The sequence below is a fragment of the Lactuca sativa genome, chromosome 4 (assembly GCF_002870075.4).
Source record: "Lactuca sativa cultivar Salinas chromosome 4, Lsat_Salinas_v11, whole genome shotgun sequence".
In the NCBI taxonomy this organism is placed as follows: Eukaryota; Viridiplantae; Streptophyta; class Magnoliopsida; order Asterales; family Asteraceae; genus Lactuca; species Lactuca sativa.
This window is the reverse complement of record NC_056626.2, coordinates 299,464,501-299,536,589: the sequence shown is the minus strand read 5'-3', so window position 1 is coordinate 299,536,589 and position 72,089 is coordinate 299,464,501. Positions and strand designations below refer to the sequence as shown.

Below are 72,089 nucleotides of genomic sequence, written 5' to 3'. Positions count from 1 at the left end.
TTTTGTTTTATTAGTTGAACGACCTTCATCGCCACAAAGTACGTTCAAGTCTTTTTTACTTGTGACACCGGAAACAGCTACATATAGTTAACCATGCGCAAAAACGGGTCTACGCAAGTATAATCCAACGTTTGACAATGTACTTTCAAAATACATTCTTATTTTATGGTTATATTACGAAATAGAATTGTTTATTTTAAAAAATAGCATTTGAAATGAACCACATAACCCCCCCCCCCCCCCCCCACACACACACACATACAATATTACATATATAAAAAAAAAACTATAACAAAGAAATATAAAAACATTTATGCTTGCTCGATTTAGATATTGCTCATAACTCATTGAAAATGTCAAAATACATAATTGGCACACAACTTACTTCTTATTATGAGACGAATAAAACAATTTAAACAAATGATGATTTTTTATTTTTATTTTACGACAATGATAAAATAATGGAAAAATGAATGCTTACTTCAAACATTTACGGACGTTTGAGTAAGGTTTATGGTCTTAACTGCTGAGTATTCATATCTTTCACAAATAGCTATTAAATGGTTATTCAAGATGAATTAAAAGTTCATTGCTATTTCTTGCCAATTTAGAAGTATGTTTCGACCACTTTTGCATCAGATAAAAAACATATAGGTTCTTTTAGTATTACTGCAATCCTACTTTCATATAAAATTACTTTTTTTCGCATCAAACCAAACTCGGTGTTTTTAAGCATTATTATCATCCTATATTATACATTCTTGATAGTTTTTAACAGTTAGTTGTAATTTCTCATTTCTTTTTGAAAGTTCGTTGTTATTTCTTGTTGCTTTTATAAATAAGTTTTAGACTATTTTTTTGTATCAAACCAAATTTGAAGGTTATTTTTGCATTATTACCATCGTATATGTTACATTTCATTTTTATTATTTGAATATAGTTTTTATAGTTCAAAACCGATACGAATACAAAAATAATGACTACATATTAACCGACTCTCTATAATGTATAATTAAAAATCAAGACACTATAATTATAATTTATTGATGTTAGTTAATATGTAATTTATTTGGGTATGAGGTTAGTTTTTGGTTACTTATTTAGGAAGTATAATATGTATTCTGCATTATAAGTGTTTATCTTTTAAATTTAGCATTTGTTACTTTTGAATTTTATTTTGGCTTTAAATAACCATGATCATCCCATATTTAGTATTTTTCTCTTCTTGCACCTTTACTTCCTACTGACTTGCATTCACTAAAACAAGATTTAACATTTTTTTTTTAAAAAAAAACATATATGAACAATAAACTATTAAACTCAATGGATATGCTAAAAGAAACATGAGACTTGCCTTTTGTAAGATCAATAATACCAAATTGGACCACTTTCGGCAAAATAATTTAGGAACCGAAGAAAACCTGATTGCCCAAATATCTAATATCATTATTTAAGTCATAACTTGTTATATGCCGACAAAATTGAAAATTTCAGCCAAAACTCTGTTACATGCCATCAAAGTTGAAAAAATCATTTAAAGTTAAATGATGGTATTAATTTAAAAAATTATCTTTCCCTTTTTGTTGGATGTATTTTTTTTGATGACAAGAACAATTATCAGTCCAAACATAATCCGTAAAAAACATCATGGTCAAATCATAGACTGCTTCATCAACAAAATAGAATACCACGGTAGTAGATGATAATCCAGTTAGAACATCTTTTTCTAAAAGATCAAGAAATGGACAATTTATTAGAATCTTATCACGCTGATAGAAGTCATAACAAAGTGACATAGGTTGAATAGATAGTTTACAATAAATATAAAAAATGAAGCCCTGTCAGAGATAGAAAAACCTGAGGATGAGACAAAAAAAAAAAAAAAACATGTAACACTACAAAGTTGCAAACATATTAAACACATGATGCTAAAAATCTAGAAAAAAATTATACATGGTTGTGAGGTGAGCGTAGAGAACTTGTGTCAGATTCTTTGAGACATTTCGTCAAACACCTAAGGTGTCTGTTCTAATAACCCATATTTTGAATGTAACATGACAAAAAAATTCAATGTTACAAGAAAGTATAGAAATGAACTAAATTAACATGTATTTAGATTATACAAATTATTTTGAACACTTTTCCTTCAAAAATATACTTATTGTTGTTTCATACCTACATACAAAGTTTAATAAAAACAATGTTAATTGTAATTATGCAATTTGATTCTACAATCAAATAAAAAAATTCTATAATACCGTAAATATGATATTCAAGGAAATAAGATTATTCCTAGTTTAGATTCTAACTTCTTAGCCTACTTTTGATATGGTTCATGTATTAATATTTAGAGAAACCAGTAGGAAATGATGTTGATATTAAGTGTTGTATATTGTTGTTACCGATAAAAAACTAAGTTGTAGTTTAAATTAAAAGTTCTTTTTTCATGGTAAGTATGTTGCTATAAATTGTAAAAAAAATCACATAGCTATTGTAGTTTGTAGAGGTTGTTGAGTATGAGTCCAAGTTAATAGGTTAAGAATTTAATATGAAAAATTAAACATTTTTGTTTTGTTTGACTTAATCTAGACTGAATGATGTTAATCGATTTCATATAAGTTGTGACAAAGAATATCAATATATATATATATATATATATATATATATATATATATATATATATATATATATATATACACGTATATTTGATACGGGAACAAAAAATAATCGAAAAAATATAAAAAAGCGAAAGAAGGTACTGACCTTCTAGTGCACAACAATGAAGGTTTGAAACAGATAATGATGATGGTAGTGATAAACAATAAGAATGATGGTGTAGGAGAAGGTTTGAAGAAAAGCAACGATCGAAAATAAGTGTAGGCCGCAAATTCAAGGATAAATCGTATATGTATGTGATAATTTGAATCAGATTTTTTGGTATTAATGGTTTCCTAATAAAAATGGATTTTATATTAATGGTTTGCTAATATAAACGGATTTATATTAATGGTAGATATTTAATGCCTTAATTGAAATGGTTTTCAGTAATATGTTTTTAAAGTTGACTATTTTAACACCTTTATAACCGGAAATTCAAGATTTAAAATAGGAGGAAATTTATTAAAATTAAATACATTCTATTTCAATGGATTTAAGTTAATTTCGTTTGACAATTGGAAAGCTTTTATTGGAATTAAATACATTCCATTTGGGGAAGATGGTGTCACCAATTTAATCTAAGGGTGGAAAACATAAGATTGAAATGCAATCAATGAACCAGATTGTTTCAGATGATAATAAGATTTTTGTTTTAATATATATTAAAGATAACATAATTATTGATATGCTTATTTAAGGAGTTTTTTTAAAAAGAAAAAACTAATCAGGTTTAAATTTTGAAGCCAAAAACTATAAATAATGGAATTAAATTATGAACAATATTAATTAGGGTTCATGATGACATAGATCGTCAAAAGATGTCTTGAAGGAGATGCTTGATTCAGTTTCTAGAGATTTGTGTGAAGCCAAAACAGAGGTGTGATAATTGGAGATGCAAGAATAAGCAATACGCAAATTCTAAGAATACATGAGAAAAAGGAACCACCTTATGGTGCTACATTCTATTATGAACACACAAAGCATCAATTGAAGCACAACCATTGACATGAGGAAGAAGAGGATTAGGGAATTCTGGTTTAAGAGAAAAAACTGAGGAGAAAGATGAGGGCGTTTATTCATGTTTTTTGCCAGATTTATGGAGAAACCGATGTCTCATATATAAATAGAACTGTATGCTTTAATTGATAACATAATTGCTGATTTTAAAGATTCTATAATTAAATGTAATTATGCCCGAATTGTGAAATATATTTTTGAAAGTATGAATAGATTCTATAATTAAATATGAATAAATTCTATAATTAAAGATTCTATAATTTAATGTAATTGTGTTTGAAATGTAATTGGTAAATTTAAAGATTCTATAATTAAACCTTTGAATTTTATTTTGAGAAGATGATGTCATCAATTTGATCTAGTGGTGAAAATCATATGATTGAAATACAATCAATGGTCTTGATTGCTTCGTTGGTGAATTAAGGGTTCTCTTTTAATAATATTTAGAGATGCAATAAAAGGGGGCTTGTGCTTTGAATTGAAGTTGAGCCTTTGGAATGTGATTAGGGCTCCTAGGTGGTGCGTTCATGGAGGCAACCTGAAGAAAGAGCAAAAAGAAGGTTGCATTTTTTTGCATTAGTTTCTTACCATAAGAACTCCCATGTGTTTTATTCTATAATCTTTAGTTCTTAAGCTTTGATGGTATTTTATTCTCGTCTCTTGAGATTTGATTGCATTTTTTTGCCTTTGTTTCTTAGTTCTTAAGCTTTGTTTGTAGTCTTTGTTCTTGCCTTTTGATTATATGTTATTATTTTTTATTCTCATAGTTTGGCTTTGATTATATGTTGTTAGTTTTGAGTTTTGTTATTTCCTTGACACAAATAGCCATGATTTTCACATGTCAACGAAAACCTAGGTGGCATGCGGAACAAAAATTACCATATTTTGGTCACCATCTGCAAAAATCCAGGTGGCCTGTGAAATTTGAAGATCATCAGTAGTGGTATATAATGGGGGAGTTGCATATAATAGTTGAAGTTGTATTATTTCAAATAACATGGAGCAACATTATGAATGTTGAAAAGAAATGGTACATAAGACTATAAGTCAAACAAACTTATAAGAATTATAAAAAAGGCTTTTATCCATAACAAAAGTGTTAATGAAATACAAGTATGATGAGACAACTTTAGAAAGCGTTGAGCTATCTGTCAAGTGAGATAGTTGGTGTATAGAATGACTATGGACATATTATATGTATGAGTATATGCTAGTAAATTAATTAATAAAGTGAAAGAACAATTATATAGGAATTAAAGGTGAAAGAGTTATAGAGCAAAGCAAAGGATCAAGAGTAAAGGATCGATAGACTTGTGCAGTTAGACAACCTAACTACCCAGGAAAGTACATGAGGACTTTTCCCACTATGAGATAGATACATGGCTGATTTAAAAAGATTTAAATGTTAAAAATACTCTCTTATAAAGCAAATTGAAGGTTTTGAAGCATGTTATATGCTACCTTATTACTTGTTTTTATAATGATCAAAATGCTTCCAAAAGGTTATAAATGGGATGACATGCTAAATAATTCCTTATTTGATTTCCAAGCATGCGAAGTGTTTGTAACGCCCAGGATTTCATACCAATTACACACCAAAAAGTTCTTTTCTCGTTTAAAAATTTACAATATTTATTTTGGTGTACATTGGCGTTGTAACATCTATTTTTCAGGTACTCATTTTAACCCTTGAGTTGTGTTTTAATTGCAAGTTTAGTCCCCGGTGGCAATTCGTAATTTCAAAGTAAGTACGTGGGGTGTTAGGAATGGCAATGGGACGGGTTCAAGGCAGGGCGGGACAATGTATCCCATCCCAAAACCCGAAAATGAAAAATATACCCAAACCGCCCCGAAACCCGATGGGTTCTTATCGGGGCAAAACTTTCTCCCAAACCCAACCCTATACCCGAAACCCAATAAAGTACCTGAAAACCCGACCCAAAAACCGAAACATGAAACCAAGTGAAACCAACGTTCAATGTTTTAACTAAACCAAGTTGGCTTGAACCACGTTTGCATTGTTTTAAACTAGTTCTTAAGTGGGTTCATCGTTAAACTAAACCAACTTAAGGTAAAGTGTTGGTGATTTTAGTGTCACCGTGTCATTTTAAGTAACTGGAACTAACATGTGAGCTAAGGGGCTTCATGATTTGTACTCTAATACATGTACGAGGTTGTGCGGAGTGCACGCATGTATAAGATCGAGTCAAAAGCCGGTTCGACGACTAGTCGAGGGTCCGGGGGCAGCGCCCCCGGTTCCGGGGTTTCCAAAGGGTCAGCGCCCCTTTGGCGTGGTCTAGGGGCAGCGCCCCTAGCGGGGTCTAAGGGGTAGAGCCCCTGGCTGGGGTCCGGCTGGTTAATGGAAAAACTCAATTTCTTGAGGGTGATTATGGTAAAACTAACGAAACTCGTTAGTTTTGGTAACCCTAATCCGGATTAATATTACTGGCTTCCAATGCAACTAATGACGGCCCAACCCTAATGAAACCCTAATCGTGTTTAGTATATAAACGACTCTTCTTTTCCAGAAGGGGGTGACGTTCTTTTTAGCTCTCGTTTTTCATCACACATTCACAGAACCCTTTAGCATAATAGCTTACGTTTTCTGTGCCTAGAAACGTAAGTGTCCGCTTGGATTATCCTAGGTTGAATTTCTTGTAACCCAGACATGGGGTAGAAATATTTGTTCAAAAAGTAATATCACGATCCAAGCTGGTATCCAGATCTCTACCGCAAACCCTAATTTTACTAACATAAAGCGTGTGTGATCACCTTTTTGGCTGTTTATAAGAGGGTGCCCTCCCCTTTTTTTCTTGAAGCATGCGATGTGGGATAAGGTCTTATACCAATTACCAAACCAATTCTTTAATAACTTTAAAATATTATCTCGCATGTGTGCAATGGTTCTTACACCCCCAAATTAGACCATCCGTTATGCTTGTCACGAAGAACAGAACCACGAGGACCTTCACGAACCACGGAACTGTGTTGGTGTACCGGAGACGACAACGAACGGAGAGAGAGGGAGAAGACTGAGAGAGGAACGACCATGGTCTTCCGTCCACTCCACCACGAACCACCACGACCACGAACGTTCGGGATGGTGTGTACGGACAACGCTCATGGCCACGTAGACCACGAGCCCCTTCGTTGCCGGTATACCAGTCGGTCTTAATGCTCGAACTCTTAAAAACAACTCCATTTTAAAATATGTATTAATCCCCTAATCTAATAACTAAGTAGAAATTTGCCACGTGTCAATCTCCAAGCCCCCCAAAATCGAATTTTCCCGCTTCTTTTACTAAACTAAATTACCCAAAATGCCTTCATTTCCTTTCTACAATAAATATGCAAAAATATGCGAAACAAATATGCAAAATCGGTTATATCTGAAAAAAAATGAAAGTTTGTTTTTCAAATATGAAATTGATTTATTTCCTGCAATGCTTTTATAAATGGAATGCGAATAAGTAATCTTTATTACCCTATAAATCAATTGAAATCCTCATTCACTATCCGTAATTATCTCCTACAAAACATAATTGTCTGTAACGATTTTCCATACTAAAAGACGAATAAATTATATCCTTCATTAATTAATAATTAATTATTAAATATATTATTTTCATACTAAAAGACGAATAAATTATATCCTTCATTAATTAATAATTAATTATGAAATACATTATTCCATACCAAAATTACCTATAACGATTTTCAATCTTCATTCTTCAATTTATATATCATGTCCCTGAAAATAAGAACAAATTTTGAATTAATTACACGTCTATTTTTTTATGCAAAGGAATCTAAATATCAAAATATCTAAATATCTTCATGTAACACCCATAAATTTTCATAAAATTTAAACCTTTCAAAACAACCATTTTCCAAAAGAAATATTCACAAAAAGTATTGTATTCGAAACATCATTTAAAAATCAGAATTTGTTTTAAACATAGTTTCCAAAACTTTGACAATATTAAAGTTTCCCATAAATTATAAGTCCAAAAACGTGAAGATGTGTACGGTCACATATTCACCTTACCACGATCCATTGAAGTACCTGAAACCAAAATGACAATTTGTCTAAAAAAATCTGCTATATGGACCATTTATGTAACATTTCCACAAATCTACTATAGTGACCATTTCTGTGACACATATTTATGTCATATCATTCTTTTCTGCAATGTTAAATATTTAAACTTGATTACATTTCAAACAATGTTAATTGTTTTTTACCATTAATAGCAACGTACTTTCATTTAACATAAATTTTGCATTTTTAAATTAAAAAAGTACCATTACCTCTGCTACTTGCTTACTTATACTATTCATGTTACCATTGGATCCGTTTTTTTATGGATGCATCGTTGGTCAATCTGGATAAAAATAATGATGATAAGTAAAGGTATAAAATCATGGGCGGTCCTAGCTAGGTGCCCGGTGTGGCACCGGCAACACCTAGCTTCCGCGTACGAAGTAGAAAATTTTTTTTTTTTTTAATTTTTACCTAATGTGCCACTACGTAAAAAAAATCGTGCACCTACTAAAAAAATTGTGCAAGTACATAAAAAAATCTTGTCACTCTTTCGGGAATTACCAAACGAAAAAAAATAATAACGAGCCAAATGTTTTATTCAATTGTAGTTAGTCCAATTGTCTAAAGCCCTAAAACCCAAATGAAACTTAATTTGATAAATTAGCAATTGGGCTAATTGCTTGTAAAAAAGATAGCCCAATAATCCTAATTGTGAAATTATAATCCATCCATCGGTTGAAAGAAAAAAAAAAAAAAAAAAAAAAAAAAAAAAAAAAAAAAAACACGATCGAAGAAATAAGAATAGAGGGACGCATGAAGGGAAGGCCGAAGCAGTAGGCTGTAGGCACGCACGACAGTATCGACTTTCTTTTGGCCCCAAAATTCAATCGATCAATCAACCTTGAGGGCTGAGGCTTGATCGATTTCAATGGTTTCATGGATCAAATTTCACAATACTTGATATCTTGATCGATTTCACAATGAAGCAAGTAAGTTTTACCAATTACCAATTCATTAAGATATTTGAAATTGATGTGTTTTTGAAGTTAGTGATTGATTTGGGTGAAATTGATTTGTTTTGTTGAAGTTATATTGTTTGCTTAGGTTATATTGCTATGTTTTTTTATTGAATTGATTGTTTGATTATGTGAAATTGATATGTTTTTTTTGAATTTATTGTTTGATTAGGTGAAAGTAACTTGTTTTATTGAATTGATTGTTTGATTAGGTGAAATTGATATGTTTTATTTAATTTATTGTTTGATTAGGTGAAATCAACTTGTTTTATTGAAGTCATTGTTTGATTAGGTGTAATTGTTATGTTTTTATTGAATTTATTGTTTGATTAGGTGAAAGCAAGTTGTTTTATTGAAGTCATTGTTATGTTTTTATAGGTTAAACTAAGTGGTTTTTTTTACCAAAAGACAAAGACCTAATCCTAATGAAAGTGGTTTTTTTTAAAGGAATTTCCGACCTTTCTCGTTTGATGGTTAATACGGGGAAGCATCGATCTTATCCTTTGGTTTATAAGCTATTGAAGCTGGCTTTGATATTACCTGTAGCGACCGCAAGTGTAGAAAGATGTTTTTCAAAGATGAAGCTCTTGAAGACCGACTTGCGTAACAAAATTGGCGATGAATTTTTGAACGACGCATTGCTGTGTAATGTCGAGACCGAAGCACTTGCGAAAGTTGAGAATGAAAAAGTAATTGAGCGGTTTCAAAAGATGTCTGCACGAAGAGGACAAATTTAAATTCTAGTATATCGTTGTTATATTATGTTTAACCAGAAAAAAAAATTGTATTAGATGAATAGATGTTTTATATTATGTTTGACCGGAATTTTTTTATTTTTTTTAATGTTTTATATTATGTCTGATGGGAAAAAAATTGTGCAACCCCTATTACTAATTTTTGCGTCCGCCCCTGTATAAAATCACATATGAAAGTCAAAGATGGGTGTAATTTTAAGTAGGATCCTATTTTCCAAATTATTAAACTGAAACTCGACATTTTATTTTTTTTTTAAAATGGAATATATATTTAACTTTCAATTTCAATATGCTTTCAATTGTTTGCAGGAAATGAATATAGGTAGTAAAGTATAACCTAAAAAACATTGAACATGTTGATGATGATTCACATATAAAAGTGTTGGTGGTAAAGATGTGGAACTTTATAAAGAATAATTTAGTTTTATCGATTGAAATGATCCTAATGGATGAGGAGGTTTGTTGTAGTATCTTTTTAATATCTCATTCAATATTACATATGTTTCAACCAATAACATAATTGTTATTTATTTGATTTAACAGGATACAAAAAAGAATTCTCGTGTTTTCAATAAAAAAATTTCCAGATTTGGTGATCTTTTAAAGGAATGTCAAACTTATATCATTATAAAACCCAACATAGCGGTTGTGAATAATGTTTTAGTGTTACGGGTCATAAACAAACCATAACTTTGAATTGGAAACCTATTTAAAAAAAAGGGGGGGGGGGGGGGGGGGGGGGGGGAATTTTTCAGGTCCGGTGAATGGATCTGTGTTTGTTGATTTTAATTATATTATCGTACGAACATGCCCAAGAGACTCATTCTTTGGTTAGTTATTTAATTTTATTCCAATCACTTTTATAACTTGTGTAATTTATTATACATGTTAATATTTAACTTAATATTACTTATTATATTTTACTAAACTTGTGTAGATGTTATTGGACAACTTGTCTCATTTCAGGAACTTGAAACATCAAATTCTAACCCATCCAAGCATTACATAAAAATGAATATTAGCAACCTACAGTTAGATTATATTTCTTTTATTTATTTATTATTTTTAATCACATTTTTTCAGTAGTAACTAATTTCATTTTTTTATTTAGGTCTGTACACCTAACGGTTACTATATTTGGAACTCAAGCATACCAGATGTCACATTACCTCAAAACTAACCTCACGGTTACTTATGTTATTTAATTTTATTCCAATCGCTTTTATAAAATCCTATCTAGCAGAACACTACAGCATGACAACATCCTGTCTACCAGGATACTGATCTAACAGATCACTACATGTCACACCCCCAAACCAAGGATGGCGGAAACGTCCGGGGGTGGAGGACTTCATGTATAGTATCACAACAACGAGTATAATAGTGCTCAAAGTAAATACAACCATCATAAATATAATTGAAAAAGTTACATCATAGTAAGTTTACATGTTTCAAAATCAATTACATTATGATGACAAAATGAACTGTTTGACGATTTATTGTCTCATCCTTAAAATGTTGTTGGTTTTCCCGTTTCACTGATTTCCTGAAAATACAAGTAGTTTTGAAAATGTGTCAACAATTAAGTTGGTGAGTTCATAAGAGTTTTGTTTGAGAAAGAAATCGTCTTTTTGTAAAAGCGACAAAGTATGTTTCCAGAAAATCCAATATTTTCTTTATCAAGTGTGAAATGATTGTTTCTATGTTATGCGATAATGAACCCTAGGAAGGCCCGTAGATTCCTTCTATAATCACTCAACATATATAAGTTATATAAAAATTAAGTTAAATAAACCGTTGAATATAATGGGTCTGTCCTAGGTCCACAACCAAACAAGGAACATGAGATAAGGCGGGCCCACCAATTCTAAGTCGATTTGTGACTAGATTCTTATATAGCCCTATCATATACACTTAGCAATTATAGTTGAAACCTAACAATTCAAGATGAGTGTAGTTTTAACTTAAATGTGTTTCCAAAGAAAATCCAATAATTTCCTTATAAGAGTTAGGTAGTCCTAAATTCAGGACCGAAAATGAACAAGCATTTTTCCATACTTAAAATAATTCATGTAGTTTAAATCGACATAAACTCGTTTGATTTAAAAGTAAACCCCTTTTTAAGGTAAAAGTTTCCTTGAAAACTTGAAAGATTGTTAACTACCTATGTGGGTCACTATAACTATAGCTGCAGAGATAGACAAAGGTAGAGCGACTGTATTTGTTGGGTCACTATAACTATACTAAGATTAACCGGTACTTTGTAATGTACCCCTTTTTGTATAAACACGGTACTTTGTATTCGTACCACATTTATATGAAGACTCGGTACTTTGTGATGTACCTCTTTTTGTATAAACCCGGTACTTTGTATTCGTACCCGATTTATATGAAGACCCGGTACTTTGTGATGTACCCCTTTTTGTATAAATCCGGTACTTTGTATTCGTACCCCATTTATATGAAGACCCAGTACTTTGTGATGTACCCCTTTTTGTATAAACCCGGTACTTTGTATTCGTACCCCATTTATATGAAGACCCGGTACTTTGTGATGCACCCCTTTTTGTATAAAGTCGGGACTTTGTATTTGGACCCCATTTATATGAAAACCTTTTGTAATGTAAATGAACATAAACTATACCTATTATAGCTTATCAAAATGTTTGTAATGTATATGCGACCTAACTATACCTATTATAGTGTAGAATGTTTGTTTGTGGTGTATAAGAACCCTTTTCTATGTAAGTCGGATGTATGGCAAAATATAACTATGTTTATCATTCTTGTTTTGTACTAATGGTATTGGAGGAAGATTCTTACACTTCAGTGAGTATTTATCTGTTATGTAATTATACCACATCAAGAAGCACATGTAAAATATGAAATCTTCAATATTAACACTTTGCTCAATAAGTTACAAAGTGCGATGAAAGTTATAAACTGTTATCTAGATTTTTACTTTTCTACACTATTTTAGAAAAATCCTAGAAAAATCATATGAAGTCGAAAACTGATTCCGTAAATTCTGGGAGTTCACAAAATGTGTCTAGTTTATTCATAATTTTTATTATGATTTTTAGAAGTCTTTAACTAGTGTTAAAATGTTCATATTCACAGACTGGTCCGAATTTGTTTCTGAAATGATAGGCAGTTTTGTAAAAATCACCATAAATCGTAGAAAAATCGTGTGGAGATGTGCAAGTAGTCAATTTAAAGCTAAGAATTGGAACTACTTGCACCTAATACAGTTTTGAAAATTAAAATGTTTAAGTTGCCCAAAATAGTCCGTGAATGGAGTTGAACTTTTCTGATGAAGGCTGTTAAATGAGTTTAGTTGTGTTCTTGGTGTTTTAACTTGTATCCCCCCCCCCCCCCCCTCTTTTAAAACTTAACAAAAAAACATGAAAAGATAGGGGTATGAACTCACCTTGTGTGATTTCAGTGGATGAATGTCGAAGAAAAGAAGTGTTCCACTCAAGAACACTAAGAAGATGCCTTGATGATTCAAGAATCAAATGGAGAAGGAAAGCCTTGGAAAATGCCTTGGAAATCTCGAAATTGAGAGAGAAGAGTTGAGAGAAAAGTGTTTGATCTTTTTGTGGAATGAGAGAAAATGAGTGAGGTGAGGAGAGAGGATGAGTGTCCAGCTCTAAGAACGTGAGAATAACTTGTGAGAGAGGGAAAAAGTACAAGGAAGTGACAAGGTATGGTGGGGAGGTGTGTGGGTTAGTCATGGAGTGGGTGTGGTGGTTGTTTGTGTCATAAATCAAAGATAAGTCAACACTCCACCTTTTTGTACTTCACCCACTAATTTCTTGGATAATATTTATATTAAAAACGTGGGAATTAATGATTTATGGGTTTTAATTGTTAAAATAAAGTTTTGGGTGAAAATCTCGCGTTAAAACGATGAAAAACGAGCTTAAAACGTAAAACTAGTCAAAAACCGGGAAGAAAAGGCGAAGTCTGCGAAGCCTCTCGCATGGGACCGAAGGTGCAAGGGTTCGGCCCTGAGAAGGCTGGAACCGAAGGCGAACCTGATGCGAGCTTGTCAGAAGCGAACCTAGGCGAAAAGTGAAATAGACCGAGAGGAGGTTCGGTCCAAAGGGACCTTCGGGTTCGAGTCATGTTCTCGGTTCGGTCCTCAGCAGTGTTCGGTTCTCAGTAGGGGTTTCGCTTCTTAGGCGCTTTCGGTCCAAGAGGGTTCGGCCCTAAGAGGCTTCGGCCCTATAAAGGGGGTTTCGGGTCTTTTGGGGTATTTTACCAGTTCTAACCTCGTTTTAAGCGATTTTTGACCCGGTTAAGGGTCGGGATGACCCGAATGATTACGAAAAGTTACGGGAACTTTTGAGAGAGACTTGGGAGAGATTTGCCATACTTGGAGAGATTTCGCATACAGAGAGAGATTTGGGAGAGATTCCATATTCTTGGAGAGATTTAGGAGAGATTTGACATACTTGGAGAGATTTCGCATATGGAGAGAGATTTGGGAGAGATTCCATATTCTTGGAGAGATTTGGGAGAGATTTCGTTTGTGACATTTTTGAGTGTTCGGCTTCGCAACGCAAGGTCCGTAAACCCCGTTAAGCCATGTTTAAGGATCTTACACACTCCCGATGAGTATGCAACATTGTTTTATCGGTTTGGTTCGTTACTTACCACAGTTTTAGGTTAAGGAAATCTAGATGTACGAACTTTTCAATTTATGATTTCTCATTAGAATAGCGAGTTGTATAGTAATTACCTAACGTAAGCCCTAGTACACAAGGGTTAGTTGAGTTGACCGGTTTGACTTGTTGACTTTATTTGACTTTGACTTGACCAGAATTTGACAGTTGTCACACTACAACATGCAAGCATACGATAAACTAGGATAACAATCCAAAGGGCCGTCATTGGTGTCTTCGTCCCGCAAATACAGTGAGGAAAAACTCACCTCGTACTGCCGAAACACACAGACGATCCCTGGCTGCTGGGTGTCAGATCCCGAACGGCCAACATCAAGACAACACCCCATCAATAGCTGATTCCATGAATAATCTTTGATTGCAGATCCGTTATCACACACGCGCTAACAAATTCCAAAATGACAATTCATCAACATCTAGTCATTGACTCATACAATGAGTCCAAATCAGGGTAAAAGACCTTTTTACCCTTCCTCGAGTTATGACAAAAGGCCCAACATCAAGAAGATCCAGCAAGACAAAAGCCCAAACCATAAAATCCCAAACGGCCCAACACAACCAACACAAACCAAACCCAAATCTTGATCCAAAAGCCCAAGTTACTTCAAGGTCCATTATTGGCCCAATTTTCCAAATTGGGCCCAACTCCTTATCGGGCCTTATCCAAAGGTCCTATCCTCTAATTAGCCCAAAACATACTTTTCCAGATAGACCATTAGGGCCCAAGTATCAAGCCCAACTGATGGCCCAATACCCGAAGCCCAAAGTCTGAACCCAATCAAAAGGCGTACGCGGGGCGTACCCCTTCAGTACGTTAGGCGTACCTCGCCTCACATTGACCACCATCGGGGTGGTTGACTCGGAACGCAAGTGGTACGTAGCCCTACGCGGGGCGTACCATCGCAGTTCTTAAAACTCCTATAAGTGCTTAATGGATCAAGCACCTAAGCTCAAACTTCAGATCCACGACTTAAATGTGCTCTAGAACCATAAAGTCTCAAACTTTAAGACTTTGGTCGTCCAAAAAGGGCTTAATGCATGGTCTTAATCCATTAAGACTCCTACAAAGAACAAGGGAGTAACTAGCTCTAGGGACCTCATTTTTATGTCGTAAGACCCATCCTAAGGTCTGAAAGGACAATCCAACTCGACCAAAACAAAGTATGCACAAAATGACACTCTTGGGACAAGAAGGATACCAAAAAGCAACCCAAATGAGATCTAAACAATCTAAGCATAAAGGTAGAATCTTTATACCTTTTGAAGCTCCCCAAGAAGATGATAATCCCATATCTACAAGCTTGTTTCCTTCCTTGACTCCTTTGATGCTCTTTCTTCTCATTCAACCACACCAACAACACACTTTAGGCTCCAAAACTCTCTCTTATAGACTAGGGTTTGCTAAGAACGGATATAAGGCTTTGGAGGCTGAAAATGTGGGGATAAATGACAATAAAGATGCTTAAATACCCTCCAAACCCTAAAATCTAGGGTTTCTCCTGGACATTAGTACGCCCAACGTACATATGTGTACCCCCAGCGGACTAGGGCATGACCTAGTACGCTTAGCGTACTCACATGTACACCCAACGTACTACTAAAGCTTCCATAATTACCATTTTGCCACAAGGGCTTCCCATAGCCACTTCATTCAATTCCAAGGACCAAAAGGAACATACTTAAAACCTAATGGATGGATATGAAAAAACATAAAAACCGAGGTGTTACACTTCACAAAACGAAAATGCACCAAATTCAAAATTTAAATTTAAATCTCAAATAATCAGGTTCAAATAAATACATATGCATATATTAATCATCTATCTATATGATACAGAATCCACGATTCTGCTTCTCAGTTTTATTTACAAACGTTATTCTTCTTCAATCCATCTTTGACGTCTTCATAACAAAAAGGTGTGTTCTTCAATCCTTATCGGTTTTATCTGTTGACTATATTTGTTAATCTTCTTATACTAATTATGAAATAGTAATGTACTTTCATGTATACAATTTTCTTTACACATGCCTAATAGAAGTCTTTTCTTTTTTAATTTCTATCCTAACAAAAGAGCCTTTCCATGAATTCACACATATTTTTTAAGGATTGATGAATTAATTTTTACTTTTAAAGAAAAAACCCATCGTATGTTGTCAATCGTTACAAACGCAAAAAAATATCATGTTGGCTATCATCAATTTTTGTAAAAGTTGACAAATTATCTTTAAACAGTTTATCACCAAAATGACAATTTGTCTAAAAACATCTGTTATAGGGACCATTTCTGTAACATTTCCACAAATCTGCTATAGGGACCATTTTTGTAACATTTCCACAAATCTGCTATAGGGACCATTTCTGTAACGCATATTTATGTCATATCATTCTTTTCTGCAAAGTTAAATAATTAAACTTGATAGAAATGATCCTAATGGATGAGGAGGTTTGTTGTAGTATCTTTTTAATATCTCATTCAATATTACATATGTTTCAACCAATAACATAATTGTTATTTATTTGATTTAACAGGATACAAAAAAGAATTCTCGTGTTTTCAATAAAAAAATTTCCAGATTTGGTGATCTTTTAAAGGAATGTCAAACTTATATCATTATAAAACCCAACATGGCGGCTGTGAATAATGTTTTAGTGTTACGGGTCATAAACAAACCATAACTTTGAATTGGAAACCTATTTTAAAAAAATGTGAGGATTTTTCAGGTCCGGTGAATGGATCTGTGTTTGTTGATTTTAATTATATTATCGTACGAACATGCCCAAGAGACTCGTTCTTTGGTTAGTTATTTAATTTTATTCCAATCACTTTTATAACTTTTGTAATTTATTATACATGTTAATATTTAACTTAATATTACTTATTATATTTTATTAAACTTGTGTAGATGCTATTGGACAACTTGTCTCATTTCAGGCACTTGAAACATCAAATCCTAACCCATCCAAGCATTACATAAAAATGAATATTAGCAACCTACAGTTAGATTATATTTCTTTTATTTATTTATTATTTTTAATCACATTTTTTCAGTAGTAACTAATTTTATTTTTTTTATTTAGGTTTGTACACTTGAAGCTCACTATATTTGGAACTCAAGCATACCAGATGTCACAGTTGCTCAAAACCAACCGTACGATTACTTGTGGGGTTAGTTTTGAGGTATTGTAATATCTGGTATGCTTGAGTTCCAAATATAATGACCTCCAGCTGTACAGACGAAAATATAAAACGAAATTAGTTAGTTCGGAACAAATGTGATTACAAATAATAAATAAATAAATATATATATATATATATATATATATATATATATATATATATATATATATATATATATAAAATCTAACTGTAGGTTGCTAATATTCATCTTTATGTAATGTTTGGATAGGTTAGGATTTGATGTTTCAAGTGTCTGAAATGAGAAAATTTGCCCAATACTTGGTTTTAAATAGCGTAAAGCGCCCCAAAGCGTTTTAGGCTTTGGGAGCAAAAGCAATAAGCGCTAAGCGAAAGCGCCCGCTTAGAGCACAGAAGCGCCTGGTATTAAACAAATTGAAAAATATGGAAATTATATATTAAATAATAAATACTTAAAAAACCCTATTATGCATATTGCATAAGGCATCAATTTCAAAAGCGGGCATCAGGCATTGGTGAAAAAAAGGCAGAAGTATCATCTTAAATACTAAATTCCTAATCCTTAATTAATCATAAAAACTAAGAAATAGAAAAAATCATCATCTCCAACTTGGACAACATCATCTCCTCCACCATCACTTCTGATATCTTCTTCCACTTACACAAGTCAATAGCATTACATAATCAATCAAGAGGTCAGGAGGCACTATACACAACTGCAGATTAAGTGTAAAACATGTAACATGATTAACTGATTAAGTGTAAAACATTTATTATTAACAGATTACAGAAGAAGTGGAGTAGAATAGGAGATCATTAAAAGCTATAGAATTGGTGAAGAAGATATGGTGAAACATAAAAGATTTAAGAAGTTGTACCTTGTTTTGATCTTGATTGCTGATTCCAACTATTGTGTTCAGAGGAGGATGAAGATGAAAATGGAGAAGAAATCCCGCTACTGATGTTGTCTTTGTTGTGCGACATATGGAGTCTCATTTTAACATGTCCTACGTCCTATGTATCTAATTAAAAATAGACTAAAATTGGCCCATCTATTAAAATAAGCCCATTATCCTTAAAGCGTGCCTAAGCACCACTTTACCTAATTAGAAAAAGCGGCAAAAGCGGCGATTTTAAGAATCTGAGCAAGACTAATACAAAAGCGTTTTACTTTTTCACCTGAGCGCATAGCGCTTAAGCGGTCTGAAGCGGCGCTTTTTAAAACCAAGGTCCAATAACATCTACACAACTTTAATAAAATATAATAAGTAAGATTAAGTTAAAATACTAACATGTATAATAAATTTCACAACTTATAAAAGTGATTGGAATAAAATTAAATAACTAACCAAAGATTGAGTCTCTTGGGAATGTTCATTCGATAATAGAATTAAATTCAACAAACACAAATCTATTCACCGGACCTGAAAAATCCACATATTTTTTTAGAATAAGTTTCCAATTCAAAGTTATGGTTTGTTTATGACCCGTATCACTAAAACAATTATTCACAGTCGCCATGTTGGGTTTTATAATGATATAAGTTTGACATTCCTTTAAATGATCACCAAATCTGGAAAAATTTTGATTGAAAACACGAGAATGCTTTTTTGTATCATTTTAAATCAAATAAATAATAATTTTATTATTGGTTGAAACATATGTGGTATTGAATGAGATATTAAAAAGATACTACAACAAACCTCCTCATCCATTAGGTTCATTTCAATTGATAAAACTAAATTATTCTTTATAAAGTTCCACTTCCACATCTTTACCACCCGCACTTTGATATGTGAATCATAATCAATCAGTTCAATGTTTTTTATGGATGCATCGTTTCGTCAATGTGGATAAAAATAATGATGATAACTAAAGGTATAAAATCTCATATGAAAGTCAAAGATGGGTGTAATTTTAAGTATGATCCTATTTTCCAAATTATTAAACTGAAACTCAGACATTTTATTTCTTTTAACTATGTAACATAAACTTAACTTTCAATTTCTATATGATTTCAATTGTTTGCAGGAAATGAATATAGGTAGTAAAATATACCCTAAAAAACATTGAACAGAATGATTATGATTCACATATCAAAGTGGGGTGGTAAAAATGTGAAACTTTATAAAGAATAATTTAGTTTTATCGATTGAAATGATCCTGATAGATGAGGAGGTTTGTTGTAGTATCTTTTTAATATCTCATTCAATATTACATATGTTTCAACCAATAATATAAATGTTATTTATTTGATTTAACAGGATACAAAAAAACATTCTCGTGTTTTCAATCAAAAAATTTCCAGATTTCGTGATCTTTTAAAGGGATGTCAAACTTATATCATTATAAAACCCAACATGGCGGCTGTGAATAATGGTTTTAGTGATACGGGTAATAAACAAACCATAACTTTGAATTGGAAACCTATTCTAAAAAAATATGAGGATTTTTCAGGTCCGGCGAATAGATTTTGTGTTTGTTGATTTTAATTCTAGTATCGAACGAACATGCCGAAAGACTCATTCTTTGGTTAGTTATTTAATTGTATTCCAATCACTTTTATAAGTTGTGAAATTTATTATACATGTTAGTATTTAACTTAATCTTACTTATTATATTTTATTAAACTTGTATAGATGTTATTGGACAAATTTTCTCATTTCAGGCACTTAACATCAAATCCTAACCCATCCAAACATTACATAAAGATGAATATTAGCAACCTAGAATTAGATTATATTTCTTTTATTTATTTATTATTTTTAATCACATTGTTTCAGTACTAACTAATTTCATTTTTGATTTAGGTCTGTACACATAAAGGTCACTATATTTGGAATTCAAGCATACCGGATGTCACTGTACCTCAAAACCAACCCCACGGTTACTTGTGTTAAATAATTTTATTCCAATCACTTAATATAAAACAAGTAACTGTGGGGTTAGTTTTGAGGTATTGTGATATCTGGTATGCTTGAGTTCCATATATAGTGACCTTCAGGTGTACAGACAAAAATAGAAAACGAAATTAGTTAGTTCGGAAAAAATGTGCTTACAAATAATAAATAAATAAATAAATAATATAATCTAACTGTAAGTTGCTAATATTCATCTTCTTGTAATGTTTGGATGGGTTAGGATTTGTTGTTTCAAGTGCCTGAAATGAGAAAATTTGTCTAATAACAGTTACACAAGTTTAATAAGATATAATAAGTAAGATTAAGTTAAATACTAACATGTATAATAAATTAAACAAGTTATAAAAGTGATTGGAATAAAATTAAATAACTAACCAAAGAATGAGTCTCTTGGGCATGTTTGTTCGATAATAGAAATAAAATAAACAAACACAAATCCATTCACCGGACCTGAAAAATCCACATATTTTTTGTAGAATAGCTTTCCAATTCAAAGTTATGGTTTGGTTATTACCCGTAGCACTAAAACCATTATTCACAGCCGCCACGTTGGGTTTTATAATATTATAAGTTTGACATTCCTTTAAAAGATCACCAAATCTGGAAATTTTTGATTGAAAGCACGAGAATGTTTTTTTGTACCCTCTTAAATCAAATATATAACAATTGTATTATTTGCTTGAAACATATGTGATATTGAATGAGATATTAAAAAGATACTACAACAAACCTCCTCATTCATTGATCGTTTCAATTGATAAAATTAAATTATTCTTTATAAAGTTTCACATGTTTACCACTCGCACTTTGATATGTGAATCATAATCAATGTGTTCAATGTTTTTTATGGATGCATCGTTTTGTCAATGTGGATAAAAATAACAATAATAAGTAAAGGTATAAAATCTCATATGAAAGTCAAAGATGGGTGTAATTTTAAGTAGGATCCTATTTTCCAAATTATTAAACCGAAACTCGAAATTTTATTTCTTTAACAATGGAATATATACTTAACTTTCAATTTCAATATGCTTTCATTGGTTTGCAGGTAGACGTGGCAATGGGGCAGGCTTGGAGCGAATCGACCTTGATCCAAACCCTTTTAACAAATTTCAAAATCCGATCCAAACCCGCTCCATAACCCGTAGGGTTTTGAATATTCAAACCCATACCCTTATCCACCGAATCAACAGATATCCAAACCCGGCCCGTAACCCGTAGATTTTTTGAATAATCAAACACATTTTACTTCAATCATAAAATTACATTTATTAAGTAAAACTAAGTATTGATTTAGAAAACACATTATGTACTCGAGGACTTTCTATTGGAATTAAAATCATTATTTTAGTAACTTCCGATTGGTTTTTGATCGTCGATTGCAATGATAGAGAATAGCAATTACAAACTTTCTTCCGGTTGATAAATGACCTTATTGATTTATAAATGAAATTTGTGATTACATGATGAAATATAAATGAAATGAAATCATGACTCTTGGGATAAGACTGGAAATCTAGAAGTTGAGTACTAGAGACCTATGTAAAAACAATTTAGGCTTTGGCCTTTTTTCTTTGGACTTCTGATTGGAATTTAATGTAAACTTTAGGCAATATAAAATATAAAATTTATATTTCTAAAATTTATATGGGGCAGGTTATAAACGGAGCGGATCGGTGATGATCCATACCCGACCCTTTTAATAAAAGGGTTAGCGGGTACGGGTCGTTAACGGGTAAACGGATCAAAAACTATGCTCCAAACCCAAATAATTGTTAAGGGTTTGGATCGGATCATGGTCAAAACCCGCTCCATTGTCAGGCCTATTTGCAGGAAATGAATATAAGTAGTAAAGTATACCTTAAAAAACATTGAACATATTGATGATAATTCACATATAAAACTGCTGGTGGTAAAGATGTGGAACTTTATAAAGAATAATTTAGTTTTATCGATTGAAATGATCCTAATAATGGATGAGGAGGTTTGTTGCAGTATTTTTTTAATATCTCATTCAATATTACATATGTTTCAACCAGTAATATAATTGTTATTTATTTGATTTAACAGGGTATAAAAACGCATTCTTGTGTTTTCAATCAAAAAATTTCCAGATTTGGTGATCTTTTAAAGAATATCAAACATATATCATTATAAAACCCAACATGGCGGCTGTGAATAATGGTTTTAGTGATACGGGTAATAAACAAACCATAACTTTGAATTAGAAACCTATTCTAAAAAAATATGAGGATTTTTCAGGTCCGGCGAATGGATTTTGTGTTTGTTAATTTTAATTCTATTATCGAACAAACATGCCGAAAGACTCATTCTTTGGTTAGTTATTTAATTTTATTCCAATCACTTTTATAAGTTGTGAAATTTATTATACATGTTAATATTTAACTAAATCTTACTTATTATATTATATTAAACTTGTGTAGATGTTATTGGACAAATTTTCTCATTTCAGGCACTTAACATCAAATCCTAACCCATCCAAACATTACATAAAGATGAATATTAGCAACCTACAGTTAGATTATATTTCTTTTATTTATTTATTATTTTTAATCACATTGTTTCAGTACTAACTAATTTCATTTTTGATTTAGGTCTGTATACATAAAGGTCACTATATTTGGAATTCAAGCATACCGGATGTCACTGTACCTCAAAACCAACCCCACGGTTACTTGTGTTAAATAATTTTATTCCAATTACTTTTATAAAACAAGTAACTATGGGGTTAGATTTGAGGTATTGTGATATCCGGTATGCTTGAGTTCCAAATATAGTGACCTTCAGGTCTACAAACCTAAATAAAAAATGAAATTAGTTAGTACAGATAAAATGTGATTACAAATAATAAATAAATATAATCTAACTGTAGATTGCTAATATTCATCTTTATGTAATGATTGGATGGGTTAGGATTTGTTGTTTCAAGTGTCTGAAATGAGAAAATTTGTCCAATAACATCTACACAAATTTAATAAAATATAATAAGTAAGATTAAGTTCAATACTAACATGTATAATAAATTTCACAAGTTATAAAAGTGATTGAAATAAAATTAAATAACTAACCAAAGAATGAGTCTCTTGGGCATGTTTGTTCGACAATAGAATTAAAATCAACAAACACAAATCCATTCACTGGACCTGAAAAATCCAAATATTTTTTTTAGAATAAGTTTCCAATTAAAAGTTATGGTTTGTTTATGACCCGTATCACTAAAACAATTATTCATAGTCGCCATGTTGGGTTTTATAATGATATAAGTTTGACATTCCTTTAAAAGATCACCAAATCTGGAAATTTTTTGATTGAAAGCACGAGAATGTTTTATTGTACCCTGTTAAATCAAATAAATAACAATTATATTATTGGTTGAAACATATGTAATATTGAATGAGATATTAAAAAGATAGTACATCAAACCTCTTCATCCATTATGATCATTTCAATTGATAAAACTAAATTATTCTTTATAAAGTTTTACATATTTACCACCCGCACTTTGATATGTGAATCATAATCAATCAGTTCAATGTTTTTTATGGATGCATCGTTTGGTTAATGTGGATAAAAATAATGATGATAACTAAAGGTATAAAATCTCATATGAAAGTCAAAGATGGGTGTAATTTTAATTTTTAAGTAGGATCCTATTTTCCAAATTATTAGACTGAAATTCGACATTTTATTTCTTTTAACAATGTAATATACAATTAACTTTCAATTTCAATATGATTTCAATTGTTTGCAGGACATGAATATAGGTAGTAAAGTATACCCTAAAAAACATTGAACAGAATGATTATGATTCACATATCAAAGTGCGGGTGCTAAAGATGTAAAACTTTATAAAGAATAATTTAGTTTTATCGATTGAAATGATCCTAATGGATGAGGAAGTTTGTTGTAGTATCTTTTTAATATCTTATTCAATATTGCATATGTTTCAACCAATAATATAATTTTTATTTATTTGATTTAACAGGATACATAAAAGCATTCTCGTGTTTTCAATCAAAAAATTTCCAGATTTCGTGATCTTTTAAAGGGATGTCAAACTTATATCATTATAAACCCAACATGGCGGCTGTGAATAATGGTTTTAGTGATACGGGTCATAAACAAACCATAACTTTGAATTGGAAACCTATTCTAAAAAAATGTGAGGATTTTTCAGGTCCGGCGAATGGATTTTGTGTTTGTTGATTTTAATTCTAGTATCGAACGAACATGCCCAAGAGACTCATTATTTGGTTAGTTATTTAATTTTATTCCAATCACTTTTATAACTTGTGAAATTTATTATACATGTTAGTATTTAACTTCGTCTTACTTATTATATTTTATTAAATTTGTGTAGATGTTATTGGACAAATTTTCTCATTTCAGACACTTAACATCAAATCCTAACCCATCCAAACATTACATAAAGATGAATATTAGCAAGCTACAATTAGATTATATTTCTTTTATTTATTTATTATTTTTAATCACATTGTTTCCGTACAAACGAAATTCATTTTTTATTTAGGTTTGTACAAATGAACATCACTGTATTTGGAACTCAAGCATACCAGATGTCACCGTACCTCAAAACCAACCCCACAGTTACTTGTGTTATTTAATTTTAATCCAATCATTTTTATAAAACAAGTAACTGTGGGGTTAGATTTGAGGCACTTAACTGTACCACCCGCACTTTGATATATGAATCATAATCAATCAGTTCAATGTTTTTTAATTTTATTCTTTATAAAGTTCCTCAAATCTAACTTGTGTAATTAATTATACATGTTACTATTTAACTTAATCTTACTTGTGTAGATGTTATTGGACAAATTTTCTCATTTCAGGCACTTAACATCAAATCGTAACTCATCCAAGCATTACATAAAGATGAATATTACCAACCTACAGTTAGATTATATTTCTTTTATTCATTTATTATTTTTAATCACATTGTTTCCGTACTAACTAATTTCATTTTTTATTTAGGTCTGTACACATGAAGGTCACTATATTTGGAACTCAAGCATACCAGATGTCACCGTACCTCAAAACCAACCCCACGGTTACTTGTGTTATTTAATTTTATTCCAATCTTTTTAATAAATAAAGTAACTGTGGGGTTAGTTTTGAGGTATTGTGATATCTGGTATGCTTGAGTTCCAAATATAGTGACCTTTAGGTGTACAGACGAAAATAAAAAACAAAATTAGTTAATTCGGAAAAAATGTGATTACAAATAATAAATAAATAAATAAAATATATAATCTAGCTGTAGGTTGCTAATATTCATCTTTATGTAATGCTCCGATGGGTTAGGATTTGATGTCTCGAGTGCCTGAAATGAGAAATTTTGTCCAATAACATCTACACAAGTTTAATGAAATACAATAAGTAAGATTAAGTTAAAATACTAACATGTATAATAAATTACACAAGTTATAAAAGTGATTGAAATGAAATTAAATAACTAACCAAAGATTGAGTCTCTTGGGAATGTTCATTCGATAATAGAATTAAATTCAACAAACACAAATCTATTCACCGGACATGAAAAATCCTCACATTTTTTTAGAATGGATTTCCAATTCAAAGTTATGGTTTGTTTATTACCCGTATCACTAAAACAATTATTCACAGTCGTCATGTTGTGTTTTATAATGATATAAGTTTGACATTTCTTTAAAAGTTCACCAAATCTGGAAATTTTTTGATTGAAAACACGAGAATGCTTTTTTGTATCCTGTTAAATCAAATAAATAACAATTATATTATTGGTTGAAACATATGAAATATTGAATGATATATTAAAAAGATACTACAACAAACCTCCTCATCCATTAGGATCATTTCAATTGATAAAACTAAATTATTCTTTATAAAGTTCCATATCTTTACCACCCACACTTTGATATGTGAATCATTATAATGTTTTTTATGGATGCATCGTTTGGTCAATGAGGATAAAAATAATGATGATAACTAAAGGTATAAAATCTCATATGAAAGTCAAAGATGGGTGTAATTTTAAATAGGATCCCATTTTCCAAATTATTAAACTGAAACTCTACATTTTATTTCTTTTAACAATGTAATATACACTTAACTTTCAATTTCAATATGCTTTCAAATGTTTGCAGGAAATGAATATAGGTAGTAAAGTATACCCTAAAAAACATTGAATAGAATGATTATGATTCACACATCAAAGTATCGGGTGGTAAAGAATGTGAAACTTTATAAAGAATAATTTAGTTTTATCGATTGAAATGATCCTCATGGATGAGGAGGTTTGTTGTAGTATCTTTTTAATATTTCATTCAATATTACATATGTTTCAACCAATAATATAATTGTTATTTATTTTACTTAACAGGATACATAAAAGCATTCTCGTGTTTTCAATCAAAAAAATTTCAGATTTGGTGATCTTTTAAAGGAATGTCAACTTATATCATTATAAAACCCAACATGGCGGTTGTTAATAATGGTTTTAGTGATACGAGTCATAAACAAACCATAACTTTGAATTGGAAACCTATTCTAAAAAAATGTGAGGATTTTCCAGGTCCGGTGAATGGATTTGTGTTTGTTGATTTTAATTCTATTATCGAACAAACATGCTGAAAGACTCATTCTTTGGTTAGTTATTTAATTTTATTCCAATCACTTTTATAACTTGTGTAATTTATTATACATATTAGTATTCAAACAAGAATTAACATGCTCACGTCACATAATGTTCATACACTTCACTCAATCTAGCATGACCCTAGCTCACATCTCACACCAAACAAAGAGGAGTCTAGCATACAACATCCTAGATACAATTACACAAAATATTTCAACATCATGGCACAATACTCAATCATCAAAAGGGCACATACATCCTAGAATACTGGGTTCATCCCATTCCATCTAAGATATGGGATACTCCTAACAATGTACTTTTAAAAACCACAAAGTTGGCTCACCTTTGCCAAATATGTTACCAACTCACACTTCAAGTCTTGTGAAGATTGAAGTATCACCCTTTCCCCTATTACAATTCAAATAAAAATGTTATTGGAGTTCTACAATGCCAAAGACGACAAATTCATAACCCACATACATAAATCACCTAACAAGCAAAATTCTCTGTTTTGGACCCAAATCAGCCACCTGTTTAGAGCTATTTTAGCACACTTTGGACCTGTAGAAATTCTGTTTTTATTTCATATTCCAGAATTTCAGACTTTTAGCTTTTAAGAAAGTACTTTTAAAGGTCCAAACGATTTTTCTACAATTTTATATGATTTTTACAAAACTACCTATCAATGCAGCTAAATTCTGACCAGCTGGTGAAAAAGATAGTTTCATCCTCCAACCATGGTCCAAAGCTCATTGTCTTTAAAGGAAAGAAAACATATGATGTTAAAAAGAGAAAACCAACTTGGGTTTGAATTTCTCCCACTAATTCACACATTTGAATATACTTGAAAACTATTTTGAGGATCTTACGAAAGAGTTGAAAACATATTCTTTCACATAAAATCATTAGAATTGAAGATAAAAGAAGTGCGAGTAGCGACACCAAAAGAGAGCATTTGACTTCACCAATCCTACCAACTCCCAATCAACAACACCAACATGTAAAAGCGCATTTATAGGAGGATTTTGACAGTAAAACTAATCAATAAAATACCTCATAAAACCTGGAGTTTGTCCACTCAAGAAATCATAATGAGGAAGTAAAAGAAGTCATGATTATTGATACAAATTGGAATGCAATTGGAAAATAATTATATGAAGAACGAGGAATCAAGGAGTTACCAATATAAGAGGTCGATTCCAACACCCGATTGGAGATTCAATTTTGGTGCTTCCACCCCTTGCCTGCCGATTGAACTCACGTTCGATTCTTTTTTCTTTTTCTTTTTTCCTTCCTTGCTGATCGACAACACACACGAGGGAAACTAGGAGTCGATCGGAACCCTGTAATCTCTCTCGCGCTCTTCTTTGCCTCGTCCTTCTCTATTGCCGATAGTCGCACTTCATAGCCCAAGCAATTGGATTCGGGTTTTTTTTTTTTTTTTTTTTTTTGATCGATCACTGCAGCCCAAGAATAACACGAGGATGGGTGTTAACAACTTCCGTCGATGGCCACAAGTAAAAAACGCACGATTCCTACAATTCTCGTCTACTCATTGGGAGTTATAAATGATTTTTCACAACCACCCCCTACATTTCCTTGATTAAATCGCAAGCGCCTCTAACCCTAATAACTTGACAATCTAACTTTCTTTTATTGACACTTTAATCCCTCAACATCATTTACACCATCAAATATATCTGATCATTCTTTTAGGTATTAAATAACACCCTTTTTATTTAAATTATTTCGATTTATAATCCTTAAAACCGGAATAGTTTACTCAAAAATAATTATTCGAGTAATGAAAACCAACGTCATTGACGGTAGAATTTTTGGGTCGTTACACTAAGCTTCGTGCTTACAGTTTTGTTTATGGTTTCAAGTATCTCCGGTTCGAAAAGGAAGGGCTCGGCTTGATCACAACGCATACACCCGTGTTTTCTAAAATATGTGATCTTTGGGAATGAACTCTGATAAATGCTTTGTATTGAAATGTTTGACTATGTTTTGAAAGAATTGATCCAGTGTTCTGAATATATTAAAATGAAATTTTACCTTTGATTTTTAGGGTGTTACAAGAAGACTCTAGTGTGATGGTAACTCTCGTCGCGAAGTAGAGTTATATAAATAATGATGTGTTAATAGGTTGATTGGCTCCTTCTATTTTGGTAAGCAATGGTATGATTTCCAATTTATGGATAAACCCTTGTATAAAGATTTCGTATACAACCAAAAGCAATAGTAATATGATTCAGTAAATAAATGATTGCTCATAGAACATATGTGCCTAAGAATCGAGAAGGCCTGATAGCTCTCGCATTTGAATGTGACATGTATAGCATATAGAGTGGCTAGCATGAAATATGTTTAAAAATAAATGTTTTATCAATTGTTTGATAACGTACACGTATAAAATTCATGTAGTTCACGAGACATTACTGTCTCACTTATTTTATTTTAAATGTCATGTATTTTATGTTCAGAATTGAAGAAATGAAAGTGATTAGTCCTTAGAAGAGGACCTTATTGTGTGATATGCATGAAGATGACTTTCGGACATTTAGAAGAAGTGAAGCATTGTAGTTACATCACTTCTCTTTGGAGATAGTTTGTACTTATACTTGCTTCATTATGGTTATGTATGATCCAAGATGTAACACCCAAGTTATAAGAAACTTTTAAACTGTTTTTTCTTTTTGAGACTAAATTTAATGTCATAAGTTTTTTATTGAAATGGTTAAATAGCATAAGCTTTTGATAAAAATGACACTATTTCAAGTGTAAAAAAGATAGGGTGTTATATGGCTATTGAATATTCGGCGTAAAATTATAAACGGTAGGAAATTAATATCCCTATGTTTACTACGATTTCAGAGCGGGTTAGTTAGGCAGATGTGATAAAACATAATATGACTTAAAATGTCTTGATCTAGTTTTAGGTTTTTTGGATTACCGAAATTTGTTTTTTGTCTTTTTAAGATGAGCTTAAAGATTTACATTTGAACTAAGTTAATTGGTTGCTTATACTTTGAAGAAGTTTTGGAGCATTCGAAAGGTAAAAAACATCTATATCCTTTTTGGAAAAAAAAAAAAAAAAAAAAAAAAAAAACTTGGAATCATCTTTATTACCATACTCTTCAAGACCATCAATCGCCTGTCTTTTGTTCCACTTCTCCAATATTGTGTGTCTCTGGATTTCTTGCTTTCTGTCTTTTCTTTCTTTTTTCTTGATAGATGGTGCATTTGTGTTCCAAAATAAGCAAAACCCCAGCATATGCATATAAGCATGTATGTATGTATATACACATAAACACAACTAATAAAAGTTATCAAATGCATCTAATTCCAATAAGAAAAAGGTGAAGGTGAAGGTGAAGGACCAATCCTCTTAAGGTTGTGATTTAACAACCATGTTCAATAAATTTCAACAAGAACAAAATTCCTACAAGTATATAAATGATACACATAACAACCCCTTTTGCTCTATATATCACCCTACCACAAAGAAATCTCTTATGTGTCTTTTCCTTGGACAAAGAAGACCAGTTTCTTAGGCAGCTTCCTGAAGAGTAGGGGTAGGGGGGATAATAGGGTGGGCATCTGTCTTGGCCTCAAGGGTATTCTGGTCAAAGTACTTGATGTGCCTTTCCATAATACCTATTTATGAATGGAGACTGCAACAAAAACACACATGGTTAACAAATATCATTCAATCATTACAAACATAAGCATTACAGGGGCAAATAGGACATTTTGCATTTCAGGTCAAAATCAACATCATATTGTTTCTTTTCGACTTAATGGAACAGAACTAGATAAACACCATTTGATGACCTAAAGGGCAAACACGTCATTTTTGCATTTCAGATCCAACTTAATGGGGCATAAATTGATGACCTAAATCAAGGCTAAATTGGTCTTTTTGCATTGAGGTTCAATATACAGGTGTTTATTTTTCACTTCATCAAGTCCTAACTTTTTTACAAACTTACCCTTTTCTCAATTATTTTTTTAACATTACCTATCCAAACAACATTTTATCTAAACTTACTAAATGTGATTTAACCACATGGTATTTCACATTAAGAACTGCAACATATGACCTAAATGTCTACTATTACCCTTAAATACTAATTCACAGTATATTCAATGACCTTAGACAAGGACAAATGAGTCATTTTCAATTGGATTTCCACAAAGGTCGCATTTTTAAGAAAGAATCTTTGACAGTATGTAAAAAAATGCATCTTTTTTCAAAAAAAAAAAAGTAAGAAACCTTGACTTGTGAGACATCAGGGGTGTCAGGTGTGGCTACAGGATAAAATTTATAAAATTTCATCTTCTCATATGCCTCAACTTTCTCTTTACTCAGTGACTCTCGAGCATTCTTCCTCTTTTCCCTTGCCTAAAAGATGTCAAAATTATAAAATTAAACTTAAAAAATAAAACAAAGCTCAAGTATTTAGCATATATATAAAACTAATAAACAATTACTTTCACAAAGTTACCTCACGATTAGCTCTCTTTCCTTCTCGAACCTTTTCCTTCACAAATTCCTATATAAAAATAAATATTATTTTGTTAAATAGAGGGAAAAGAATGAGGACAATATTGTAAAAAGTTAAGAATTAATGAGGAATGCATAGATGTTTCTTTTTTTATTTAATGCAGAAAGAATGACCTTATAATGTAAGTTTGACTAGTCAACTAAATTTACCTTAAAGGCATCCTTCTGATCTTCAGACAGCTCCTCTGCTTTAATGAGGTCATCAGTGAATTCCTACAAAAAAGTTAAAAGTGTTTTAATGATTGTAAGACAACCGAAACTATTTTATTTTTGGCCACAATTATAGAGATTGTAGCTTATTATCAAACCTCAACCTTATGAATAGCAAAAAAATAAACATTTTTTAACTTGTAAAATCAGTTTTGTATACTTTGAAGACGTTAAAACCAACTTTCATTATTTACAGTTAGCATTCACATGATTCTACAAAACAACATTGTTTTACCAAAAATAGAAACAATTGTCAAAAACCATACGTATTTCTATCTGGTTTAGACTCTTTAGAAACATATATGAAAAAGTTAAGAAAGATATAAAAATAAGAAAAAGAAAGAAAGATATCTCACCTCAAGTTCATCCAGCTCCCAATCAAACTCACAGACAACCTATAGAAAGTCAAAATTAAAGCAAATTGGTGACAACCCAAGTCAAAGTTTGTATGAATGGATCATGATATATCATCTGACAAATGCTAAAAATATCAACTTACAGGCTTTGGTTCTATGGGATACATGATATCCACAATAGTGCTCTGTTCAGTCTCATCTTCCTTAAAAGGATGATAAAAGTCTGTAAAAACAAAAACAACTTATTATTATATGTAAATATGATGAATAGTTTTAAATCTAAGAAACTTCTTTTAATATATAATATTGTATGTAATCAAGATTATGATTCCTTTTGAAAAGATGTGTGTTGCGTAAATGAAAATGTGTTGTATTGCAATTTTTCATTCCATCAGAGAAAAGAAGACAGCAACTTTCACTCATTCCAATGGAATTAACCATTCCGACTTCCGATTCCAATTCCAATTCCATCATACATACTTACATGGTAAACAGTATTCAAATTTCTTGACACGTTCCTCTTTCAATTGTGTTAAGCCAGCCCTGTTTGGTTCAAAATCAGAAAGTGAGCAAATAAAACTATTAAAAAAAACAAAACATGCATGCAACTATCAAAATAGAATTTTTAAATAAGGGATAATACCGTCTTTGTACACAGCTTAGAATATAGATTTGAGATTTAAGCCTTTCAACTGAAGAACCTCTGTAAGAATGAGATTCATGGAAATGTAAACACCAGCAAAAATGAAATAGTAATTGGAAACTATCAAATACTCTTTCATAAAAAGTTAAAATTTACCGTTTTCCCAATGGAATATATGGAACCCAGTCCATTTTCATCTGTTTCATGTCAAGAATTTCTTCAGACTCTCTTTGTACAGAATTAATTCCAATCTTATCAGAAGGTGGAAATGGAGATACAATCTGCTCAATATTTGAAAAAGGTAAATATAATAAATAAAACTAATAACAAGATGTATGCAAAGCTTGAACTATCAACTATGTAAACAAAAAATGGAAAAAAAAATGTTCCACTTACAGCCACCACTACAGGTATGCAGGTTACTTTAGATTGACCACCAAAAAAGAGCAATTGTGCTGCAGATTACAAAAAAAAAAAATTACAATATGTCAATATTGAGTCAAAGTTCTAAGCTTTATGTATGAAACAATGAGGTTTAAGAACAAGTTTCATTCACTACTTACGCTCTGTACAGCTAAAAAGGTAGACTTTCTTCCCATGTAATACACCACCTTCATCAAATGCATCCTGTTGTATGATTTGAAAACCAATTTAAAGCTTGATTAGTTATATTTCTAACAAACTCTTACATTGGCAATAAAACTTTGAGAAACATGGATAACATGTTAACATGAACTACAATGTAACTCACTTCAAGATTTGAGAAATTCCATTTGTATTCAGAAAGCAAGTCAAGCTGGTCCCACTGTCAACAAAATGTAAAATCACAATCACAATGTTAAAGAAACTAATGGATTGATATAAATGGTGACGCATACCTCTGTCCCAACAGGGAAAACCTGCTTCCATAAATCCTCCTGCAAAAACAATAAGTAAACCCTTTTGAAAACTAAATTAACCATTGAAAAGGCAAATGTACATTAGAGACATACGTAAAAGAGCATAAAAGAAAAGTAGAAGGTAATCTCCGCCGACAGCCAACCAAATTTGCAAACAAATCGCAAAAGTTAACATTCTAACACGAAAATAAACACATATTCTCAATAATCGAATGAGATTAATAGGGTTTCGTTTGGAAAAAGAACCCATTAAGGCAATAGCGCATAGATCTTGCATGTGGATCGGTAAATTGATGAATTCGCACTTTGTTTATATATGCACGAAGAAGCAGTGCTTGGTGTGCAATACTTTCCATTAAAACACAATCAGCAAAACAGTTATTTTACCAATTCACGCTGTTCCTCGAAGAACTCTTGTTCTGATTCAGGCTTCGGAACTTTTGAACGTTTTGTTGGTCGAACAATTTTGGTGGGTTCCTTATTATTTTGCTGCTGCGGTTCTTCTATGGTTGTGGTGGCGGCGGCTGCTGCTTCGTCCTTACGGCTGGCCGCAGCAGCCTTTCGCTTAGCTCCCTTCTTCATATGGAATGTGGGGTTTGGAGAACTCGGCGTCAATCGCACGCTAAAAGCTGATACGGTGCAATTTGGACAAAGATGGAGAATTGGAGACACAGATTGGATTTGTGTCAAGATTTTATGGGGTTTTCTAGATATTGTGGATTTGATTTGGGGGAGAAAAGAGGGGGCGCGAGGAGTAAAATTTTGTGGGGGATTGAAATCTTTTGAAAACGTCTTTTGGCGTTTGTTTTTGAACCCTAAATACTTATAATTTCTTTATCCGCCGTTTATATACACAATTTCTAGGTATAATTTCAAGGAACCTACACCGTCTAAATACTTTCTAACAAAAACAAATTTCAAAAATCAAAATTACCCTTCAGTTTTTACCATTTTAACAAGATGAGTATCTTAGGTATATGATGATACCCATAAGGTAAAAAATTGAACATTAAGTGTACTTTAATTAAAATCATTGTTTGAACTTGTCATTATGCAGTAACGGGTACACTCGTTGCACTGTGTGGTGGACTAAGGTGGCAGGTAATAAGTCTGTGTACATAGAACACCAAATCTAATGGTGTGTGGGTGTGAGATGAATTTTGACCTTATAAGTGTCATATTATTGACCTTATACGGTACGACCGTCCGCCTGAAGTTGCTAGCTACAATTACGTCTGACGAGATGAATTTTGGTGTTGACGTTAGCACTATTGAACATTACCACGTGTTACAACGGGGTGAATGACTTTAGCACGCGCACCCTATTATGGTGTCGGTGTAATAATAAAGTACAGTGTCTCGAGTTCGGTTATGATTTCATTATGAAATCTCAGCTTTGTTTCGTTACCGTATAGAATCAATATTTGATTTGTACGGGGTTTATGCTCACTTATTCGAGCTGAAAGAAATTGTATTTAGTGGGATAGCTTGTGACTCAAAGCGATAAGTGTCAATAGCAAAAATTAAGTTATATAACACTTAATTAATATCATGACACAACTCGACAAGATTTATTAACTTACATAAAATAAGTTAATTATATAAATCATGTTTAAAAACTCACAAAACAAACTTCCCAACATCACCATTTCTCATATCAATTTAAGATCAAGAAACAGATGGTTTTCAACATACTTACAACTCAAAACTCACTACAAAAACACTCAGATTGTCACTCAACCTAAGGTACTTCTAATGATCAAAAAATGAGAGAAAACAGAACTGATTACACAACCTTCTCTCTCACTCAAATACAACGAATCAGATATGTATCAAGCTAACAACGAAGAACTCTCAAGAGATAAAACTGAGAGAAAAACTGAGAGAAAAATATCTAGATCTAACAACTTCTTCTGTACTTCTTATCTCCAGAACCTTCTCTCCCTCTATTTATATCTCGGATTATATCCACAAATATAACCCGATCTAGATCCGACCCAGATTCAACCCGCGTGTCTTAACTTTATAACCTGCATACATCTTTCCTCCTTCCAGAACACAACATTTACATAATATACCCTTCACAATTTTCTTAAAATAAATATGAGATTGTAACAAAATAAATGAACATTTTCAACATCCCCCCTCAATCAAAATATTTATTTTCTGAAAATATCAATAAGACCCATTTTATTAGACAAAAATTCATGTTGTTTCACACTTAAAGACTTTGTTAATATATCAGCATTTTGTTCATCTGAACCAATTTTTACAAGTTTTAAAACACCACTAGAAATTTTTTCTCTAACAAAATGCAGATCTATTTCAAAATGTTTTGTCCTTTCATGAAACACAGGATTAAGAGCTAATTTAATTGTGGAACTATTATCACAAAAAACAGAAGCAGGAATAAGATTTTTAACCTCTAGTTCAAACAGAATTTTTAAAATCCAAATTATCTCACATGTGATAGAGCCAAGAGCCCTATATTCCGACTCAGTAGAGGATCTTGAAACAGTAGATTGTTTTTTACTTTTCCAAGAAATAAGACAATTATTAAGATATACCATATATCCAGATACAGACCTTCTTGTGGCTAAACATTTAGCCCAATCTGCATCCACAAAACCTTTCAATTCCAACACACTTGATTTGGTTAAAGCAATTCCCTTTCCAGGACTACTTTTCAAATACCTTAACAATCTAAAAGCAATATTTAAATGTAACTTTCTAGGACTATGCATATACTGACTAAGGACCTGGACTGCATAAGAAATATTAGGTCTAGTAACTGTAAGATAGATAAGTTTACCTATTAGTTTCTGAAATTCAGTTTTATTTTCCAACAATTCATTTTTCCCATCATGATTATCAGAATTTATAACGAAATTTGTTTCCAAAGGTGTGGTCACAGGCTTACACCCAAGCATACCATATTCATGCAACAACTCAAGACAATATTTTCTTTGGTTTAAACATAAACCACTGTCAAATTTAACTACTTCAATCCCTAAAAAATATTTAAGTGTTCCAAGATCTTTAATTAAAAACTGACTACTCATAAAATTTTTTACCTTCTTTAACTCTACTTCACTATTTCCAGTTAAAATAATATCATCAACATATACTAACAATACAGTTATTGAACCTTCAATTTTCTTAATAAACAACGAATAATCACTTATACTTTGTTTAAAACCAAACATAAACAATGATGCACAAAGCTTTTCATTCCATTTCCTAGGAGCCTGCTTCAGTCCATATAAAGACTTAGTAAGCTTACATACTCTAGTATCATTACTAGAGTAATAACCAGGTGGAAGTGACATATAAACATCTTCAGTAAGATCTCCATATAAAAAAGCATTATTAATATCCAACTGATATAAAGGCCAAGAATAATGAACAGAAAGAGAAATAACAATACGAACTGTTACAATTTTTGCAACAGGAGAAAAGTCTCTTCAAAATCAATACCCTCTCTTTGATTATAACCTTTAGCAACTAAACGTGCTTTATGTCTATCTATTTCACCATTTGACTTGTATTTAATCTTATAAACCCATTTACATCCAATTGGTTTCCTATTTTTAGGTAAATCGGTTATTTCCCATGTATTATTTCGATGAAGTGCTTCCATTTCATCATTCATAGCTTTAATCCAATTAGGATCAGAAAAAGCTTCATTATAACTTTTTGGTTCAACAGTTTTATCAAGATTAGAAATAAAACACTTAGTTTCAGAATCAAGAAAAGAATAGTTAATAGTTCTTTCAACACCATATTTATACTTACCTTCTACAATATAATCAGAAAACTTAACAGGCATATGAGACTCACGCCTAGATCTAGAGACACCTATAGACTGATCCAAAGAAGGGGTTAAGACTGATTGACTACTTTCCTCAGATACACTCGAAGAAGAAGGAACAGATGAATCAGTAGGAGGCACAACTGCCTCGCCACCAGGGTTGACAAAATTACTAGCATCAACATCATCCATACCAATGGCTGCATCAGCACCATCCAACTGAGACTCTACTCTCAGCTCATAAAGATTAATATAATCATTTATATATTTATTATTATCAAATTCATCACAGGAAAAGAGATCACTAGGGCCAAAAATATTCGAAACTTTATCAACAAAAGTTGATTTCAACTTGTATGGAAAAACAGACTCATAAAACTTCACATCCCTGGATACAAAAGAAGAATTAGTATCCAAACTAAGGAGTTTATAAGCCTTTTTATCAGAACAATAACCTAAAAGAATACATTTTTCAGCACGTTCAGACAATTTATCAGAAACATTTGGTTTAACAGCAAAACATAGACAACCAAAAACCCTTAAATAATCAAAATTAAGAGTTCTTTGAAAAACCAACTCATAAGGTGATTGACCATTTAAAACAGAAGTAGGCATTCTATTTATTAAAAAAACAGAAGTCAAAACAGCATCTCCCCAATACTTAACAGGAACTCCTGATTGAAATAAAAGAGATCGAGCAACATTAAGGATATGCCTATGCTTTCTCTCCACAACTCCATTTTGTTGTGGAGTATAGGCACATGACGTTTGATGAATTATGCCCTTTTCAAAACAAAAGAACTTCATTTGATTATTAACAAACTCAGTACCATTGTCTGAACGTACTATTTTAACATTAACATTAAATTGATTTAAAAGAATATTAACAAAGGATTTAAAACAATCAAAAACCTCAATTTTAGATTTTAAAAGAAATACCCAAGTGGCCCTAGTAAAATCATCCACAATAGTCAGAAAATACTTAAACCCTTCGACAGAAGCAAGCCTATAAGGACCCCAGACATCTATGTGAACCAATTCACCTAACTTCGTTGATGTATGTTGACTTTGTGAAAAAGGTTCTCTAGTTTGTTTTGATTTATGACAAACATCACAAGGAGGAAGAGATTCATTTCCAAGTTTTAGAATACCCTTTAAAGATATTAAAGCTTGGTCTGCTGGATGACCAAGTCTACTATGCCAAGTTAGTTTAGAAACATAACATTTAGACACACTATTTGTTGAAATACATGAGGGAACACAATCAAGATAGTATAATCCCCCAGACTCTCTACCATTCTCCACCATCTTCTTTGATAGTGAATACTGGATTTTACAAGTATGTTCAGAAAAAACAACCTCACAGCCACTGTCTTTACAAAGTTTATGGACAGACAAAAGATTAACATTGAAATCAGGAACAGCAAAGACATCAAATAAGGTAAGATGTGAGAATAATTGAAGATTCCCTATTTTATTAATAGAAGCTGAAGAACCATTAGGATGTTTAACAGACAGATTCAATTTAGACACATCTATAGCATCTTTAAGTTGTGACTCAGAAGCTATCATATGTTGATTAGCTCCTGAATCAACAATCCAGCTTTGAAAATCATTTGAACTAGCAAAAGAATTACAACATTGAAACATAGACATACCTGCCATATTTGCAGTAGCAGGCACATCATCACAAGCAGGATTCTCACTAATGAGACGCAAAAACTTAGAATATTGCTCACTAGTAAGAAAATGAGCATCACTCCCAAAACCAGACTCAGAAGAAACAGACTTGCTATTGTTAGCACTAACAGAAGAAGAGTTGACAAAACCAGATTTGTTTTGATTATTACTTTCATTTTTAAATTTGAAATCCTTTGGATAACCAGTTAGTTTATAACATCTTTCTATAGTGTGAACTTTAAGATTGCAATGTTTGCATTGTAATCCTTGGTTCTTAAACCTAACTTGATTCTGCCTTCGTTTAAAATCATTAACTTTGCTATTAAACACAGAAACTTGAGGTTTTGAAGAAATAGTAGACCCAAGAGACCCATTCTTTTGAAGAGACTCTTCTCTAGAAAGAATAGAGAAGGCAGATTTAACATTAGGTAAAGGTTCCATCAAAAGAATGTGACTCTTGACTTGATTATAAACATCATCAAGTCCACTAAGAAATTGCATTAATTTCATCAATTTTGAATGATCATTAAGTTTTGTAGCTGCCTCACATACACATTCAGTTAAACTAGTTAAACCATCAAACTCCTTCCACAAAGAATCTAATTTACTAAAATAGTCAGAAAGAGAGGAACCATTTTGTTTTAATGTGTTGATCTGCTGATGAATATTAAAGATTACCGATCCATCAGATTTATTGTATGTTTCAAACAATTCATCCCAGATATCTTTAGCATTATCTGAATACACATGACTAGTATATATAGTTTCAGAAATTGACCCTATAATCCAATTACAGACAACAACATTTACACGTTCCCATTTAAAAGCTTTAGATTTATCAGTACTTTCAAGAGTAATAGTACCATCCACAAAGCCCAATTTATTTCTAGCTTTAAGACCTCTAGACATAGCACTACGCCACAATCGATAATTCTCATTACCAGTCAGCTTAACAGTTATAATAGACGTTACATTATTATCAGAAGGATGGACATATAAAGGATCATCAAAATCTACAGGAGTTTCCTTAGGAACACCACTCCCATCAGAAGTTTCACCAGCCATAGTAAATCACAAGTAACAATCAAGAAACCAAATAGCAAAACAGATCACGAAAAAAAAAAAAAACAACACTAGTGTTGACTTAAAGTCCAGATGGTCACCACAGTATGTCGGGGCCCAAGACAATCAACACAGTGTGAAAAAAACAAATCAGCTTCGAGAAGCAACCAACAAATAACAGATGTACTCAAAACATCAAAAAATTCCAGATCTACAGCTAGAAAATAGAGAGAAGGGAACGAGAAACCCTCACAGTGCACTAGGCAAAAAAGATGGACAACGTCGACTCCCTAAATCCGTTTCCTACAAGGGTTTATCAGTGATGAAATCTGACCCCAAGAGGATTATTTCAGATTAATAGGGATTGATCGACAACGTTGGAGAGTTTTAGTCTACTTCACAGCAACGCTTAGTCTGATCTCGAATCGCAGTATCCCTTTCACAGATCGTCCAAAGTAGAAACACGAAAAGACGAGCAAGAACAAGAAGCGACCGTCAGGATCAACGAAGACGAGCCTTAAGCTCTGATACCATGTTAAAAAAATCACAAAACAAACTTCCCAACATCACCATTTCTCATATCAATTTAAGATCAAGAAACAGGTGGTTTTCAACATACTTACAACTCAAAACTCACTACAAAAACACTCAGATTGTCACTCAACCTAAGGTACTTCTAATGATCAAAAAATGAGAGAAAACAGAACTGATTACACAACCTTCTCTCTCACTCAAATACAACGAATCAGATATGTATCAAGCTAACAACGAAGAACTCTCGAGAGATAAAACTGAGAGAAAAACTAAGAGAAAAATATCTAGATCTAACAACTTCTTCTGTACTTCTTATCTCCAGAACCTTCTCTCCCTCTATTTATATCTCGTATTATATCCACAAATATAACCCGATCTAGATCCGACCCAGATTCAACCCGCATGTCTTAACTTTATAACCTGCATACATCTTTCCTCCTTCCAGAACACAACATTTACATAATATACCCTTCACAATTTTCTTAAAATAAATATGAGATTGTAACAAAATAAATGAACATTTTCAACAAATCATTTGTTTTTATAAGAAAACACAATATTTACGTGGGAGGAGTTTGCCCCACCGGTTAAGTGTAGATTTTCAAATTAAGTCGGATAATACTTAATTATTGCCACGACACGATTTTACAAAGTTCATAGATTCAAGACTTATGGGTTTTTCATATAAATGATACAAATTATTGTATAATGTTTCAAGAGTAAAGTTGGTTATTTTATGTTCTCACAAAGGGTAACATTTCCTATTTTTATATAATTTGATATTCAAAATCTTTATATAAAAATGCATTTTGATATAAGTCTAAATTACTTATATGTATTTTCCAATTTTTGTACATTTGGATTTGAACAAATGGTATTTATGAATGAGTCATAACACATTTGTGTAACTCAATTATTTTATACTCTTAATAGAAAAGCAAATATTTATAAAAGCTGGTCAACCAGCTAAATTTTATCAAACACTTTTGGGTATAAAAATACTTTGTGTTAAAACCTGTAGAACTCACCAACAATTTTGTTGACGTATTTTAATGCATGTATTCTCAGGTTATTTAGCAGGTCGGAAGTGTTCAACTAGAAGACTCTCTGTTAGTTATATTATATCTTTGTAAACGTGGGATTGTTAGGCGCGTGTCACGATTTAGCAATAGTCATTGTCAATGTAATTTCTATTTCAGTTATAATAGAATATTATATTTGTACTTTTCAATGTATGTTTAATAACTGTGATTACTGATTTACGTCGCGCACATCGGCGTTTCTGCCGGCGGCCGGGGTGTGACACCATAATGGGCCTCTACAAATAAATATCAACCCCAAAACCTGATGTCCCAACAGTACCCAAAACACAAAGTCCAAAACCATAAGATCCATAAAGGCCCTTAAATGGCCCAATTTTCCAAATTGGGCCCACGCTCCTTATTGGGCCTTAACCTAAGATCCAACATTCATTTAGTCCATATCACAATCACTTTAATGGTCCATTACGACCCAAGAATCTAGGCCCCATACAGATGGCCCAAACCCAAAGCCCAAAGTCCGAAACCCAACCTGGAGTCCTGGCTGAGTACGCAAGGCGTACTCAGCAGTACATTACGCATACTCGCTTAATGGCTTTTACGTTGCGCGTATTGGCTTATACGCCCAACGTACTACCCTCTGGTCTCATATCTGCCATTAAGCACTTAATGCTTTAAGTCATAAGTCCAAACCACATATCTGGGTCCCACATAATGTCTAAACCCATAAAGTTACTGACTTGGTGACTTTGCATGCCCCCCAATAAGACCAAATAGCATTCTACTTTCATGGAAATGACTCAAACTCCAACATATATGGTCTTAAACTCTAAAGGTGTCAACTTTATGGACCTTGAACCTCATAAACACTAAGAGGGGCAACTCAAAGCTCCCGGAATGAAATCAAGACCACTAGATCTCAGACTTGGGACCAAAATGAACAAAACCTCACAAATGGTATATCTAAGAGATGAATGATCAAGTTCAAAGCTTTATACCTTCATCAAGTTAAGAATGAGTCCCAGAAGCAGATCCATAAGCTCCTCCTTGATTCCCATCTTTGCAACAAGCTCCATCTTCTTCAAAATGGGAAAACATCCAAAAAAATGGACTCCATAAGCTCAAAATGTCATCATGAATGATATATGACGATTTATAGGGTTTTAGAAGGTGGAGGTTGAAGATATTAAGGTTAGTTTATGAGATAAGGAGCTTAAATAGGGTCCAAGACCCTAAAATAGGGTTTTGATCTGACTGACGTACGCCCAACGTACTCCGAAGAACATTCGCAACCATCCTGGTCAATACGCCCATCGTACCCCAAGGTACGACCAGCGTACTGCCTTCTTCACTAGTACGCCCTACGTACTCTTTGTGTATGCCCTGCGTACTCGGCTAAGCCTGAAAACCACGAAACTTCCGAAGGCCATAACTTCTTCGTTCTAAGTCCGATTCTAGCGATCCTTATATCCACGGAAAATTAACGAGAAGCCATACAATTCTATTAACTCATACCTTTCTTAAAACTTTCCGAACAAAATTTCATTTTCCACAAAAGCCCGAACTACCACTTTACCGAAATACCCCTAGGCTCCAAAACACGAACCGAACACCCGGATCACTTCGAATACATCACCCGCACCCAAATAGGCCTAGATCGTACCTTCTCAAAATCCATAATCCTTATAATGACCGACCTTAGAGCCACAACCTCATACTAGGAATTGATTCAGAACAGGGCATTACAACTCTCCCCCACTTAAATTAGATTTCGTCCTCGAAATCATTCCTTACCACTCCTGAAAAGCCAAATAACTTAAGAAACACGACTACAAATACAAGCACACCCAACCTTTCCAAGGCATCTAAGACCAACCCCGCAGGGTTCTAAAACCCGAAGATGAAACGAATTCCTTGCAACATAACTCTGTTTACTCAATCTTAGACCTGAAGTATCGAGATGGTCTGTCTCCCTGACAGAGGCCCATACTGAACCCAAACTAAATCCATCCAATAAATGTCTCGACTGACTACTCGACTTCTGATATTAGAGATTTCCTATTAGGAACAGAATCACTGACCAACTATCCTTGAAGATCACTACACTTGTCAGTAGGCTCAGATGATCCTTCGAGTAGGAGACCCACCCCTGCAACAGTTAGACTTAGACGAGAGCTGCGCAACAGGGTCAAATCAACCACTATAAGATTATTTAATCCACCTGCAAACAACTTAGTGTATGCCCCGAATGACATGTAACTCCACACCCGAACCTCAAATCACTGAAATCACTCCAGCTCATCTTGTTGCCACATAGTTGCCTTCCTGAGGAACAACCGGGACCTACCTGGTCCCAACATGTCTGCCAATTGTCCGAAACACCGGACACCTACTCGATTGCTGAGCCAACATCACACGCACAACAGTCCCACATGACCTCCGAAAGATACCTCGTCTGACAATAACCGCCCTATCTATACCGCCACTCATGGCTCCTTCAATCCTTTGATTCATCCGATCATGATAGACTGACAACCTGTCGCTATTGAATCTGGCGCACAAAAAGGTGAATGCTACCAGAATAATTGTAGTCTTACATCATACCCGGTTTCCTTCGACCTACCGTTTCCTGATTCCCATTATGTTGTGACTTACTCACAACCTTGCGAATTGGCCCAGCCTGGCCTAAGTCATCCCAACGAATCCGTGAATGCCACAACTACCCTACATTCTTTCTGTACTTCCTGCACTATATGACCACTTGTGAATGCTAGGGCTACACCCTCAAACTTACAACACTTCCAACACTATCTGACTACTAGTGAATGCTACGGCTCCCCTGTAGTCTTACAGCACATCCACCATACTGACCATGAATGAATGTTACGGCCCCCCGTAGTCTTACAACACTTTCACTCCCACAGACCATGAGTGAATGCTACGACCCCCCGTTTTCTTACAACACTTTCATCCTAACTGACCATTAGTGAATGCTACGACTCCACCGTAGTCTTACAACACTTTCATCCCAACTGACCATTAGTGAATGCTACGGCTACCCCGTAGTCTTACAACACTTTCATCCAAACTGACAATTAGTGAATGCTATAGCTACCCCGTAGTCTTACAAAACTTTCATCCCACCTAACCATTAGTGAATGTTACAGCTCCCCCGTAGTCTTACAACACTTTTTCCCTAACACAACCGCAACCTAATGTCTCACCCTTAATATATCGATTCGAATCGCATACGGAGTCGGGCACGCATTCGACCGAACACCCGAACTGAACTCAAGTCATGACTGGAGCCCCAACCCGCTTCTCCAAATTTTGCTATCAAACCCCAAAGAAGACACGATTCACACGCTAGGGGGTTTTCTGAACTCCAAACTCACACAACCCTCAAACCAAAAAGCCAATTGGGCCGCCATTTTTCCTCGATGAGGATGAGAAACCCATCCCGGTCTCATACCTGTCGATGTTCTGAACGCCTTCACGATTCTCCCCCACTTAGATTCGACTTAGTTCGCTTAGCACATGAAAATTAAAGGATTATCAATCCTTCTCGTTCCAATGATCAATCTGCTCACGGTCGGTGCTTACCAAACTAGTTGTGACAACCCGAAATTTCCATTATGAACAAACCATTTGAAGCCAATAGAAGTAGAACAGTTATAGTGAAAACTCAGATTTCGAGTATAAGTTTGGCAGTTTTTCAGGATTTTACACTTAAGGAGATATTAGGAGAGTGGATGCACTAGGGTTTTTGTGCAACACTGTTATTCCAATACTCTAGGACATTAGAATTTGTTTCAGGAATAAAAATATTTTCTGCCAAAAATATCTCATGACTATAAATAGAATTCTGAACCAAATTGGTTCATTAGTTGAATTCCATTTAGAGAAAAGTCAAAATTCTCTCTCACGGATCTTCGGGTTTTTATCCCAAATTGTGAGTAACTCTTTCTAGTAGTGTTAGAAAGCTTTAAATGTGTTCATAACATAGATTACATAGCTAAATCATTCGATTTAGGAGTTTACTCCCCAAGGTGTTCTTGGGCGGTAAACTCTCGAAACCAAGCCTAGATTGTCCCCGTGATATACTACTACCTTGGACTTGTATAGGAGTGTATTAGGAACATGAAATCAAGCAAGAATCACCTAAGTTTGGGAGTTCACGTCCCAAGAGTATCTTAGGCCGTAAACTCCAAAAAGCATGCTCAAAATGGTGCTTTTAAGGCACCTAAGGCTTAGACTTGATTTTAGACATGTACCCTAAAGTGTTTAAAGCCTAGAAAACATAAGGAATCACAAGTATTAAGGAGTTTACGTCCAAGACAAGTTCTTGGGCCGTAAACCCCTATAAAGGGGTCAAATGACACCCTAACTCTTTCCTTATGCCTAGAACCCAACATAGATCATAACCTTGAAATGTTAGAGACTTGAAAACACCATAAACACCCTCCCAAGGGAGTTTACGGCCGTAAACTCCAAAGGAATATGGTCCCAGGGCCGTAAACTCCTTAAAGGAGTTAATAGGAAGCCCAAACACTTGATTTAGCCTTGAAACAATTCACCACTTGAGTTGTATTAATTCTAAGCTTCAATTAGAGACTTAGTTGAGAGTTTACGGCCAGGAGTTTACTCCCCTGGGCCGTAAACTCCAAAACATATGGTCATTAGACCTTAAACTCCCATTAGAGGTCTTGCACTCCTTTGTTGCAACCCATTAGCCTCCTAGCACTTAACCAAAAGTGTTTTCCTCGCGTTTAAATGTTTATACTTGTATAATTAGTGTTTTAATCACTAATTATTTATATACATATGTCTTCATATGTAATTAGGATCATTGTGTGTGTCTAAAGTCTTCACTTGACACCAAGCACTTGTCTGATCCTTCCTTACGATAACAGTCCGTTCAATTCCAGTCACTTACTGCAGGTGAGTTCATACCCCTTAAATAATGTTTTAAACTATTTTTAAATGTTTTATGGGGGGGATACAAGTAGAATCATGCTAGTTATTATATCAATCACATGTGATTAATAAGTAGAATTATGCTAGTTATTATATCAATCACATGTTATTAATATGCAGCATTCAAATGATTTACTACACGTTAGCCGTTTTACCAAACAGTTTCCTTCAAATGATTTTTATAAACATTTTATATGTTTTAAACTCCTTATTACACTGTACATTTTACTCTATATATCACATTTCAAACTTATTTACAATTGTGTTTCAAACAAATGTTTCCTTATACTTAAACTGTTTTATCAAACCTATGCCTTCAAAACCGTTTTATAGATCGACATCAAGTCGATCTTTTCTTAGAAAATATTTATGTTCAAAGGTTTTACAAATCTTATTTTATGCTTTTAATTATAAATTGCATGCCTATATATGTATAATTATATAATAAATGTTTAAATGACTTAGGAAGGCTATCCACCCTATTTCCTTTTTCTCGATTTGGATGTGGTCTGGTGGGATATCGGGTACTCGTCCGAAGGTCGTCTAAATATTAGTTATATAACATATGTACATATATAGTCATAAAGGCCCTTCCAGTTCATCCCATGCCCTTGGGTAGCAAGGGTATACATCCATGTCCATACATACCAGTTAGATTACTAGTAAACTACCATTTGGGTAGTTTAGGAAGATACTAGAACTACTCCTAGAACGCGATATCATACAATGAGTCAGTTCATTCATGAGTCTATACTTGCTAGATAGAGAGCACATACATTACAACTAGAACATTTCATTACTAGAAGAACACATACAACTATACCAGAAAGAGAACATATACAACGATACTAGAACGATTACATTACTATACTTGCTAGGTAGAGAGCACGTACATTACGGCTAGAGCAGTTCATTACATTACATATACATGAATACGTTAATAATTGTGATCCACTGTATCGGAGCATGCCTTAAATGTCATGGCCCGAGTTGTTACCAGAGTCTCTTGAAGGGAGAGCGTGAGTTTGCGTATAGATCTATACTGGATTGACTATCCTACACCTTGCTGCTAGCTACAGCCGGAACTGCAGGTCTGCGGGTGCCAAACGTCATTCCGTTATTACGACCATTCTTATGTCGTTGTTACCAGTCAATAGTATGGTACAATTAATCACATGATGCCTTAGTATAAATCCGGTTTAAGGTAATTAGTACAGCAGTAGTTCTTATAGCGCTACGTTTTAGTACTACATTAATTTCCCCTGTACACATATTTAGTGATCTTTTCACTTAAATTATATATGTAAAAACTATATTTTGTTAATAATAGTTACACTTGGGAAAATTACACACTTTTACATGACACGAACATTTAGAACAGTTAAGTCTTGGTAGAAGACTACATTGAGAACAGTTAGGTCTTGGTAGAAGACACCCTTATATAATAGTAGGAATCATAGGGATTTCTAGAGTTTTTCAAACGTTTACAGTTCATTTACAAACATTTTCATACTTACAGTTCATTTACAAACAATTTCTTACATACAAATTAAGACACTAAAATACTTATGATCTCACCAGCTTCAAAGCTGATACTCGCTTTCAAAATTACTTGTATCCTCATGTCATCATAGACAGGTACCGATGCAAGGAGAAAGGAAGATGGAGCTTGTTCAAGACTTATCTTTCATTTTGATTTATGCTTTAGTGTTTATCAAAATTTGGCAGAACACTTGTATAATAATTATTTTATTAATGCAATGGATGATGTTGTTGCTTGTTTACTACTTTTCATTGTTGTGATACTGTACATGACGTCCTCCGCCCCAGAATGTTTCCGCCGTTCTTGGTTTTGGGGTGTGACACTAGTGCACTAAAAGCAACCCTTCCCAAAACAACACAACTTTTGAAAACCAGCTAGTATTTCTTGAATCCCATCCACATCAATGGATTCAGATGCTTAAAATGATATCACACTCAGATATCGCAGTCCAAAGGACGGATGGTCTAACCAAAACCTCAGCAACAGTTCTCTCTTCCCTCGGTAATCCCGATTGCTCTTCCAAACACAAATACTAAAGCTACTGAAAACTAGTCATAACTCCCTCGTACAAGCCCTCGAACCAACCCTGAGATAACTAGAGCATGTGCACTCACTGCTCCTCTCTGATCATCAAGCAGTTGACCTCCTTGTCACCCACCTGATCATAATGATAATATGACGTACTTGCCCCTATGGGCAGTCCCTGCTGACGTGGCCAAACCTGCTACACCTATAGCAACCCAGATCACTGAACAGACTCCGAAAACGACTCGGAGCAACCACGGTACATGCGGAACCCGCTCCGCAAGATATGTCCGTCTGAAGATTCCTCAAAGATTCTCGGCATGCCGACTAACATCTAATACTCTTACTAACTCAGACTATAGCAGAGAACCGACACGAGATCCAACTTATCACAGTAAGAAAAGGATGCAAATTCCTGATATCCACCTGAAGGAATTCCGACCACCTCCTCCCGTGTTACTTCGTCCGCCATGAGGACATGGTGTAACTCTTCTTTCCGATCCCAATGATAATCCAAACCCTTGGAACGAAGCTTCATTGTGCAGTTTCCGCAAGAGTTGCACCGAATCCGCCCCGCTGGCCTCTCAAAATCTGATCAAAACTCTTGGATCTCTTCCCGAGACCCTCCACTATATTCACATGACCTGAACCTATCCGCTCGAGGTACTCCAAATCGATCTTCCAATCTCGGGCTCTAGGACCCATATCATTCAGGGTCTCGCACCCTGACCCACTCACCAGGTCAATCGTTAACGGCTGAACTGTAATAGCTGGAGCAACCTCTGCTCTAAACCGAGCTACTAATTACCCCCAAGACATAGTCTCTAATCCTGAAAGTGAAATAGATCGCACAATCAATTCTTTCTGCCTGATACAAGAGATCTAAGGCGTTCTCGAAACCCTAGCAATCCTTCCACTAACTGGCTCACCACCGGAGCCGGGACCAAACCCTGGTCCTTCCTCGTGTGTACTCATCCTCATCCGACAAAGTAGCTATCCCCATGATCCAAACATAACCAAGAATTCTCCTTCCAATAGGCTTCTTAGATTCTCCAAGACTCTCACCGATTCAAGTATGGATCTTGTGCTTTCAGTAGTACGCGCCCATACTACCTTCAACACCTATCCATACTTTCCTCGACAGTCCTCCCGAATCCTTTAAGTCACCTAATTCACCGGTGCACCAAATATTCGCTAAACAGCAACACAACACCCACCAAAGTAACCCCTAGGCTCCCCCTAGGTGTGACATCCCCATTTTCACGGCCAAAAAAGACCGATTTTGTTTATGCTTTATAAAAACCATAGTACTTCTTTTAATAAAAATGTTGCGGAATTTGTTTTCAGTAAAACATGATAAATATGTTATCAAATCATTTCTGAAGAAATGTATTTTTATTCATTTTAAAACATTTGGGATGTCATCGTCAATATAGAAACATAAGCATAAACAGAACTTACATTCATTATCACTAGTGATCTATATTTCCTTAATCTCTCAGTGTAATGTAACTTCATATCAACACATGTGATATAAATAAACTGAGTGGGTCAGGTTGGGAAACCTAGTGAGTACATAGGGTTTTCAACCCACAATATTATAATTATTATGTTTAAACAATCAAACAATCAACCCAATTACCCATCCCCATTATCTTCTTTATTCTTAAGGATCTACCCTAAGAATCAGCTATTTCTCATTCATTCATTCCTAAGGATCATCCTAAGGAAACAACATGAAGTCCATTGTTGCCAATGACACATTGGTCAAGCGCAGCTGCTAATATTATAACTTATGTGCAGCTGCCAGAATTTGGACATTTTCTATGAGGCGCTTCTGCCGGTATTGACCTTTAAACGCTACTGTCATGGTCATAAGGCTCCCTATTAGGCGCAGCTGCCGATACTGTCCTTAGAGCGCAGCTGCTAGGACATTTATCGTAGATCTAAATCATCTACGGGTTGTGGCACAGCTGCCAGTGCTCATCTATAGGGTACTAGGTCCACTGCTGCCAACGTATACCTATAGGGCACTAGGTCCTTACTACTAATGTTCCTCTATTTCAGCTTTTATCCCTCATCATTCATCTACCCATGTTTTACCCAACATATTTTGTAGATATAAAATACTTTATACAACTTACATCATTTAAAACACGTATAAAGCATAGACTACAAGTATTCAGACAATATGCACACATAGCACGTAATTTATATTAAAATACTTCATATTTATGTGTAAGATGAAAGGGACTATGCACTCACACATAAACTCTTTAACATATATTTAACACTTTAATTAATACTTGTATTAAAATCATGTTCATGAAAGGGACTATGCACTTACTTGGTAAGGTGGTGACTCGGTACTCGGACAACACTTCGTTACTCTTAAAACAATTTCCTTCGACAAAACCTAGTATCATTACCACTAGGGTTTAGTTTAATATTCACCGAGACTACTTAATAGTCTAGCTATTATTACTATTATATAAGCATTAAAAAATACTTATATAGCCCATAATAATAGCCCAAATACTTATTATAAGGTCCTAATAACATTACTATATTGAAACATAAGTTTTACTAAGGATAGGGTAGGCATATCTCACTTATAGCGGGTTTTCTCGAAAACCAGGCTTCACCGGAGCAGCGTTCCCAAGCTGAAAGGCTCTTTTCTCGGGGCTTCGGGAGCCTCGGGGCTTCCTTCGGGTGCTAGGAGGTTTACCTAGACTTTAGGGGGCTTAAGATAGGCTAGAGAGAGAGTGTAAAGAGAGAAAGAAGTTGGGAAAGGTGTGAGAAATAAGAGAAACCTGACACTTCTATTTATAGGGTGAAATCCTGACAGACTCGCCGAGTCAGTGCCACGTGTCATCATCTGATGGCTTTCCTTGGAGAGAAAGCAATGGCTGTGATCGCGCCACGTCACCCAATATCGCGTATCAGCCTCCTGACTTAGAAAAATCATAACTTTCGCATACGAGCTCCATTTTCGACGTTCTTTTTTTCAACGCGTAGGTAAAATCAAGATCTACAACTTTCATTTAGACTCCGTCGGCTAATTCTCAACCGATCTCAAATTTAACAGTAGGAGGCGTTTAGACTGTTAAATGACCGCGAAGAATTCGTAACTCCTTTATACAGAATCCGTTTTCGTCTATCTTTTTACCGTTGAGTTCCTATTAATGAGATCATCAACTCTCATTTAGGTCGCATAAGCCAAAAACCACTTGAACTAAAATTCGAGTTTCGGGCCGTGCACTGCTAAGCCGAATCTTAGAAAAACCATAACTTCCTCATACGAAGTCAGATCTGTGCGTTCTTTTTTTTGTATCTTATCGGTTTAATGTATGCTACAACTTTGGTTTGGATCACTAAGGCTAAAAAGTCTTCTATCGTAAATTCACTATTTATGTCTCCAGGTGTCGTGCCGGTTTTGCCAAAAAACTTCGACGAGCCATAACTTCTTCGTTATAACTCGGATTTCGGCGCTCTTTATATGTACGGAAACCTTGAGACGTATTCTAAAACTTGGTTAAGATTATTCCTTCTAAATAATCTACCATTAAAAACTCATTTTTGATGCCTATTGTCTCTAAATTGACTATCCCGGATCTACGGGCGTTACACTAGGTTCCCAACCTCACCGAACCGTCCCACCAACTCACTGGAGCATATCCTAGGCTTTCCTAGGTTCCCAACCTCGCCCTGCCATCAGTTTCTGAAGAACTCCCCGTGATGCCAACCATCCACCTCCTGGATATCGTCATATCCACTTAGTAGTTGTCTCCCATCACTCAAGAGTTCCACAAAAGCACAAAGCAAGCATGATTCGTGCAGTAGCACTCCAATCCTGTGAGAACAAGATATATGCGCATGGACAAGATTTGAGAACTCAAACCTTGAGTGAATGCTTGAGATCAATGTCTGCTTAATAATGGATGTTCAAGTCGAGACTGGAAAGACCAGTCAAGTCTGAGATAATCAGTTCAACAAATGATCAAGATATTAATTAATAACAGGAAGATGATGATCAAGGTAACGTCAATTAATAAAGAACAAGAAGAGTGTTTTTAATGTGATAAGAGTAAATGCAAAAAGTAAGAGAAAGATCCATTATTGACTTGTATTGAATGCTCCTATATATAGGGGAGAATGTTACAGTGAATTGACCCAAGAGTTTACATAGGACCGGACAAATGATACAAGTCTGACATTTTGATGGTCCTAAATCAACTTTAAACTAAGTCCTATGAAACGTTACATCACAATACAAGACAAAAGTAATAAATGCACAAAAGACATTGTGAGAACAAGATCTATGCGCAGGGATAAGGTTTGAGAACTCAAACCTTGAGTGAATGCTTGAGATCAATGTCTGCTTAATAATGGATGTTCAAATCGAGACTGGAAAGACCAGTCAAGTCTTAGATAATCAATTCAACAAATGATCAAAACATTTCTTAAGAACAGGAATATAATGACCAAGGTAACGTCAATTAATGAAGAACAAGAAGTATGTTTTTAATGAGATAAGGGTAAATGCCAAAAGTAAGAGAAAGATTCGTTATTGACTTGTATTGAATGCTCCTATATATAGGAGAGAATGTTATAGTGAATTGACCCAAGAATTTACATAGGATCGAACCAAAGATACAAGTTTGACATTCTGATTGTCCTAAATAAACTTTAAACTAAGTCCTATGAAACGTTACATCACAATACAAGACACAAGTAATAAATGCACAAAAGACATAGAGACTTCATTTCGGACAAGTAATGTTCCAGAGATGAAGGTTTGGTCCGGATCAGCATACATTCCAGACTTTAGGATCAGCTCTGGAATGTGTTCCTCTTCGAAATACTTCACTCCTTTTCTCTAGCTCCAGACAGGTTCTAGATCACATCTTCCTTCGAAACCAACAACTTTCGGAATATGTACTTAGGATTGTTAGAGGTTCACTTCCAGGTTCCAACAAATCCAAAGAACTATCATAGAACATTCAGCTCACATACCACAACTCGTGCTATCCATATCCATCCATCCTCACTGTCGGCTGCCTTGTACATGCAAATTATACACAGAATAGGATCTAATAAACTGTTGAATAATAGACTCTACCCTAGGACGACAACCAGACGAGGAACAGGAAATAAGGCCAAATCAATTATTCCAAAGCTATAAGATCCTAACCATATACAATTTAAAAGCATTCACTTAACAGTTACCAATATCAATAATTATTCTCATTCTAGCATGGCATACAATATCTCTAAGGCTACAAGCATCACATATCAGGCCAATCTATCGTTGCCTACTCAACACTAGCATGATAGTCTACCATCTTATATAACATATAAAGGCATCTCCCCTAGCCCTAACTAGCATGCGATTCTCAGATGCATAAACAAAGTCATAACAGATAACATATATGGGTATTATGGGGAAACTTACTTGAGCTCGGCCGATTACATGCACCACACCCTTTCTTATCTTTAGAAAACTTTTTCCTTGAAAACATCTTTCTTTTTGAAAACTTTACAGATCCTCAGTTTGAGTTCAGACACGCCCGAAAGTATGTCTGAATCCTTCAAACCAAGGATCTGATACCAACTTATAACGACCCAAAAATCAAGGCTAAAAATTTCATTTATAATATAGCTAAAACATTGATACCATTTAGTTCAAACATCTCAAATCATCATTAAGTAAAACATTTATAAGAGTTCATCCCAAAACCATTCATTGCGGAAATCATAGGTGTGTGCACTGCGATCAATCTGAGCCCTTCTTTTCCAAATCAATAATACCTGAAACCAAAACTGTAAACCATAAGCACAAAGCTTAGTGAGTCCCCCAGAGCATACCCCACACACAATCCACATAACACATTCCACATTAGCTATAAAAGCTACATATATCACATAAGCCATGCATACTAACATATAAGGATGTTGTGGGCTCCCCCCAGGGTCTTATACCTTCATGCCATGGGCTCCCCATGGTCTTTACCTAGGAATGCCATGGGCTCCCCCACATGGTCTGATATCCAACTGACACGGGCTACTCCTAGGGTCTTCCTTGCAATAACATACATAATCACTAACATATCATATATCACAGAAGTATCTAGCAAACTACATAACACATACATAAACATATAAGGATGTCGTGGGCTCCCCCAGGGTCTTATACCATCATGTCATGGGCTCCCCCACATGGTCTTTACCTAGGAATGCCATGGGCTCCCCCACATGGTCTTACATCCAACTGCCACGGGCTCCCCCAGGGTCTTCCATGCAAATATCATATAATCACTAGCATACCTCTTAGCATAAAGCTAACTATCATACCACATATCTCTACTACAGCTAGTGTACCACATAACATAAAATGGGCCGGACTTGGTGCCTTAGACCCATTAGTATGGTGAGAAGACTCAACTCGAAAGCAGAAACTTCCTGAATGTCATCCTTAGTTGCTGCCCTGCCGACTTCCCGAGCTATCAATACCAATCTGTACACCCAATTAGCAAATTGGGTTTCATACTATAATCCATGATCCTTGCATAGGGTAAAATGACCATTCTACCACTTGCCCAGTATGATCCAAAAATAAGGCCCAATCCTAAAACAAAAGCCCGACATTATAATGTCCATAAGTCCTTTAATGGCCCAATTTCCAAATTGGGCCCAAACCCAATAGTGCCGAATTACCAAAAATTCCTTAGGACCCAATCTATGGCCCAATTCTCTAATTTGGGCTAAAAACCATAATGGGCATCCACAAATAAATATCAACCCTGTTGGGCTGAAGATTATTTTGATGATTGCGTCTTTTGGGCTCGATAGTTTAGTAATTTTGTATTGCGGTTTGGGCCTGTCCAACCGAGAGCCTAATATGTTTAATATATAAGTATATGCTTGCATGCATATTAGGTTAACGATTTTAGCGATTATTCTAGAGCTTAACGATAGCATTACAGGTTTCTTTAATCGTTCTTGTAACCTACCAATCCTCTACAGTTGATGTTCTTAATCGAGCTCTTCTGAGGATTTTGTTTTAATCATTCGACTCATTTGATTCATACTTGTCTCGTTCTTATTTTCGTGTTCTTACAGTTTATATTTATTTGCCTGTTTAAGATCTAATCGATCTTCATAGATTTAAAGGTTTCAAATCTCATCAATTGGTATCAGAGCAGGAGGCTGTGTAATCGATACACATCTTTTCTGTGAAAAGGTTACAGTTAGGGTTTTCCGCAATTAATAATATTTATTGAGCCGTCATCTCATTATTGACGTATCTTGATATTTATTGTTTTGCCCTAATCTGAGTTATTACAAGTCTGATCTTTTAACAGGTTTTTTCGATCATAATGGACGAGTCGCAATCAAATCCTATAAATATCTCCAACAGCATCGCCTCGACGACAAAGATTCCAATCCTATATACCCATGACTATGAAGTCTGGGCGCATCACTTCGAAGACTACGTAATAGGATATGAGGATAATGGATACCTCATATGGGAAGCTATAATTAATGGACCATTTTCTCATTCAGCAACGTCCAAAATTGTTAAAACTCAAAAGGAGTACAATGATCTGCTGAAGGATGTTAAGGACATCGCACAAGACGAAAAGGACAAATTCTAGTGCAATATCAAGGCGTTAAGGTTAATCAGATTCGCCCTTCAGTCCGACACCTTTAGGTTGGTCAGCTCATGCACGACAGCAAAGGAAGTTTGGGATAGACTTCGCGAACTGTATTCTACAGACGAGGATCTTGAACATTCTATCCAAACCTTGCTCTTATCTGAGTTTGGAGAATTCAGGCAAGGAGCCGAAGAAACAGTGACCTAGACGTTCGATCGTTTCAATCATCTTCTCAGCAAGATGATCAAACACGATATTGAAAGGAAGCTTATCGAGCAGAAGGTTACTTTCTTAAATGGACTGAGGTCTGAATGGAGAGCAGTGGTTTCTACAGTCAAAGCCCATGAGCAGTTTAAATCATACTCTTTGGCGAAACTGGTGGGTATTCTCAAGTCCCAAGAGAAGATTGTGCTGCAAGAGAAGAATGTCGTTTCAAGCCTTGGTTCGTTGGCCCTCCTATCAAAAAGTAAAGTTGTGATGGAGGATGAAGACCTCATTTTGGAGGAGTATGACCTCACATCTGATGATTATGCTATGATGGTGTCCAATCCCAAGAGGTTCATAAAGAAGAGATTCCCCAGCAATAAAAACCGAAACTGGCAGGGGAGTTACAGCTCAGAAAAGGTGAACAATGAACCGAAGGTTGAGGAGCCCAAGAAGGAACCGAAGGTGGATGGCGATTCCGGAGTAAGCTGTTACTACTGTGGTGGGAAAAACCACTATGCTAAAGACTGTGTGCTTAAGAAGATGGCTGAAAAGGATGATGAAAAGGATGAGGAAACTGTGTTGCAGAAAAGGCTGGATGAATTGAGAAAGAAGAAGTCTACCGCTAACCCTTCTATTAATGCTCTTATTGTGCAGGGTTCAGTTGCTGATGACGAGTTCGGTAGCACGGAGGTTTGGTCTACCGACTCAGAAGACGATGAAGTAAGGAAGCCTACTCATGGAAAGGCTTATGTGGCAAAGGAGGAGAGCAGTGGAGGAAGATGCTTCATGGTGTCTGACGTATCTCAAATGAGGGGATCAACACCGATGGTGGAAGCGATGGACCGAAGGTGCAGGAGGACATGTGCTTTACGGCCAAACCACTCAGCCAGCAGTTCAATGAACTTGATGAACTGATAAAGAAGGTACAATCGGTTTTCATTTCATCTAAAGTACCACAATCCTCATATGAGAAAGAACTAAAAAACGTTAATACAAGAATTTCTCATCTAGATAGTAGCTTAACTCAAACTCGAGTCACCAATTCTAACCTAACCGATCAATTAAGCAGGGTGGCGTCGAAGAGTGAGGAGCGGCGAATGTGGATCGAGTTGAAGGAGTCTGAATTAGTTAAAGTTAAAGACGAAAACATTTACTTGCAAAGAGATAATTTAAAATTGTTAAAACAGCGGAATGTTTTTTGTTTAATTGCAAAACGTCTATATTCTAATATTACTCAGCTTCACTTAGACTGTGAAATAGGCCAAAAGATCCATCGCATGATTTTGCCCTTCCTTGAGTTTAAGGAGGATGAAATCGATGCCGAAGCCTATAATTGTGAGAGTGTAATATCGTCTGATGATGTCAATCCGACCTACATGTATGGACTGGACAAAATTGAGTCCTTCATTAAATCCAAGGACCACAAGGACATGCTTAAAAATCTTTTGGATGAAAATGATAGACTTAAACTGAGAACCGAAACCATACAAAAATTTGACTCTTTAAACGCCAACGTAAGCACAGAAAACAAAATTGATGTTGAAAATGCATCTGAGCTTAACGAGGACGACAACATGAGTGAAATTTCTGTAGAGGACACGGTTAACTGCTCAGAATTTGTAAAAAGCGAACCTAAAAACCACAAGAATCTAATTTCTGAAAATTCAGTGGAGTTCGCTCTATTGTCCCAACAAAAGTCCCCGATCTTAGTAGAGAAAGCAGTTGTGTATCAAAAGGTCAGGACCACTCCAAATCAAGTATACAAGGTCACTGGAGTAACCGAACATCAGACAGCTGAACTCACGGCTATTGTGAACGAAGACAATGCTGATGGCTGTGATGAATTCTTCTGGACGGCTCCAATCGATAATGCTGATGAAACAGTAGACCTGTCAGAAAGAACTTCCTGGATGAGTAAAGGTAGATACATACCTGAACCCTTGAATAAGCCAGATAATTTCGATGAGCCAAGCACCAGTGGTACGAAAGATATTCCTAAGAAGGATGAAAGTTCGGCAAAAGAAGACGTTCCCTCTACTCCCTTAGCTCAAAGTGAAACTCCTTCAGACATTCCCTCTACTCCCTCAGCTCAAAGTGAAACTCCCTCAGTTCAAAAGGAACCAGCGAAGGAGAAACCGAAAACAAAAGCTAATGTTCATCATCAACCAAAACAGATGAGGAATAAGAAGAGAGAAAGGAACCAAAGATACAGGAAGAATCTCTCTGAAAGGAGACAATTCTGGCAATCCCAGAATGCATACTTCTCACATCAAGACAAGAATCTGAAGTATGAAAACAATCCTGTCGGAAAGCCTGAGAGCCACAACAACCGAAAGCCAAGGTTCGGTTCACAAGAAAATACCAACCGAAGGCAAAGGTTCGGTTCAGAAAAAGACTTCAACCGAAACCAAAGGTTCGATTCAAAGAACGATTCCAACCGAACGCAAAGGTTCGGTTCTGAAGTCAAAAGAGAACAAAACTCTAAGGTCCATCCCTCCCATGATCAAAAGCAAAAGGGTCACCTAGAGTCTCAAGCCAAGAAGTCCTCTCCATCTAAACCTACTTCTTCTACTTCTTCTAATTCTTCAACTTCCACCAATTCATCTCCATCTTGCTCTAAAGCTAATTCTGTTCATTCTCAAAAGTCTCATTCATCAGCTGAACAAAAGGGCAAACAGAAGGCCAATGAATCCAAACCAGAGTCCAAACCGAACGCACCCAATCCTAATAAGATAAAAGTTTTTACCATTAAAAGGAAAGATGAAACAACACTCATAAAACGAACATATCTTGTTGACATCTCTCTTACTGTTCCTGTTCCCATGAAAAGCTCACGTGGACCCAAGAAACTTTGGGTTCCTAAATCTGCTTAATTTTTGCAGGTTATAAGTGACGAGCAGTTCGACGAAGAATGGTACATAGATAGTGGCTGCTCACGTCACATGACAGGGAGGAAAGAGGAGCTCAGAATACAGATCTCTTGCAAATGGTGGCAACGTCAAGTTTGGAAATAACTCTTTCGGCACCATAAAGGGATACGGGATGATAACAAATGGGGACTTTACTATAAGGAAGGTGGCTTATGTGGAAGGACTCCAACACAACCTCATCAGTGTATCTCAGCTTGTTGGAGGTACAGGTCTCAAAGTCTCATTCGATGATGAAGGTTCTGAAATCATAGAGAAAAGGACAAAGAAAGTGATTCTCAAGTCGGAGCGAAAGGGTGAAATGTTTCCCTTAAACCTTAAACCTATCAAAAGAAACCCAGCTATATGTTTGTTATCAAAAGCTCAATCCGACGAAAGCTGGTTGTGGCACCGAAGACTCTCTCATCTCAACTTTAAAGATATCAACCGACTTGTCACTGGAAGTCATGTTAGGGGTCTTCCATTGTTCAAGTTTGATAGAGATCACCTGTGTGCTGCATGCGAAATGGGGAAGCAGAGTCGTCAAAGTCACCCATCCATAATCAACACAAAAGTTATTGAACCACTCGAATTACTTCATATTGATTTGTGTGGTCCTTCATCTATTGAAAGCATCGGTGGTAGCAAGTTTATTCTTGTTATTGTTGATGACTTTTCACGATTTACATGGGTGTTCTTTCTAAAGCTCAAATCTGAAGCGACTCATAAGCTGAAATTGTTCATTAAGCAGATTGAAGTACAGCTCAAGAAGGTCGTTCGCAACATTAGGAGCGACAATGGTCTGGAATTCAAGAACAAGGAGTTTGAAGAGTTTCTAGCAGAAAAGGGAATAAGTCACAACTTCTCAGCTCCCTACACACCTCAACAGAACGGAATAGTCGAAAGACGAAACCGATCTTTGTGTGAAGCTGCCCGAACTATGCTAAGTTTCGCTTCCTTACCTCTTTATTTTTGGGTTGACGCTATTTATGTTGCTTGTTTTACACAGAACATGTCTTATCTCAACAAGCGATTCACGCTCACACCTTATGACATACTAAACAACAGAAAGCCCAATGTGAAATTTTTCCATGTGTTCGGCTCACGGTGTTTCATCTTTAACTCTAAAGAACACCGCAACAAGTTTTATGTCAAAGCCGACGAGGGAATCTTTCTGGGTTATTCTCTCACATCCAAGGCATACAGGGTCCTAAACAAGCATTCAAGAAGAATTGAAGAGACATACTATGTGACCTTTGACGATAACTATGTCAAAAAGCTACAGGCCAAAGAAGACATTGCTGGGGAAATCTTTCCTCAAACTGGCCAAGTCACAGTCTCGATCGCTAACCTATATGATAAATTTCTGGAGCTCTTTGATGAACCAGAGAAAGCTTCTCTCTCAGAAGCAGGTGCAGCAGACAACAAGGTTGATCACATGAAGCAGATTGTCGATGAAGCTGCAAGGAGAATGCATGAAGGAGGATCGACTACTGATGACCCTCCATCTAACAATGCTTCAGTCGAGGGGGAGCCAAGCTCAAATATCGAGGGGGAGCCAAGTTCTACAACTCCAACCGAAGGTGCAACTCCAATCGAAGGTCCTTCTCCAACCGAAGGTGCTTCAACGCCTGAAAGTTCAGCACCACAAGAAACCTCTGAACCTCAAAGTTCTCAAAGCTCATCAATCGAGGGGGAGCATGATGATATGACGCTTGATTATGATAGCCAATCTGAGCCAGAAGAAATGATCAATGCTGAACTAGACCCAACCTTTGATCCGAATTACCCTCCTCTTACCAAATGGACCAGCGATCATCCTATCTCTCAAGTAGTTGGTGATGTATCTGAAAAGGTTTTGACCCGATCACAACTGAAGGCAAAACAGACATCCTTATTTTCAAAGGTTGAATTTTGTATGTTTAACTCATTCGTATCAAAAGTTGAACCGAAGACAGTTAACACTGCCCTCGATCACTCTGATTGGGTTCAAGCAATGCAAGACGAACTGAACGAATTTGAAAGGAACAAAGTCTGGCGCCTCATTCCAACTCCTCCAGATGCTTCGGTTGTTGGTCTTAAATGGGTTTTTATGAACAAATTGGACAAGGAAGGTAATGTTATAAGGAACAAGGCTCGTTTGGTAGTAAAGGGATACTGCCAGGAGGAAGGGATAGATTATGAAGAGACTTTCGCTCCAGTAGCTAGGCTAGAATATGTTAGAATATTTCTGGCTTATGCTGCTCACAAAAACTTTGAAGTTTTCCAAATGGACGTCAAGTGTGCATTTCTCAATGGAGAACTCGAAGAAACGGTGTATGTGGAGCAACCTCCTGGGTTCGTGAACGAAAAGTATCCAAACCATTGCTACATTCTGGATAAAGCTGTGTACGGCCTCAAACAAGCTCCGAGAGCCTGGTATGAAACGCTAACTAAATTTTTAAAGATGTCTAAATTCAAACAAGGTTCGGTTGACCCAACCTTCTTTCGCAAAAAGGAAGGTAACCACCTTATGATAGTTCAAATTTATGTCGATGACATCATCTTTGGCTCCACGAATCCCAGCTTAACAGCTGAATTCAGAAAGCTGATGGAGACTAAGTTTGAAATGAGCTCAATGGGTCCTATTAACTTTTTCCTTGGTTTAAATATTAGACAGGGACCCAAAGACATCTTTATCAATCAGGAAGCTTACACGAAGACTCTCCTAGCAAAGTTTGGTATGATGGGAGACTCCAAAGTCAAAGTCCCAATGGCATTCGGCACCAAGCTAACTCCATCTCTTGACAAACCGGCTGTCGATATCACGCTCTATCGTCAAATGATAGGCTCACTAATGTATCTTACTGCTAGCAGGCCTGATATCATGTTTTCTGTGTGTTATTGTGCTAGATTTCAGGCAAACCCACGCGAACCTCACATGCTTGCAGTAAAGAACATCTTACACTATCTCAAGTGAACCACCTCCTTAGGTCTATGGTATCCATCCAACTCAGGCTTCTTCGTTCAAGCCTATTCTGATGTTGATTTTGGAGGTTGTGGACTCGACAGAAAAAGCACAACTGGTGGTTCTCAATTCCTTGACGGGAAGTTGGTCAGCTGGCAATCCAAGAAACAAACGTGTGTGTCGTTGTCTACTGCCGAAGCAGAATACATTGCCGCTGCATCCTGCACATCACAAGTGATTTGGATCCAGAGTCAACTTCGAGACTATGGACTCAATATGAAGAAGATCCCACTATATTGTGACTCTGAAAGTGCAATTAGGATCTGTCATAACCCAGTGCAACACTCTAAAACTAAACACATAGCACTAAGGTATCACTTCATCAAAGATCATATAGAAGATGGAAACGCCGAAGTTCACTTCGTAAGAACCACTGATCAACTGGCTGACGTCTTTACCAAAGCTCTTCCTGAAGCATCATTCAACAGAATACTGCAAGGGCTAGGTATGATGGAATCAGAGTCAGTACCTCACACTACCTCTCAACCTCAAACGTAAGAAGCAAAACCAACCGAACGTTCGGGTTCGGTTAAATCATGTGTCTCGCTCATCTCTTCAAAGGTAGTTTTTCTCTGTTGTATATTGCTTGTACATTTTTTTTGTCCGTCTTTGTGTTAAAAGTATTTTCCAATTGCATGTCTAAATTCCTTGGTTTCTTAAAATTTTCCAAAACCGAAACCTACCGAAGGTTCGGGTTCGGTTTTTCAAAATTTTGTTGAACCGAAACCAACCGAACGCTCGGGTTCGGTCTTTCAAAATTTTACTGAACCGAAACCAACCGAACGCTCGGGTTCGGTTTTCCAAATTTGACCCAACCGAAACCAACCGAACGTTCGGGTTCGGTTTTTCAATTTTTTCCAAAGTTTCTTTTAAGTCTTAATTTTTTTTTCTCTTACTTATTTTTTTTCTCTTTTTATTTTTTTATTTTATTTTATTTTTTTTAATAAATCTCAAAAACTCCAAAAATATTTTTTTTGTGTGTTCGTTCGTTTATGGGGATATATTTGATGAATTACTTAAGTGTCCCTAGAAGCATGCTGCTGTATGTGTCCCAAGCCTCATAAGATTTTGAATAATAGCCTTCATGACCTGGTATACACAAACCTTGTCTTCCCAATAAGGCTACCACATTTATTCTAATCATGAGCTACCTCACTCTTTTCTCACATGAGTTAAGAGTTTCCTGCTTGGTCCTTATTTTCGCAGCAGAGGTACTATATCTTATTACACCATCTCCATAACTCTTCTCCACTACATTTGTTTCATCAACGTAACCCTTGAGACTCTCAGAAATTACCACTGAGGTTTATGGTTACACAACATCTGTGTTTATGATCTTAGTTTCGTGTCACTACGAGCTGAGTGAAACCCAAAATTCAACACCTAATGAATTGACGGTGAACAATTAATTTGCTCAAGTTTTCACCAAAGGATTGACGAATGTACCCTAATGAAATCTCAAATTTTCTTTTGTGTGATTCCTATGAAATTGTTAAACACCATAACATTTCTTCCCTTGGGATCCAGGTTTTAATTTTTTTTTCTGAGATTTTATATTTTTCCAAGCCAATTTAAAATAAATTCCTACCTACTTGTTCAACAGGCTACACCGGTCTCACAAGTACTTTGTTCCCTTTCTTTCTTATTTTAAGAATAGAATTGTTGAATCAAAGCGAAAGCCACCCTTATTTAGCCTAATTAAAAGAAGCCTTTCAACATTTATTAATAAATGTTTGATCGTAATTCAACGGGAATCCACGCTAACACTTTAAGGTCTCTCTTGACCTTGAAGGAAGAGATTCGTGCCCGGGATCATCAGTTTCGTGTCATTATTGACATCACAAAATATCGTTAAAAGAGTTGCTTTATTTCTTTTTCTTTTACACTCTTCGCACGAAAATCTTTGATTTTCCAAAATTCCGTTACTAACTTTTACAGGCTGTATTATTACTTGGTGGTTAATTATGGAGCTATGGTCAAAAACAATCAACGTGGGTATTTAATTCAAAAGCTGTCATTTAAAAGGATAAGACGAAAAGGTTGCTGACTCGGCGGGAGTTGAAAGGATTGAAATTCAAACGGCGGTAAAAAGGGGGCGCGTGTGAATGTGAAACGTCCTTACTTTTACTAACATTAAGGACGCGTGTGCGAAATCCAAGCGACATCCTTCTGGCATTTAAAGGCGCGTGCGGATTTGAACCGTTTTTCTTCTGAAACGGCGTTTGTTGGGTAGCGTGATCCTAGGAATCTGACACTATCTCTCCTACGTGATCATCGCATAGAAGATATGAAACGATTTTTCTCTTTCCAATCCCTCACTATAAAAGGCAGTCTACAACACCATTTACCTTTTTACTGCTTCCGGATTTTCTAGAGAGTAAAAACCTCCCAAAAGCTTCACTGTTCATCTTCTTCTTCGACTACCTTCAACAATGGCAGAATCTTCTTCCGTCCATGCTACTTCACAAATCCTCCCCATCCGTCCACAACAATGTCTGGTTATTGATCTTAACCCACTGGCGTACGACTCCTACATGTCGCCGATTATTGAGTGCTTGAAGTACTCCCAACTAGCTCCAGCTCTCTCAAGAATTGAATCTGTGCCAATGGTTGCCTTATCGCAGGTTTATGCGACTGCTTATTACGACAAGGCAGTCGAACGTGTGTTCTTCGAAATTGCAGACCACAAGACATCAGTTTCTCGCTAACGATTCTGCACCATGCTTGGGTTGAATGTTGATCCATCGAGAATAAATCCGGAGACAATTCCGGTTGGGCATCTGTTTAGCATGTTTTACAACATGGGGTACACAGAGGTCCTCACCTCTGTAGCCAAATTCAAAAAGTCCTGCCTGCCGCCACAGTGGAACGGCTTATTTACAGTCCTTTTCAAGGGCTTGTCGGAACGGAGCTCAGGATCCGACGGTGCCAGTCGCCTCTTCCTGTCGATCATGTACGCGGTCTACAACGGGATTAACCTGGACTATGGGTTGATCCTATGACAACAACTCATCCAGAGCCTTTCTTCATCATCACGACACTCTGAGGTGTCGTTGGGCCGGTTCTGGATTTTGATTACAAAATGGGCGATGGACAAGTTCGACATTCCCACTGCTGCCGGTGCATCGATGTCTTCTGTTGGTACATTTCATACCAAGAAGATCATCGTCTCAGATGCATCTAAATTTTCGTTCATTGGCTCCATCCCGGAGACAATGTATGGCGACGTGCCCTCTGACAGCAGGTTGATTCGGACGATCAAGGAGTTCAGGCCAACTGGTCCTAGGGAATTGACACTGGATATGCTCAGGTCTATCCACGATGCAGACAAACCGGTTAACAGGGGCAAAAAGGCTGACAAAGGGAAGCAAGCGACCAAAGCTCCAAAGGGTCCTTCTCCCAAAAAGAGGAAACAAACAAAGGCTGCACAGTCCCCACAGCCGAAGAGGAGGAAGACACAACCAAAGCGCAAGCTCGTTATTCCCTCTTCTTCAAGTGATTCTGAGGGCGAGAGTTTGGGTTCTGACGGCTCTCAAGGAGACGAATCCCCTCAACGAGGCAACACACCACCTCGGACCCCTACCCCAGAAATGGAACTTCATAATTCCCCAGTTCCTTCACCTCCACCAACCATTCCTACTTCCATTCCGACCATAATCCCCAATACCACTATTCCTCCAACATCTTTCCCTATACCACCACCCATTTTCACACCCGTAACCGAACCACCACAAACCGAAACCCATACAAACGAACCTACCCACACACAACCACCACCCGAAACTACCCCACCCTATACTCAACCTCAACATACCCCAACCACAACACCCCCAACTTCACCACCCCCTCCATCTCCAGAAAATGCCTCTGATGGAGACGACACTTACCTTGGCGGGGAACACATGAACTTTGATTCGATCTACTATAGTCCGTTTCAGGTTCAGAGTGACGAGGAGGATGATGCTCCAGTGACAAAGAAGCATCTTAAAGAGCTTAACGAAAAGGTTGATCTACTTCTCGCCTCCTCTTCCAACCAGCAGTCCTCTCTTTCTGAAGCTGCGCTTCAGAAGATTGTTGACGCCTTCTCCAGGGCTCAACATGATTCAGTAGCCTCAGCCACTGCTGCCATTGAAGCCTCTACCAAAGCCTGTGAGGCTGCGACCGAAAAAGTCGATAAACTATTCTCAGACGCCTCTTCTTTGCTGAAGTCATTTCAAGAGAGTGCGGACGCCACAAAGACAACTTTGGAACCGATCGTTCAGCAAAATTGGCCAAGTTCGTCTCAACGGAGTTGACTTCGTTCGCTACTCTTCGCCAAAACATAAGCGACGACAACTCGACCCTTCGTGCCTCCATCGATGCTCGCCTCGCTAAGTTACAGGAGGATCTCGCAGCCGAGAATTCATTGATGGACGTTCTGGCGAGCAAAACAACCGCCCTCAAGGTCAAGAGCACGCAACTTTCCAACTCACAACAACAACTGGAAGCTCTTCGATCCGAAAGGGAGGTAATAAAAACTTGTGTTTCGGATGTCCACGCAACATTATCCAACATCCTAGAAGCACATGATCCTATTCTAAACCACTCAGTGAGGCGAACCCTTGCTGAAAAGCTCTCTCCGGCCATGGCCCTTCTCAGCAAATTAGAAGGCTTACCGAGTTTCGTGTCCATTCCGAAACAAGGGGGAGATGAGAAGAAGAACGGATCGAAACCACCTCCTTCCTCCAAAGCTACTCACACAACCGAACCACCTCAGACTGGTCAAGCTTCGGGTTCGGGTGTGAAGAACAAAGGGAAAAACATAGCTGAGGAAGATGAAGACAGGGAGACCATTGCGGACATGTTGAAACGAAAGAACAGTCGCAATGTGGATGAAGATGTAAATCGTGTGGCGCGAGAGGCTGAAGAAGCCGAACGCAAGCAAAAGGAAGCCCACGATCTCCTCGAGAGCAGGAAGACTCTATTCCCTGCTTGGACTCGGGAGAGAATGATTAAAGAGGCCATAGACACTCCCAGCATATTATGGCTCGAGCTGGTTATCTCGTTCGACTGCAATAATACTGTCGACTCGCAGTTCGACATGTCGCTGACTCGAAAGACGTTCATCTTCCACGCCTTCTCAAACATCTTTGAAGTCCCTTATCCGAACGTTGAGCTTGACAGGGAGCTCATTGACTTCTATCTGGCGGCTGCTCGTCCTCAATACCTTACTTGGAGCGCCCAGAAGATTGTGAACGTTCGGGTACTGAAGCCTTACACCGAAGGTCGTTTTATAAACGTTCGGTTCAAGGTGATTCGGGGATCTGCAAGAACTGCTCATCTTATCTCCCTGGCAGATCTACCGAACTTAAATCCTCATGATTGGATTGTCCTGTATAATATCCTTTTGACTAATGAAGCCGAATATGGTCCCATTATAGACCATATCAAAAGGATGTTAGCCTGCTACATCATGGAGGTTGCCCTAATGGATCAGGAGGTCGCCACAGTCTTCAAGAAGAAACCGAAGATAGCTCCTGTGGGATCGGCCAGTGATCTCAACCAAATGCAAATGGGCAAGATAGATCCGAGACACAACTCGGTTATGTTCACTAGAGCAGAAGGACAGGAATGTCTCTTTGCTTTAGCTAACAAACACCTTTACACCACTGCTTGTCTGGAGCATGTGTTATCAATTATCAAACGGTGTAAAGAGAATTCGGCTGATGACATCAAGTACTTCAACGACATGATCCAATGGTACATCCGGTTTAGACAGACCATACTCTCTATCACCAAATGTCTGTTTAGCACCGTGAAGAAGAAGGTACCTGCTTCAGCTGCTGGCCCAAGTAACAAGTGAAGGTCTCGCTCCAAATTGACGCAAAGAGGGAGATTGTTGGGCTGAAGATTATTTTGATGATTGCGTCTTTTAAGCTCGATAGTTTAGTAATTTTGTATTGCGGTTTGGGCCTGTCCAACCGAGAGCCTAATATGTTTAATATATAAGTATATGCTTGCATGCATATTAGGTTAACGATTTTAGCGATTATTCTAGAGCTTAACGATAGCATTACAGGTTTCTTTAATCGTTCTTGTAACCTACCAATCCTCTATAGTTGATGTTCTTAATCGAGCTCTTCTGAGGATTTTGTTTTAATCATTCGACTCGTTTGATTCATACTTGTCTCGTTCTTATTTTCGTGTTCTTACAGTTTATATTTATTTGCCTGTTTGAGATCTAATCGATCTTCATAGATTTAAAGGTTTCAAATCTCATCAAACCCCAAAACCTGATGTCCCAATAGAACCTCGAACACAAAGTCCAAAACCATAAGATCCATAAAGGCCCCTAAATGACCCGGTTTTCTTTATTCAGCTCACACTCCTTATTGGGCTTTAACCTAAGATCCAATCCTTCATTTAGTCCAGAACACAATCACTCTGATGGTCCATTAGGGCCCAAGAATCTTGGCCCTAAACAGATTGCCCAAAGCCTGAAACCCAACATGGCTGAGTACGTAGGGCGTACTCAGCAGCACAATGTGCGTACTCGCTTAATGGCTTGTACGCTGCGCGTACTAGCTTGTACGCCCAACGTACTACCCTCTAGTCTCATATCTTCCATTAAGCACTTAATGCTTTAAGTCATAAGTCCAAAACATAGATTTGAGTCCCACATAATGTCTAAACCCATAAAGTCACTGCCTTTGTGACTTTACATGCCCCCAATAAGACCAAATAACATTCTACTTTCATGGAAATGGCTCAAACTCCAACATAGGTGGTCTTAAACTCTAAAGGTGCCAACTTTATGGACCTTGAACCTCATAAACACTAGAGGGGCAACTCAAAGCTCCCATAATGAAATCAAGACCACTAGATCTCATACTTGGGACGAAAATGAACGAAACCTCACAAATGGTAGATCTAAGAGATGAATTATCAAGTTCAAAGCTTTATACCTTCATCAAGTTGAGAATGAGTCCCAAAAGCCAGACCCATAAGATCTTCCTTGATTCACATCTTTGCAACAAGCTCCATCTTCTTGAAAATGGGTCAAACATCCCAAAAATGGACTCCATAAGCTCAAAATGTCACCATGAATGATATATGATGATTTATAGGGTTTTAGAGGGTGGACACTGAAGATATTCAGGTTAGGTTATGAGATAAGGAGCTTAAATAGGGTCCAAGACCCTAAAATAAGGTTCTGAACTGACTAGCGTACGCCTAGCGTACTCCGAAGAACATTCGCGACCATCCTGGTCAGTACGCCCAATGTAACACCCGGATTCCTAGGTATTATTTTTATTCTTTTATTTTTGGGAGATGTGAGGAGACTCGACGAGTTGGAGTCTAAACTCGCCGAGTAGGATCGCGGTTTTTGCATGCGGGTTCGCGTCTGGACTCGACGAGTCCATGCTGTTTAATGAAACCGTAATTTCCAGGGTTTGAGACCTATTTAAAGGGGCTTATGGCCGTCATTTGCGGCCACCAACCCCAGAGAGAAACCCTAAAGAGATTTTGAGTGTTTTGGGAGAGAGAGGAGGCCATTGTTAACCTTTGAAGCATTGTTTGGCAAGGCAAGGGAGATTCTAGCTAAGAGGAGGCAAGGGAGGTGGACATCCTTCGAATTTGGAGCACAGAGCATCACTTTGGAGGTATATTTTGGCTCCCTTTTTTGTTGTTATGATGAACATGGGGGTTTAGGGTTTCTTGACCCCTTTCTTGGTTAGATTTGATGTCTATTTCGTCCCTATTTGTGATGAGGCTTGTAATGGGATCCATAGAGGTCCAGAGAAGCTTTATTCCTTAAGCTTTATAAGGATTCATGGGAGTTTTGACCAAGGGTTATGAGATATGGGGCTAAAACATCATATAGGAGCAAATAGATGTTGTTTGAGCATCAAGGTTTTGACTTTACGTGATTATCATGCTTGGGGAGGCCAGATCTATGATTGTATGGAACAAATCTGACCTCAGAAATGAGTTTGAGTTTATGCATGGCATGAACTCGTCGAGTCTGAAGAACAGACTCGACGAGTAGTATGAAGTTTGCCCGTAAGCACTCAGTGAGTGGTCTTGCCGAGTTGGGGGAGTGATTCAGTGAGTCAGGGTGAGTCGGGGGGACCGAGTCAAGCCGAAACTCGCTGAGTTGTTCTTGAGACTCGGCGAGTTGAGTCGTGGTGGCCCCGCGATTCATGCCAGGTGGAACTCGTCGAGTTAGAGAAGTACTCGGTGTGTCAAGATAGGATCCAAGAGAGTCAGTGGACACATATAGACTCGCCGAGTCGCCCTAGTGCACTCGCCGAGTCCGGTCAAAGTTGACCGTTGACCTTGTTGACCTTTAGGGTTGAGTGCAGTTGTATTTATGAGTGTATTACTTTGTGTGATTAGGCGGAGGCTAGACCACATTTATTCCGAGACAGATATTTACCGAGACGTTGAGGTGAGTCTTCTCACTATACATTACCTAGAGTGGTATATCGTGTAGACCAGAGGGTCTTATGTGTTATGTATGAGATTATGTGCTATGTGTTATATGTATGTTGTATGTTGATATAGACCGGACCGAAGGGTCTAATGATACAGACCGGGCCGGAGGGCCCAACGAGCTATGACCGGACCAGAGGGTCCAACGAGCTATGGGACTGGAGGGTCCCGCTGAGACATATCGACCGGAGGGTCGTATTATAGCCTTGAGTGGCGTATGTGTTGTATGCAGTATATTTGGGGAACTCACTAAGCATTTATGCTTACAGTTGTTGTGTGATGTGTTTCAGGTACCAGTAATGAGCGCGGGAAGGCGCCGGCATGATCCGTACACACTTGAGGAGATTTATGTTTTGGATTATGGGGAGATGTCTTTGTGATAAATATAATTGAAACAATATGTTGATGTTATTTTGTGAAAAATGATTGTTTTGAAAATGAAAAATTTGTTTTGAAAATTTGCGTTGTTACAAGTTGGTATCAGAGCCTTGGTTTGAGGGATTCGGATGCATCTTCGGGCGTATCTAAACTCAAACTGAGGAATTGAGGTGAATTTTTATAATAAAATAAATTTTTTGAAAAGAATAACAGAGTTTTGAGACAAACAGAGTAGAGCCGTATGTACGATCAGCCAGCGCCCGAACGACGAATTCCCCAAAAGTACCCTTACTCTATGTGTTATGAGATATGTTATATTATGCATGCTAGAGTAGGCTAAGTATACATATTAGGACTAGAGTGGCCTGATTTGTGATGCCTTAGCCTAGGAGTTTTTCTGCTGCTGAGATGCTTTGAGGGCGAGTGGTAGCAGTTAGGAGCTCACGAGAATAGAGTACTTGTAACCCAAGATCCAAGGAGGAGGACTTGAAGTGAATGCTGGTGCGGTGTGGTCAGTAGTATCGGGCCCGTACTACTGAAGACACCGGATCAGTGGGCATTTCAAGTAAGAATCTTTTGGACGACGGAGGACAAGTAGGGTTGCGTCATCGAGTATGTGCATGTTCGATCGAATCTATGATAATTTTTGTTGTATTTCAGAGACATCATGGTTGGGACTCGACACACAC

The 72,089-nt window shown here is 35.9% G+C and overlaps 1 protein-coding gene and 1 long non-coding RNA gene across 2 annotated transcripts; both read right to left on the bottom strand.

Annotated features, from left to right (window-relative positions):
- Positions 1 to 26,958: 26,958 nt before the first annotated feature.
- LOC111897305 (uncharacterized) lies at positions 26,959 to 28,973 on the bottom strand. Its single transcript, XR_002852186.3, has 2 exons — positions 28,101 to 28,973; positions 26,959 to 27,327 (listed from the first exon to the last, which is right to left on the bottom strand). It is a non-coding gene; the product is annotated as an uncharacterized LOC111897305 (long non-coding RNA).
- Positions 28,974 to 30,242: 1,269 nt separating this feature from the next.
- Positions 30,243 to 34,414, bottom strand: LOC111897304 (protein HEAT INTOLERANT 4). Its single transcript, XM_023893260.3, has 14 exons — positions 33,985 to 34,414; positions 33,577 to 33,615; positions 33,450 to 33,503; positions 33,262 to 33,325; positions 33,095 to 33,153; positions 32,855 to 32,979; positions 32,699 to 32,758; positions 32,540 to 32,598; positions 32,199 to 32,278; positions 32,056 to 32,094; positions 31,640 to 31,702; positions 31,431 to 31,478; positions 31,199 to 31,327; positions 30,243 to 30,596 (listed from the first exon to the last, which is right to left on the bottom strand). Exons 1-14 carry the CDS (start codon positions 34,177 to 34,179, stop codon positions 30,549 to 30,551), a joined length of 1,062 nt encoding a protein of 353 aa, XP_023749028.1. The 5' UTR covers positions 34,180 to 34,414; the 3' UTR covers positions 30,243 to 30,548.
- Positions 34,415 to 72,089: the final 37,675 nt, after the last annotated feature.

Coding starts and splice junctions, on each gene's coding strand:
- LOC111897304 (XM_023893260.3), bottom strand. CDS start 34,179: ATGAAGAAGGGAGCTAAGCGAAAGGCTGCTGCGGCCAGCCGTAAGGAC. Junction 33,154..33,261: donor CCTTTTTAGCTGTACAGAGC/GTAAGTAGTGAA, acceptor TGTAATCTGCAG/CACAATTGCTCTTTTTTGGT. Junction 32,599..32,698: donor CTAAGCTGTGTACAAAGACG/GTATTATCCCTT, acceptor TGAACCAAACAG/GGCTGGCTTAACACAATTGA.